We start from the raw sequence: 72,089 nt of genomic DNA on the forward strand, positions 1-72,089 counted from the left end.
ATCTGAATTAACTGCATTGGGATTAATCCTAGCCCTGCGAGGACTGCCACACTGCCTCTGGGCCAGACAGGTGTGCCCACCGGCCCCACGTTGCTGAGGCTCACTGGTTTGGGTTGATGCTCAGCCAGGGCCATCCTGCACCATGTTCTGCTGGCTCTGGTCACCTTGCTCTCCAGCACTGTGCCCAAGTAGACACTGCAAAATCCTCCAGGAGAGATGTGCTGCATGACTTGGGTGAGATTGCTGAGAAATAAACCCTCCTCTTTAAATACAGCTGTTATATGTTGCATGCAATAACTTCTGATGTCATATTCCTGATTTGCATTAAAAAAAATGATGAGAATGTGAAACATACCCCATTTCAAATTTAATGCTGTTAAACCTGTTCACCTTAGTAGGATTTTGGATGTGAGTGTAAGAAGAAGGATTTGGCCCAGTACGTATAAAAATTCTGATATTCCCTTTGCTATCCTGTTAAAAACATACCTGCTTCCAACTATTTTGAACTTACATAAAAGAAAAATTCGTGGGTTAATGTTAGTGTAGGGAGCAAGATAATATTGTCTGAGGCAAAAGCTGAAAGTATTGGCTAGAACCAACACATATTACTCTTATTTTAGGTATTTTGTGACTCTTTATATTCCCCTTGCTTTTCCTCAGGGCCCACTATCTTATATACTGTGTGCAATAGTTAACTAATAAAAGTTTCCTAACATAATACCTCTGACTGCTCACGAATGATGAAATGGAATTTATCAAGTCTAGTATTTAGTTGCTCACCTTTCAGGGGGAGGAGGAAGAAGGCAAGCAGCATTTTAAGAAGATTTAGTTGTACATAATTATTAGGACCTAGGATTCATGTAAACCAACTAACACCTATACACAACTTTATTAACACTACTGCAACAATGTATTCATTCAAAAGAAGGCTTCTGCATAAATCTGTCAGCACAACTTCTTCGTAGAGAAATCCATACCTCTCCTTTCTTACCAGTCACATGTCCAAGAGCTGCCTTGACAATGTTGTTATGCATATTTCACAGACTGAAGTTCTGTGTGTGTTTAGCAGACTTGAAAGAATTAAGTTAATCCAGGATTTCTTCCTTCTTTGAGGTTGATAGAAATCTAAATATTTTTCCCAGTAGAACAAAATTTATTATGCTAAATCAGTGTATCTGTTTACAGTGGCAGCTTATTTGTCAAAAATTGTAAAATATTGCATTTTAAGGGCAGCAATCATGCTATCATAATATTATTTCTGTTGAAATTCTGCTCAAGGTCCATTTAGGCTTGAGCATGACTTTGTGATCTACCAACCTAATAATGCAACAGTTAGCACCAATTATTTATCTGAAAGCAAAAAATGACATTAACATGATATGCAGGTGTCTCAATTATACTTTAGAATATATGCTTTAACTTTTATTGCAGAGATCTTTTAATCTGATGATCCTTATAAATGTATTCATAACATGAATGGTTAATTATTTGCTAAGGTAACTTTGGTCCATTTCTTACCTTGTTATCACAAGCATCTATTTTCTTTCCAAATAAAGCCCACAGATTTAATGTGGCAAATCAGGTTGCTTATAATTAAACAATGTGGCTTCTTATGTATTTTTTTTTCTTAAACCTCAGATGTTTTGCACTGATTTACTTATAGTGCATTGACAAGGTGTAGGTCATTTTCAGATGGCTAAACATAAACACATATATTTTCATCACAGTAATAAACTCCTAATCTGAGTCTCATTGCACAAGACATTTGCCAGTTCTGAGATGATGCTTTTTTATCTCGCTTTAATTGGAGGCAACTGTTCCATTTGGACTGTCTGTCTTACACAGAAGATGATGACGTTGTTCACAGGATACAGGTTCTTCAAACCATCTGTCTTTAATGGCAAGATGCTGGGCTATCTTCAGCATCTTCCTATTGGCTGAATTTTTCAAAGACAACGAAAAGAATAAAATTTCTTTTCATGTTTTATCTGGTCACCAAAACCATTTAAGTTTCTCTGGTAATTCTAACTTGTAGAAAAGTTTAATTAGTGGACTAACTATTCTCCATTTATGAAGCCTAATCAGTATTATATTTCTGCAGAAACATGCAAAGGATATAAAATAAAAAGCTGTGGTAGCCAGTGGAGTTTTTCTTTAGTTCACATAGCAGTTGTACCTCTGAATTCAGACTTCAGAATTCCTGCACACATTTCCAGTGTGTGTACAGCTATGTCCACCTGGGACCTCAGTTTCTGGTTTACCCAGCAATAGCTGCAGAGCGTCAGCTCTTACAGCTTCCAAACCCGTAGATCATAAACTGAAATACCATGAAGCTGACCTAAAAATAGAATTAAAAACAGACAATGACACTGGGGTGCAACCTTCTTTCTTCAGTGTCACCTACCCATTTTTGAGGAGTTTTGCCTTTTGAAAAGGCAATATGAATTGCTTGTGAAAAAGTATAGCCCTGACTTCTGTGAACTTGTTTTAACTTCTGCTACTTGTCACCCTCCTCAAGCTTCAGCTCCAGTGGACACCTTGTCTCACCTTCCTCCAGCTGCCAGCACCCTTCCAGGTGTCCTCCATTCCCCTTGCAGACTGATAGTTTGCTCCAGCCTGCTGGAGAGATGATTCCCCAGGTAGTTTCCCCTGTGACTTCCCCATCCTACTGCTGGAGCTGGGGCTCTCTGGCCAGCCTCGGAAAGGGTGTTGTGTTGGGCTGCAAATGCTTCTGCTGTTGACTGGAATGGTGGCTGCAGTGGTGCTGTGGGCGCTTGCTTGTGGTAGAGCCACCCGTGCCACAGAGGGGACATTGGAAGTGACTACAGTAAATCCCCCAAGGTCAGAGTGTTTTTTGTCTGAGAAATACTCCCCTCACATCAACCTGCAATTTTAACAGTGCCTGCATGTTGCCAAAGCTTTATCAGAATTAATGCAACCTAGCCGTGATTTTCTGAAGTATGTTTGTTTCTTCAGGACAACGAATTTCATTTCTATAAAAGACACGAAAGAACTCTCACAACTATTTGTGTTCAGCATAACCAAGCAAAACAGCTCAGTTTTCTCTTGAAATGAAAACTTACCAGGGCCAGTGGAGCAGGAGCAGGTTCTTTGTTTCTTTCTGCCTTTTCTTAATGCATGAGTGCATTAAGAACAGTTCTCGCTTCATGTCTTGCAGAATGGGAACAACAGCAACTCCCTCCATGAGATCCTGATGCCAGGAAGGATGAGGAGAGCTTTAGCAAAAAAGGAGGCCTGGGGAATGAGGGATTATAGGGAACCTCTAAGACCTTTATCATGAGTCTTGGAGGAATATACTTTCTGCCAGTTCCTTTTGGAAAAAGATAACTGCACACATCAATTCAGATTTTTATTAGCATTTTTCACACAGGCTCCTTCACCAGATATGGAGTAGTGGATACAATTAACATGTTCCTGGCTGTTATTTGTTTCTCTCTCTTTATAATTGTCCCTAAGAATACTACAAAGTTATTAAGAATGAGAAATGGTTAAAATTGCATTTTAACCATTTTGGAACATTTTGGTAATGCTCCAAAAATTACATATAGCTTCAGCTCCCTCACAGATTCCCAAAAGAAATAAGGAATACTTCAAGGGGACAATGACCCTCAACCTCTGTTACAAGAGTCTTTTTGCAAAGAAGGAGCAATACTGGGAGGGGAGACCTGGCAACTGGGTATTTGGGTGAAAAACCATCTGCAAAGTTGGGATGGGAATATATCTCTGAAAAAGAGATCAACAGAGGAGTGGCCTGGTGAGGAAAGAAAGGAGAGAAATGGGGACACACTGAGATTGACCAGGAGGGAGTCTAAGGATTAGCAATTTGGGTCAGGAGATAGGAGAGATGATGCAGCAAGATGGGAGATGACTGGAACTGGACAAGGAAATGGGCAGGTGAAATAGGGAGGCGGGTGGGGAGGATGAGCAAGGGCAACTAGCTTTTAGCAGGCATGAAACATTCTCCCTAGGATGTTAGTTATTTGGGAGTTACTGTCCAGGTTCTGACAGAATTATCCATCTCCTTCTTTTATACAATTTTTCTTCTAGGGGTTTTTAATTTAGCTCAGTGTAAGATAACAGATGTAAAGTCTTCTTTTAGTTGTAAACACCAGTGCAGACTCAGGACTTCTCACCCTCAAAAAATATTTCATTCTTGCTATAACTGCATTTGACTGACCTTGGTTTAGTGGAGAAAAAGAAGAAAGATATTTCTGTAATATGTATCAGAAGAATGCCCTTCCCCAGAGGTGTCAAGCAGAGCCCTCCTGCTAAAGGTTTGAAAAACTTCAGCCTCATGGTCCAAATTTGGCCTGGATTGATTGGTTTATATTGGAATAGGTTACCTACAGGCCTTGGATGATCTAGACTCAAGTCCTGACTGAGAAGCACTGATCCATGTGTTGTATGACTACTGCCAACTGTGATTTCTTTGGAAAAGGAGATACAAGGAGGCTGACCTATAAGAAAAGCAGCAAGTCTAACAGAGGAGTTGGACCTGCAATGGAAAAGACTAGGGAATCAGGAGTGGGTCCAGTAGCTATGGATGGAGTGAAATTCTGGGATCAATTCCTGTAGTTGGAGGGTGTGTGAGAGCTTGACACTGCGTGTAACCAGCAACTCACTCATAGCCAGCACAGGGGCTTAGCAGAGGCCATTGCATCTCAGTAAAAGCTAGAAGTAAAGCAAGTGGTATGAGAGCATTAATAGATGATGAAATGGTAAAATGTTTGTAGTTATCTTAAGAAGCAGTAACCAAAATGTTTTTATAAAGCAATGAGCTATTTTTGTTCTAAACAAAAGAGAAATTTAATGACTTGATTATTTTTCAAAGGTATTGAAGTTGCAGGTGTTAGTACAATTTCTATCTATGTGTTTACATATGTTTTTAACAAAAAGCTATCAAAAGGAATATTGCTATGCAGCAATCAGGCCATATAGACTCTTTTTAATTGTATGAGATTAGTTGAAAGAATGAATATGTGATTATAAAAGTCAACCAATTTGTGTCATTATCCCATCTAGAATACCCTCTTCTCAATGGCAAAAATAAATATTAAGTATTTTGCAAAGACAGGAATTTAATACAATGTGGACATGAGCAATGAGGCCTTATAACAAATTATTAATTAAACTAGTTTTGAGGTGGGGATAGATCAGTTTATGCACAGTATTAAACAACTTGTCAGTCTGGGAGTCTCCCAGAGTGCTCCTTCCAGCCCTAAATAATGTGTTCCTTATATTTGCCTTAGAAAGTGAAGTAAAACTCCATGAACACTCTATCTAGCCTTTCAGATTGTGAAAGGCAGGTGCCAGAATTGAACCCTCTTGTTTACACTCTGACTTGCTTGGATGTTACATGAAATGGCTCAAGTCAACTATGTGGGCTCAGGGAGATGAGCGAGCTACTGTGCAATAATGTTAATGAAAAGCAACTAGTTATGCAAATTTAAATCACTTGACATTTGCCCCAGCGTAAATACATATACAGACACCTGCCACTGATCAGATAGAGAGCATTTAATTGCTATTCCACTGGATGTTAATATGCTGAAGTTCATAGAAATACCAAAGCTTGCCTTTGCATATACATTCCTTTTAAAAAACAACAACTTGTCCAGTCATTTAAGGTCCTCTTCAAAGCCAACAGGAAGGTCTTAAGACTTTCTATCTCAGTAAATATTCATTGCTGAGAAAATTATATTTCAAACTAAATACGAATTTGAAACAACTATAATTTGCTTGGAATACAAGAACAAAAATAGCATTTTATGTTCATGCACAGTTGGATATGCAGATGCACAGCAATCGGGCTTAGGACTGAAAGAAGAAGAGCTATTTTCTTTGAGATATAAAATAGCAGTTGCTTTGGAGGACTGGTTTTTGTGGTATGTTCAAGCGTGCCGAAAGTGGCCAGTTCCTTGGGGACAGAGGCTAAAAGCAAAGCCCAGGGGCTGTTACTGATTTTATTGCTCCTCTCAGGTTAGGGTGAAGGCTCAGGGGTGGAAAGAGAGAAAGTCCATCTCACTGACAGCATCACCCAGAGCTGCCCTGGTGACCATTGCGGGGGATGGCTTCAGGCTTGTTGACCATCTCTAGATGAAGATAAAACAGGAAAGTGGGAACCATGTTACCATGTGTGTCTATTACAAATCAACAAATCACACAAAGGTGGTGCTGTTCTTGGTGACCAGTAGCTAGTGGCCACCAGGCAGAATCTGCTGGTAAGGGAGGATTACACTGTGTTGATTAGTTCAGTTTGGCTCTAGGAGGTAAGAATTAGGTGAGAATCTTTAAGAGTGGAAAATAATTTGTGTGAAAGTGATTACAAATGACAAAATTCATTAATCCAAGGAATGGGTTCAAGGAAAGCAACAGAATAACATTTATGAACTCCAAAAAGCAAACTAAGAAACTTTAGTAGGAAGCAGTAGGAAGAACTTGTAATGGAAGAAAAAAATGTTAAACACCAGCAACTTTAAACACAAAGAAGTGCAAAGAACTGACAGTTATTAAAAGAGACTATGTTTAAAGCAGAGTGGCAAGCTATCCCATAGCAAAGGAAAAATAGGAGAACTAAAAACAAACCAATATAGTTATCTCAGGAGCTCTTCAAGGACTTGAAAATCAAAAAGGTATCTTACACAATCTGGAAAAAAAAAGCAGCAAAGGGCTTTTATGGAAAGGGATACAGCTGAGGACTAACAATGAAAAAGAGCACAAAATATAGGCACCAGGAGTAGGGCTGAAATCAAATATAGGCACAAGGAGCAGGGCTGAAATAAAAGAGAGTAAGGTTCAAAGTGAGGTGCAGACTGCAGGGAAATAAAGGGAAAGAGAGATATGTTAATTATATTAAAAGCAAGAGGAAGACATAAGAAAGGGCAGATATATCATCAAAAAGAGAAAAAGAGCAAATTAACGCAAACATGCAAAAAAGTTACATGCTTTCTTTGCTTCTGTTTGTGAAAAAAAGGTTGATAGCAATCACATAATTACTAACATTGATCTAAGAATGGAATGCAAGCACAGGAAAGAAGAGAGAGAAAAATAGTTTAAAGTATTTTGACGGGACATATATTCAAGCTTTCTGACAAAGTGGGATGGAAGAGGGCGAACAACAGACTTACCTTTAAAAAGAAGAAAAAAGATGAACCCAGGAAATTACATGCATGTCAGCTCAACTTCGATCCACTGAAAGAATGGATCTAGAGGATGACAGGGAATAAAAACAGCCAGCACGGACTTGTAAATAATACATCCCATCAAATAAACCTACTTCGTCCCTTTGACAGGGTAACTGGCCTTGTGGCTGAAGGGAGTTGATATGATTTATTTTGATTTTAGTGAAGCTCTCAGTACTATTTCATTTGAGGTTCTTAAAACAAAAGTAGGGAAATATCCCACAGGTGCAATCACTAAATGTAGGTGCACAACTGATTGATGAAGCTCTCTTCAAGGGGGTTTATCAAGGATTCACTGTCACACTTCAAGGGCATTTAAGTGTGGTCTTGCAGGTGTCAGAGTCATTAGCAATTTCAAGACTGTACTTAATAACCTAGGTGATGGAACAGAGAGCGTGGTCATCAGATCTGAGAATGACACAAACTTGAGGAAAGAGAAACTGCAAGAAAGGACCAGAATGTAAAGTGGCTTTGAAAGCAGCGAGATGAAACTCAATAAAGTCAAGTGCAAAATGCTAAATTTAGGCGGAAGACTTTTATGTATAATGTGACATACCTGGCTAAGTGTCAACATTGCAGGAAGAAGTCATGCATTCATATAGAATGAAATAATAAAAAAAGACATTTTATTCATGCTATATTAACAAAATTTTTTAGTAAGATTAGATTAGATTCATAGCTGGAGAAATGCAAGGTGGAGGTCAGTGTTTCCTTGGAGTCACACATAATATATGATATTTGGTGGGTGGCATCTGGTAAGGCGATAGGGAAATGGGAATGAATCCAGAAGAGATTACCAAGAATGAGAAGGGTTTTACAGAATGTGATTTATGTGGGAAAGAGGAAGGAAGAGATTACTCTGGAAATTGGAGCAGACAGATGAATGCAAAAACAGTATATAATGATGATAAAAGCTGCTGGAAAGATACGATCAGGTATTTTCCTTCATGGCACAGCTGAAATCTATTTATTGTTTAGAGAGAAAATTTAGGAGGGATATTAGGAAAAATATTCCAGTAGGATTGTGAGAGATTGGCTACTTGGGGACGTTTCAGAAAGACTTGCTCTAGAGGTCTTAAGCACAAGTCAGCTAGATGTGTGCTGGAGGTTGGCAAAGTTGAAGCTGATCCTGCCTCAAGATAGACAATAATGTTTCTAGGGGTCTCTTGCCAACCTGCTTTCCTTCAACTGCTGTCCCTTTCCAGTCTTTTCCTCAGGCTCTTCTTGCACCTAGGCTATCAACAATGGCTGTATCTTTATCCCTACGATCTTTTCTAGGCTTCCCAGCTTCACCAGCTCCCACTGATCTAGGAATTGAGAAAGAAATTAATGCTGATTGATGAGCAAAGCTACAGCAGGATTGTACAATGGCGTCTGAAGCCTTGGCCATCTTCAGTTATGTGCAATTATCCATCCATGCCTTAGGCCTGCTCAGTATACAGGATCTTCAGAGAGATCTGGACAGGCTGGAGAGTTGGGCGGAGTTCAACAGGGGCAAGTGCAGAGTCCTGCACCTAGAGAAAAATAACCCTAGGCACCAGTACAAGCTGGGGGCTGACCTGCTGGAGAGCAGCTCTGCAGAGAAGGACCTGGGAATGCTGGTGGATGACAAGTTGACCATAAACCAGCAATGTGCCCTTGTAACCAAGACGGCCAATGATATCCTGGGGTGCTTCAGGAAGAGTGTTGCCAGCAGGTCGAGGGTCCTGGTGCTCTACTCAGACCTGATGAGGCCTCATCTCGAGTAGTGTGTCCAGTTCTGGGCTCCCCAGTACAAGAGAGACACGTAACTACTAGAGAGAGTCCAGTGTAGGGTTACGTAGATGATCAGAGGGCTGGGGCATCTGCCCTATGAGGAACGGCTGCAAGAGCTGGGCCTGTTTAGCCTGGAGAAGAGAAGACTGAGGACCTTATCAATGTCTATAAATACCTTAAGGGAGGGTGTCAAGAGGATGGGACCAGACTCTTTCCAGTGGTGTCCAGCGATGGGACAAGACGCAACGGGCACAAACTGAAACACAGGAAGTTCCATCCGAGTATGAGGAAGAACTTTTCTGTGGGAGCGACAGAGCGCTGGCACAGGTTGCCCAGAGAGGCTGTGGAGTCTCCTCTGGAGATATTCAAGGCCCGCCTGGGTGCAACCCTGTCTAATGTGCTCCAGGTGACCCTGCTTGAGCAGGGCATTTGGATTAGATGATCTCCAGAGGTCCCTTCCAACCTCAACCGTTCTGTGATTCTGTGATCCCCCTGCATAACACCTGAATTAATGCAAATACATGAATATTTATGCACATTCGAAGTTTCTTTAAGAATATTGGAAACTACAGTAACGCAGCAGGTGGCTGGGGGAACTATGAATGACATAACTGGGAAGAGAGGGTGTCTGCCTTTGTTTTCTTTCATCTTTGCTATTCACTAGCCCTGGAGGCTGCATGAACTCCGAGCTTCCTGCAACCACCTACAGGCCACTCCCCAATAGAAAGAAAAGGCTGGACTTAGAAATAGCAGGGAAGCCTGAAAAAGTTTGAGGATATTGCAGTCTGTGATCTTCTTTTTTCTTTTTTTTAAGGATGTAAATAACAGCAAAATAACAACAAAAAGATACATCCTTGAATGTTCTAAGGACTGGATGACATCACAGTTTAATGTGTTTACTAATACCGTTTTCCATATTTCCTTCTGTATGTTTTTTTCTGTCTCTCTCTAGCAAAATGTAGAGGAGAGGACAGTCCATAGATATCTTTTCCATTTACTCAGATACAATAACATCTTAAATCTTTACACTATAATATCTGTGCATATGCCCACTCAATCCAGCAGGAAATTATTTCTTCTGCATTAAAAAAATTTTCTAAGACATTTAACAACTAAATACTTTAATGCACTGATAAGGTTGTGTTGTGATAGCACATGCCTTTTTACAGTGTTTTGTTAAGAACAGCTCTGATGTTTGACATCTGGGAAACAGAAACAGAGGGGGGAGTCTCTACTAGAAAGGAGTCTCTACCCCTACCTTGAACAGAAACATAGTTAGAGGACACAACCAGCAACTTGTCTTTTCAGCCATGTCCTAATATACATGTGGAAGATTTGTTTATACTTTGCATTGCATGGAGTTAAAAAGAATCTGCTTCTTTTTGCCTTATATTTGACAGTTTAGCCCTTCAGAAATGTCTGCCTCCACTAAACTACTGAGCCCTTGACCCCTTCCATGTTGTACAATTTATTTGACACCATAACTATATTTCCCATCGGAAGACTCATGGAGTGCTTTGAAATAATTCTCACTGGTTATAGCCAGCTTTAATGGGATAAGAAGAAAGCAGAGTTAAGCAGTGTAGCTGTGCATTGTAGTGCTGTATTTATTATTTTCCAATATTTTGAGTGTTGCTGAGCTCAGTGTTCTGGAAGGACATGACATATCACTGGGCAGTGACTAACTGAGAAATAGTTTATGAAAAAAATGAATTGTGTCCGAAATGATGGAGCTTAAGCAGAGTAGCCCCAAAATGAATGTTCACAAGGTCTGGGCAATCTATGATGCTCTGCAGCATTTCAATACTATGGCTAAGCCAAAGCGCTTTATTTCTCTGTGATATGAAAAGCTTGTCTTAAACTGGCTTTGCAGACATGGTGGTGCCTACAGACAGGCAGATGTCACCTCAAGCAACAAGTTTAAGAAGCTCATCACACATACTGTAAGGCTTCTGTCACCTCCTTATAATAATATGTCACCAGCTCTATTCCGGTATATTTCATGACTGAACTTGTAGGAATAAAAGCATTGGTACATGAGGAGGCCTGTCAGGAGAGCTCCCCAAGACTTCCCCTTAATGATATTTGCCAAAGCAAGCTGACTATGTGGGGCCTCTTAGGTTTCCTATGTCCCAAAAGCTGGGACCAACTTGCCCAGCTGGTCTCACTGTCCGTATGGAAGCAGAAGACTTGGAAGTTCATGTAAAAAGCAAATCTCAGAGCAGCCTTGTGACTTTGCAGTAGCTGACAAAGAGAAATAGTGTCCTACTTCCCTCGCTTTGAGGCAAAGCCTATCCAAAGGTACCAAAGACTGGTGGTATCCATGAAATCTGAGACTCAAACTTCAGATTTTGTTGCAAGTCTTAAGGAGCATCTTAATATTTAAGGATGGAGTAAGAAGTATTTAATATTTCTTCAAAGGAAAAAGAGCCCTGAATTTCATGAATTCCTCTCCTTGAACCTCTGCTTTGGGAGTGTTCATTGTCATGGGCACTGGTGCTGTCAAATTTAACTTATCAAAATATTTGTAGAGTTAATTTTAAGCTCAGGCAAAGAAGCTGTCCTGCCAGCAGTGGTGCATTTGATGTGAGATGGGATAGTATTCGACAGCAGAAGGGCTGAATTCCCAAAATCCTCAACGGAGGATCCTGTCTGAGATGAAACAAGATGTGTACACCTTCTGCAGGAGGATGTCTACAAGCTTAATTGAATTGTGTCGGTGTCTGCTGCTCTGACATAAACTGGAGCTGAATATCCTCAGTGTTCTTTGGTGGATTTTGTGTAAAGTAGGACAACGCTCAGCACAGTGAACACAGTACAGGCCTTTTTGAAAGCAGGTGATAAGAGCTCTCAGAGGGTCTCAGCAAGGCTGTAACAAGCAGCTTTAGCTATGAGAAGGGCACAGGCAAAACCTGGTGTGAAAGCAATCTGCAAAAATCACATTTGCTTCCACTTCTCTAAATGGAACCTTATTGCCCTTGGAATGATACCTCAAAGGAATTGTGTGTTCTCTACAAATAAAATCCACAAAAATAAAAAGTTTTAAATAATAATAAAAAGTAATATTTTCTAGCTTTCCTTGAGAGATACCAAACTACAGGAACAGTTGAAAACTTTCCTTCTAAAGCTACCAAAGCTAGGCTTTACCAAAATTAGCAGAAGGAAACTGTTTCAAAATTTATCATGTGAGTTACCGGCAGGAGAGGCAGTTCATATTTCAAACACTGAATGTCTACAACATGTGAACAAAATAAAAAGATCAATAAAATCCCAAAAGAAAAAAAATAAAGAAATTCTCAGTTTGTGCAGCACAAAGAAAAGCTGGTCAAATTCATAGAAACTCTTCAGAAAGCTCTAAATTTTGTCTTCGTTAGGGATGGTAAAATTCATCATGGTTTGATTCCAGTATTTGGAAAAAACAAACAGAATCAATGCCTGGTAAATATTATCACTGCCGAGCTCTCAAAATGCAATTGCATTATGTGAGTACACTTATTCTGAACAAATGTATATACTGCATGACTGATGCTCTATTGTCCATTCCTGGTGTCCTTGCACTACCATTTTGCCTTCCAGCTCTTCATGCTTTTCTTCCCTCTCTGACTTATTGTGTATCAGTTTTTTTAGTCTCTGCATTTATCACTCCTCACAGATATTAGGTGTATAAAATTCCATTTTCCATTCTATGCTCAGATCCTGCTCCTTTCCTTCTTGCCCTGCTCTCCTTCCTAATTAGTCTTCTTATCTAGCTGATCCCAGTCTTTTTCAACCCAATTCATCTTCATCCAGTTTCAGTATTTCCCTTAACAAAGCTGAACACTTCCCACTTTACTTCCTACCTCCATTTCTATACTCCTCTACCCAAATTCCCTTCATTGACATCTACCACCAGGTTTACTGGCTCAGGAGAACTCTGCCTCCATCCATAACACTTTGTAATCCCAATCTTCTGCCCTTATCTCAGCTCCAGTCTTTTTAAGAGGTGCTTGTGGGGGGGTCTGTGTCAGAACTTATATTAAAAAGAGTCCTTAGCATAACAACAGGCTGAAGCAAATGGAGAAAAACAGCTTTAGGAACAGAGGGGAAAATTCTCACATTTCATATCTGGGGATGCTAGCCAAACCATACCTGGCTACTTTGCCCTCTGTATGAAATGTTTCAGCACAAGTATTACAGGCTGGATATTCTTCAGTCGACACTTTTTAGACTTACAAATTCCTAAAATATTGTGACCGAAAGTGGAAAGAAGAATTTCCCTTGCCTCTAAGGAAAGGAAAAATACCGTAGAAGGAGCTTTCTCCCCGAAAGACAAGCAGTACTGTTTTTCATGGCTATGTGGGTTGGGAGCAGCTTTCTAAACCACAGCCCGCTTTGGAGCATTTTGGCTTGTGCTTGCACCACATCAAAGTGCTTGGTGGCATTCCACTCTGTGAAAAGCGAGCTGGAAGCTGGTTTCTCAGCAGTGACGTGCCATCATGTGGGAGGTTTCCAGGAGTAGCGTGCCGTTTGCTTGAATAAGAAGTACACCACATGTCATAGAATATTGTTTTCCCAGTTTCATTTGTCTTCTCGATGCTTTTAAAGGAATTCAAACGGTGCAATTTTTGGATACAAAGATATTACTAATAGATCAACAATGTGCGTGACAATATCAATAATAATAGTGGCACTTGTATAGAAATCTGCTTGTTGCAAGAGCTTTGCGCCACTGTTAGCTGTTTCACCTGCTGCCTGCCAGCTGCACCAGCTACGTAACGTCTAGAAATCAGGGGAGGGCATGTGGTCTCCCTTGCTGAGATCAGGGCCACTTTGTACCCAGTGCTGCTTGTGAGGTGGGAAACAGTCCCTTGAAAGCATGTGGGCTTATTACGCCGGTTTTTCAGCTAGGCCATTAGGCACAAAGAGATTGGTGATTCAGTTAAGGTCACACCAGAAGGAAACCTGAATCTCATGGATCCTTACCTGCCAAAAAGCAGTAAAGCTGTAAAATGCGCTCTTGTGGTACACAACCTTTCTGTGGGCCCATGCTTTCGCTGAGACATGCGGAAACCTCTCACACATGGTAGAGGTAAGGGATTTTTCTCACAAGAAAGTGTAGATGAGAGCTAGAGCAAAGCTGCTGGATCAGCTCTGCAGTAGCTTTGTCCAGGTGAGGCCACAGGTAAAGAGCTTGAGTATCTGGAGCAGAAGCACAGACTGTATCTGTCTACAGATTTCACTATTATAAAAGCATGTGTGGATGTGCTTGCACTCAAACATCAAGCACAAACCTAAAGGGGCAAATTCCTTTCCCAGTCATTTTGGTTTGGGTAATCTCTTCAAACCGTTTTTCAATTTTTAATTATTTTCACTTAAATCCTTAGTATAGAATTTCACCTGAAAGCCTAGCAGATCTAAAGTGAAGACTAATTACTCATGGCACCCTGTAATGTGTTGTTAAAGTATAATATCCACAGAAAAAGAAATCAAATTAATGAAAGATTAATGTTCTTACAGGCAGCTCTATTATATGGTGTATCTACTTGCTTTTATTGAAAGTCTGCAAATATCTGAAAGAAGAGACTAATGAATCATTTATTGAGAGTCTCACAGGAATTCCTCTAAAGGGTTCAGTGATGAGCCTGTGACCTATGTCAGTGAGCCTATGCTTTTATTTTCAGACTTACACTTTTTACAGATTTTAATGGTCAGCGTGATTTGGAGGGTAGGAAGAGTCAGAAGTGGACTTTGTTTCTTCTATTTCTTTTTACTAGGGAAACATTTTGAAACTTTAAAAATTTCTTGACAGAGCTGATAAGTGATTCTGCCTCACAGTTTGGCTCAGTGTTTTGTTGCTACAAAATCTTGACTATCTAGCTTCTGCCCAGTTTAATTTTTTCTTTGATTCAGTATCTAAATGCAGGGGAACACATCCCACCCTCCATATTAGTAAAGATCTTGATAACCTTCCAGCTCATCACTCTCCTCCTCTGAGTCCCTTAGTCATCTTCAATAGAGCAAAAAGGCTCAGTTTGCATTATTTGTGTTGAAGCAGCACCAGGCAGGGACACAAATCCCATTGTGCCCTGGGTAATTCCAGAAAGAAAGAAGTTACATCCTTTTCCAAGAAACAGATGAGATGTCAGTAAGACAAGTGGGTGGAGATGTTTGGAGAGACAGGAAGGACTGAACATCAGGGAGGGGGTGATCTCAGAGTGGCGGCTGAGTGGAGATAGGACTCAGCTCCCCTAACTTCAACCACCCGGTGTCAGACAACCACTGAGACAATCATCACCTTATCACAATGGGGGAATGTCCAGAAGACAGCTCCTCTCGCCTGACCTAGATTCCTGTTTTAGACTGGAATAAACCTTTGGCCATTTCATCTAACTGGAGGTGGCAGTTTTGGTATTCCTGGCTTACTCCGTGTGTGATCGAGAGATGCAATTGAAAGGGCTAAAGCTTGAAGCCAGAGCAATAAATCTTCCAAGACAGATATAGGAGAAGAGGAGTGAGGCTGGACAAGGAGGTAATTCAGGGTAACCAAAGTACATACCTCAGAGTCATCTGAAAAAGCATTTTCAGTATGATATACACCTAAAAGTACCTTTTTTTCCCATATTCAAACTCCCAGTGACATTTCTTACTTCACTTACACAAACAGGGAGCAAAAATATACATTTTCAAATTCTCTGGAATGTGCTCACTGAAGAGTTTTATTTTATTTATAGAAGGGGCAGGTCATGGAGTTTAAATTCAAGTCCAAATGTCCTTCACAGGCCTGCAGTGTCAGTCCCTGATGTGTTTTGCTCTCCATACCTGTCAATAAGTCAACATCATTATCAATAAGCAGAAAGCCCTACATCGAAGGAACAGGATTCGTAAAATGTTTATGCAACACATTTTCTTAAACCTCTGGGCAAACTACTGTGTTTACTGTAAACAAAGCTGCTGAAGTACATCTCCTCCTGTAACAGAGACCCTCAGTCAGTCTGCAGAGAGCATATTGCACAGCAGCAAACGTCTTTTGCTGTTTAGCCAAGGACATAGACATAACCTCTGTTTTGTTAAAAATTGCACTCCATCTTAAACATTTTTGTGGGTTAGATTAAAAGATTCAGATGACAAAGTCACAATGCAGCAAACAGTATGTCTCTGACTTCAGAGAAGTTGTTCCTGTGTCATCATGACACAGTATCAACCCGTGATTCCCAGGAGTGCAGATACTCCACTAAAGCTGCTAAGAATGAAGTGAATAGAGAATGTATTGTTATTATTTGTCTTGAATTTTTTTATTGAGTTGGAGCTGGTTCCTTTGGTTCTTTAGCAACTATCGTCAGTGCCTTGCAATGCTGTTGAAGCTTTTGTCGTCTCATTGTTGTAGCGTTTTCTGTCATAATAGAGTCCTGGAACAATATTATATTTAAGAAAAAATTATTATAAAATTCCAGGCAATAGGTCTTATTATACCAAGGAAGATCACAGAAATACTGTTTGGATTTTATTCCTTTCTTATAGTGGGTTCTTGCCTCGTGTGGTCTGTACAAGCTGTCAGGAAATAAGTATTGTTTCACATGAACAACAGAAACAAAGCATGCAAGAAGAGGTAAGGTGGAACCCAGTAACAGCTTTGAAGGAATATGTTCCCTACCGAAAGCTATAGGTAGGTCTGATTTGTCCCAAATTCCTCCAGCTTTTTAGTATTGGATTTTCCTTAGTGGTACAGGCTTCCCCACTGGGACTGGGTCTCCTTGTGTTATCCCTTTCAGCCTGCTAATACTAGACCCCACCAAGTGAGCACTCAGGCTTTGCTCATTCTCTGATTTGTCCTTTCAGGATGAGTAAGTGGGAGGCCAGTTTGAAGCTATTGTCCCCGTAACGCAAATGTGTGTACCAAACTTCTGCTTGAATTATCTTCTCATACTTCTACAGCAAGCACCATGTCAAGAAACAGGTGGAGCATATAATATCGTAAAATGTTACAGGCAGCTCCAAGATGATATATGAAAGGTCAGGCCAAGCATCTGATTATTCTGTTATATTCTTCAAGATGTCAAATGAATTAATCAGTCTTTTTATTACAAGTCATTAATTCAATTGCAGAAACTGATGAACTGCATTTATCTAAAATATTTTTGGAACAGCTAAAGATGATTTTAACTTTCTCTAGTAACATCCTTATGTTTATTGAAATACACTATATATACTTGAACTCAGATGAAACATGAGTGCAACTTTATTTTTCAGAAAAAATAAACAAGTATTTTTTTGTATAAACTGATAAATTCAATTGTTTGAGGTAAAATTTATTTTCTATTAATGTATAATGCCAACGCATATTTTCTACTTCTATTTGTGTGAAAATGAAGGCATGAATAAATTTGTAGCAGTTTAAATTGACTGGAAAAAATTGTATGTAATATTGCCAGAAGAAGTCAGGTTACAGATTAGTTAACTATTATCTTGCCATTTTATTTATAAAGAGAAATACAAAACAAGGTGTTCTTTACTCAGGAAAGAACTGGAGTTTATCATAAACAATGGTTGTTTAATATTTGTTGTGCATCAGCTAACAATATACCAAGATCTGTATGTATCTATTTATCTGTCCAATCTTCAGATGGCAAAATGAATCTAGGAGAGTACAACCACATTTATACTGTATACAAACTGAAATAATGTGCAGAATCTAATACGGAAGGAATTCAAGATTTCAGGTCTGCAGGATGTATCCTGCTGGCTAATCCAAACAGATAAAAAACAGATCTGGGGATTCAACTGCCTTGAGCCACCCAGAGCACATACAGTGCATCAAGCTGGACTTTATCGCCACCTCTCACCCTGGGCTAACAGGAGACAGTATTATCTCTTTCAGTAGTCCAATCCAATGTCCCGGATCCCTGAGTCCTTTGCTTCAGAGCCAGGCTTTTTAAAGTATTTACATGCATAACTCCCTTTAACCTCAGAGGGTTTCATAATGTAGGCACCAAAGCACCTTAACCGTCTCCTTTATCAGTGTTTTTGATTGAGAAAGGTAAGTTTGGATTTGGCTCATGAGTCAGTAACTCTTCACTAGCCTGTTTTTTCTTACTATTTTTGCTATTTATTTGTCTTTCAGTAGTAGAGCATGGAGAACCCCTGGCTGCAACAGGAGCTAGCAAATTCTGGGTGAGATAGTTCCTCTCTGAAGATCACTGCCATTTCTGCATTTCCCCCCCAGGAGCAGAGCAAGGATTAATTTAATCTATGTTTATTTAAGATTGGCTGTGCATTGCCCCAGGGCACTGACTGGCTTGCGGCCAGGCATGGACAGATGTGCGCCAGAGCTGACTGCAGGCTCCTCGCCTTCTGAAAGCTGGGTTTCTACATGCTTCACAAAACCAAGGGCATTGAGGACCCCCCAGGCAATCAAAAGGCACCTAGCAGGTGTCTGTGGCGCTGTAAGGACCTTGCAGAAAGGACATAAGGTTGCAAAGTCCTTTCTCTCTGGACTAAGCATGGCTGGAGTCACAAACAGGAGTAAAACAACCCAGAAAGATGCTCCTGCTAGGGCTGGCAGAGAGAGAAAAACCTTCTGAAGCCGGGAAAGGGAGAGATCTCGTCCAGGGTTCAGGGTGCTTCTTTCCTCTGCACTGACTTCAACCATCCTCTGGAGATGGAGACCAGAAGAGAGGCAGGAGAAGGAGCCATGTTGTGTCTTGCTTCCTGTGTGGTTTCCTTTCCTTGCCCATCACTTTCGTTATCCAGAATTTACTTTTCTGCTAGTCTACTAATGTTAGCTCAGCAGCTCTGGCACTTTCCAAAGACACTTAGAGACCTTAGCCTCACGCTAGAGTTTTTTCTCCAGTCCAAAACACCACCTGTGTAAACCTCCCAGTCCTCTTTCTGATGAGAAAACTGCTACGTTTTCAGGTATAACACCCAGGTGGTAAATAGCAACCAAATGGCAATTGCGGAACACAAGATGTCTGGTCTCTCTTGTGAGAAAAGCATGAGCTACTACTAAGAGCACCTACCAGAAGCTTGCTAGTACTTCAGCCACAGTGAGACAAACTCAGCTTTACTGTCTACCATGAGGAACCTGGCTTTGGAGAAGTTTATAAAAGTTATGAGGTATAAAATTGGCATGCTTATTAATCATTAATATTTGTAAACATTTCCTTCTCCAGGCAGTATTTTACTACTCCCTATAAAATTTCTTTCTCTGAGGCATTGCTATTCTGGAAGTGTCTTTGCCCTACTGGGAATTGTTTTGTTTTCTTTATTTGTTCTCTCTCTTCCGTTGTTTCCTAGTAGATAGTATTCCAGTTGATTTCTTAGGGGACCGTGACATGTGCTTCAGCCACATGAAACAGCCTGAAATGGCGACACCAGCAAGAAAAATACTCTGAGAAATGACCCATGCAAAAGGAAGGGAGAAGCTATTCCAAATTTCCAGGGACAACAAAGATGTGTCTCAAGCTATATGCAAATAGCCATTCCCAGTGGGGTGGCAACTCTGGCAACCTCTACAACCTGAGATCTTACAGGACAGTCCCACCACACACCCGTAAAATACTGCTGGATCCCATCCAGGTTCATATTTGCTCTTCATTTACCTGTAACTGGCTGTGGTCATTCTGCAGTATTTTGCTACCTCCTCCCTAGCAGCACGGGTAGTACAACAGTAGGCACCAGCATTCCCTTGACCAAGGGCATCCCAAACACCTGTCCTGGCCCTGGTGAAAAGGAGGAAGGTTCCTGAGTGGTGCTACAAACTCTGTGCTACACGCATATTGCTATAACTCCTTACAGCCAGAATTGCTCTGTGACCTATTGTTAGTCTTCCAACAGAGTCAAAAAACTAGTTCTGAATATAGAAAATTGACTCCTTTTGGGTTGCCCAAAACCAGAAATATTGAGCACTTCTATTGCTTCAAGTTTGTGAAACTGTATTTAGGTGCTCAGATAGAAAACATTACTGCAATGCAAAGTATTATTTTTCTCTCTTTAGTTCTTCTCAGATATAGTTTAACCACGAGTGAAGAGCCCACACAGATTAGCTTGTTGTTTTCATTTTAATATCATTTTTGGCCTCCTCCTCTCTGAGAAGACAAATTTAACTTAACAGTTCCCAAATAATCATTGTGTACACAAATTCAGATAAGTGTTCTTGCAGAACTTCTCCTCCTTCTAGTTATCTCTCAGCCACAGGAATAAGGGCCTCTTTGACAGCATAGGAAACGCTAGATCTGCTACTGTCTTTTGATGAAATACGTTGAGTGAAAGTACATATGAATGCTGACTGAAGCAATATTTTCAGGATTATTTATTACTATTCTCTAGAAAGAAAGAAAGAGCTAGGTCTCCCTAGAGATTCAGTAGACATGGAATGATTCTAGCAAAATCTGTTCATGAGTGAGTCTACTTTTAATAGTGAAAAATCAGCAAGCTGAATTTTACATCTTCATCCCTCCACCCTCCATCCAAAATACGCATAAGCTCCACATCTCTGCTTTTTCACTGGGGAAAGGGAGTGAGAGCACCAGGAGAGACATATTATGTGGGGAGAGGATTTCTTAGGGCAGGTGTAAAGGGAGATAAGTTCTCCTTCACAAGTCCTGGGGGATCAACTCTTACTTGTCTGTTTTGGAAAGGAGAGATGACCAGAAAATAAATTCTAGCAGGTTTTTTTGCTTATAAATACCTGCATATTGTCTTCTCACTATAGCTATGATGGGGCTGATATTTAGGGGAACAGCTAAAGACTTTTCTGAATCCAGGAATGTCTAAGGGTCTCCAAGATAGGCTGGTACATTAATAATTAGGATTCCTTTCTTTTTATCACTACGTGAAACAGAACATGCTCTAGTGTCTGGAAATTATCTTTAGGAAGTTGCAGTTCACACTGGCCTTCTATTCTATTTTATCCCTCTATCATCCTGACTAAGCTAAGCTGATTTCCAGCAGTTTCTCGTGTAGAGAGAAGATAGTTCATAGAATTTATAGCCTAAAAAAATACAATTTACTGTGCAGAGCAATTGGAGAAATTTGGAACATTATCTTACATCACACAGCATAACAGAGATAGCATAACCTGGCAAACAGAACTGGAAAGTAGTTAAAATACCTTTAGGTGAGATTCATTTGCACTGCCAGCTGTGTGATAAGGTTGCATCTGAAGAGCAAAAAGGTTTTGCTTTATCAATAAAAAAATATGGGCTTTTATTTAATAACAAGGGGCAAGGAGCTTCCCCCAACCATAGAGTTTGCTGTACGTAGAGTGCACACAGACAAACTCAGGATGAATTACCCAGGAAAGTTCAGCTGTTAAAAACTTCAGAAGAATTGGGAATGTGGAAAGATGTGGTGAAGAACTGCAACTGGAATTGCATGGACTATTGCAACTTCATGATCGTGTTCATTTAGAAAACAACTTGTCTCTGGCTATTTTGAAAATACTGCCTGATAGCTGACTTCCATTCTTTATTTCCAAAATATTAATGTTCTGTTTCTTACTTCATAAAACTTTCCATCTTTATACATATGTTTTTCTCTTTTCTCTCCAGAAGAGATCTATGTTACCATTCCTTCAGCTCAGGAATGTATAGGTATCAATTCAATGATAATAAGTAAATGTAACCTGCTAATAACTAAAACTTCACATCTAGACTCATAACCATCTGAATACTGAAAAGGAAGCTTTGCTTCTACAGACTATGGTTATGTGGGAATTATGGAAAACTCAGTTCTTAAGTAGATATTTAGTCAAAGTGGGTTTTTTTGTTTGTATCCAACATTTTTATGCTGTTACCTCTTCTCTGTAAATAGTGTGAGTAATGCCAGACTGTTGTAAATGTCTTCTTTCTATTAATGTCAGGAGGTTAAATGCATAAAGTGTATTCCATCAGAACACCATCAGAAAAAGATACCTTTTGTATCTGATTAAATATGTGATTGAAGTTATCAAATTTTAAGAGTCTAAGGTTCCCATTTGGTTGGTAGAGAGAGGTAAATACTCCCACAGAACTAATTAGAGCAACTAAGTAAACAATATGAATGACTCCTCAATGCCTCTAACTCAAGTAATGAAGAAAAATTACTTTCCTAGAAACATGTTTCTGGACTAATTTATAAACTAAACATGATTTTTTTTCTACTTTGTACTCATTCATGATTTGCACTTTGGTATATGCTCTCCTCTAGATCTAACAAAGTAAGGTAGGCAGCAGAAAAAGCAATTCAATAGTCAGAAAACACACTGGGGAAAGAAATTTTGGCTGAAACTATTTAAACGCACAGTGTGGGCACTGTGACCTTATTCTCTGCCCAATGAAATCCAAGCTCGCCTCATTAGTTAGACCTGAAAATTAGTAGCTACAAGTACCTCAGAGAGTGTAATTTTGTAGTACTGCTTTAAACTGAAAAATTGAGTAATTTCATTTGTGAGTGCATGGTAGCTCTCACTTGGTTCATTAAATAGGGAAAGGAACTTCTCTCCAATGGTTCTGAGTGCAAGCAGAAATGTAACTGCCTATGAAATACACTTGTCATTACTGGGAGGTGCAGAGGTAAGAGCTTAGTGAGAGGGACAAAGCATCTGAGGTGCCATGGACCGATTGAGCAGAGGATGATTAAAAATATCTCAGGAGATATTTTCAAGTCCCCTTGTGTTTAATAGCCTGAGCAGTTAAATTTCTGGCTTACTATAGAAGCCTGTAATCAGTCAGGAATAGGAGCTTGTAGAGAGAGATGGAGGCTGAACAGAAAGAACAGAGGTAGAAATAAAAAAAAACTGTGAGGTGAGGCTGATACCCCAGAGGGCTGAGCTGCCATTCAGGGGGACCTGGACAGGCTGGAGAGATGGGCAGAGTGGAAACTCATGAAGGTCAACAAAGGGAAGTGAAGGGTCCTGTCCCTGGGGAGGAATAAGCCCAGGCACCAGGACAGGCTGGGGGTCAACGGGATGCAGAGCAGTTTGGCAGCAAATGCCCTGTGGGTGCGGGTGGACAACCAGTTGACCACGAGTCAGCAATGTGCCCTTGTGGCAAAGGCAGCCAGTGGTCTCCTGGGCTGCATTAGGCAGGCATTGCCAGCAGGTGAAAGGAAGTCATCCTTCCCCTCAACACGGGTGCAGCCACGTCTGGAGTGCTGGGTCCAGCTCTGGGCTTCCCAGTATTAGACGAATGTGGACATACTAGAGTGAATTCAGCGAAAGGCGACAAAGATGTTTAAGAGACTGGAGTATCTCTCATAGGAGGAGAGGCCAAGAGAATTGGGACTGTTCAGCCCAGAGAAGAGAAGGCTCAGGGAGGATCTGATCAATGTGAACAGATATTTGATGGGAGGGTGTAAAGAAGGCAGAGCCAGAGTCTTCTCAGTGGTGCTCTGTGACAGAATAAGAGGCAATGGGCTGAAACAGAAATACAGGACATTCCATGTGAATGTCAAAACCCCCACTTTTTTACAATGAGGGTGGTCAAGCCTTGGAGCAGGTTGCCCAGAGAGGCTGTGGAGTCTCCATCTTTGGAGATATTCAAGGCCTGACTGGATACAATCCTGGGCAACCTGCTCTAGTTTTCAGCAGGGAAGTTGGACCGTGTGATCTCCAAAAGTGCCTTCCCACCTTAACAATGTATAAAAATATGGTGAACCATTTTGCCCTACTATGTGATGAGCTTAGGAAAACAATATATTTTGATTCGAATGCATAGCAATTTGTCCTGTTTAAAGTCACGGTGTTGCTGGACACTGCAAGTTAGTTTGTGTGAAATACCAGCTTCCATAAGCTAGGTTTAAAAACAATATTGCAGATTGAAAATGTACTAGCTGATCTAATAAAATGTATTATTGATACCATAAACATGGTCTTGCTCATCTCTACATGGTTACTATTCAAAATTAAATGACAATTCTGCAGCAGGAGTTTTATGTGGGGATAAAGCTTTTTAATTGTTCCCTACCTATTCACATTTTTGAATGGCTGCTAATGTTTTTATATGATGGCAAATAGATGAGAGATATTGTTCTTCATTAGTAGCAAAGCATATTATAGGAGAGGTACATTTGGAAAGAGCTATCCTGGAAACTGGCTGTCCTTCTTCAACTGGAAAGGAAAAAATCCTCAAACTACAGCCACTGAGGCATTGTAGAAATGGCATCCATTCTCCTGGGTATAATTTATACAAGTTAAAAGCTTAAAAATAGAAAACAAATAAGAATTACTCATAACATATGAAAGAGAGAGAGACTGCACTGTTTTGGTTATGATAGTAACTTTTTATTTCTCAAACCATTTTGGGATCCAGTATTATATTTTTTGAAACTATTTGCAAATCATCAGCCTGCTATATAGCTAACAGAGCAAAACACTATATTTAGGATGATAAAATCAACAGCACTATTATAATAGAAGTGTTTCTCATTTTAACTCTTTACCTACAATAACACCCCGCCCTAGGCAGCACAGGGATCGCTTGAACAAGTTCGTCACTGACGGACCTTGGTTTATTTAGCCTTGAGAAGTAAGTTTGGCTTGGGGAGGGAGAGTATTTAATTGCTGTCATCAACTACCAACAGGGAGGTTGCAAAGGAAAGAGTCAGACTCTTCTCAGGATGCACAGCAGAAAGCCAAGAGGTAATGGTCTCAAGTTGTAGCAAGGGAAATTCCAATTACACATTTAAAAAAAAAATATGCTCCCAGTGGGGATGGTGAAGCATAGGACTGGGGCTGCCCTGGGGGACTATGAGATCCCTATCTTTGGAGATTCAAATCTCAGGCTTTGAGCAGCCTCATACAGCTTTGAAGTCAGCTCTGCTCAGAGCAGGGAATGGCACTAAATGACCCCAAGTGGCACTTCCAACCTGAATTATTCTATGGTACTACTGTATAATTCTAACTCAAATATTGCTTATGGACCCCAATCCAATAAATCTTTTAAAATAAATGTAATAGAAACAAGAGAGGAATATCATTGTTTTATTTGCTCGGTTTAGTCATGAAAGATATAGATAATACGAAAATTATTGACAAGTTAAAAAAATAATAGCTGTAGTTGCAATTCTATTCTTTGGGAGACGTGTTTTAGTGTTCTCTTTTTGTCCTTTTACAAATGCAAGCTCTGGGAATTTACATGATGTTATTTAAAATGACACTTCAGTTTTTTTTTTTAATTCAATTGCCTATTATCACAATAAGACTATCAAGTCAAGAACCATTATTTATACAAAATACATGACAAGATAAAGTAGTTTACTCTATGTTCTCTCTTAGATATTTTTATCCTCCACATCTCTTTCTTCAAGATGCTATTGAAACTAGAAGACAAACACTTTGGATGATGATAAATGGGAACGGGAACAAGGCACTTGATCTGTAATTTTACGGAAAAATTCCATTATTATTTAGAGATTCCTGGATGGATGAAGGCCTGAAAAGTCACCTGGTAAATGATGTTTTGAAAAGCAACTACAGGGCTGTCACTCTATAGCTTGAAGTCACAAGCAAAAAATGGCTTATATAGAAGAAAAAGCCCTTTTTTCTGAGGAGATAGGAAGGCTGACAGAACCTCTGCTATGGCTGAGGAACAAATGAATACAGAAGAAAATAGTTACAGAACCCATTACAAGATGAAATTATTAATATTAACTGTAGTCAAGAGTCAGAATGGTGAATGAGGGAAATATACTGGAAGAAAAAACTGAATAAATCCAAGAAAGACTACATGAACTTTACTTGACTCTGATAAATCTTTCTGGCAGCTTTCAAATATCTGTGGCAATTTGTATGGAACCAAATGGAAAATTAAGCAAAGACTTTATTCCTTGCATATTCAAAAACTGATAATAATTTCTTTTGGTGTTTTATTATTGCCGTAGATTACATTTCTTGTATACTACTTGAATGGAACCCTTTTGACCATGGAGGGAATCAAAACAGCTTATCTGAAGCTCTGATTAATAAAAATCTCCCTTTGTGTGGAAGTGTTGCCTAACTTTCAAAATGGAAATTAAAAACCTGAATTTCGCACCTCCGAGTCTTTCATGTAAACAGTTGTTACTGCTTTCAAATGCTCCATGGACAAACTGGAATTGCATGAGAGGGGACTCATCTGGGACCACTAATCTTTTTGCCAGTGATTTAAACCTAGTGTACGTTAGGAGTCATTTCTTCTAGTTCTTTTCCAAAGTATCTCAATTTTCAATGGCATGCATGTCCAATAATTTCCTCGAAAGGATGAAATTCCCCCAGTGCGATATTGGTACGTTTATATGGAAATGAGGAGCCTGGAGTAGGAAGGGAATCTACTGGAAGCAGCCAGATATCTGGCTGAGAAGGAGGCTGAAATAGGTGTAATTTCATCACCCAGAAGTGCAATGTCCATGCTGCAGCCAATTAGTCTTGTTCCTCAGAACTGGGAACACTGCATCTACCAGCTTCATGGTGAAAAAGGCAAACTCACACTGGCAACAGAGAGAGCCTGAAAACCTAGTGACTTACTAGCATTCTGCTCTAGTGAGAAATACACACGATGCCAGCTATCTTGTCAGAGAAAAGGGCTGGCGATGCTAACTGAAATCTGAACCATTCAAAGGAGGGCAAATCCTGCATCCTGGAGCTGCAGGTTCCTGTCTGTATCATGCAGCCAAGGCTGCAGTACCCATTTGTTTTGGTGGGCAAACACAGAGGATGGAGAGCGCACTGGTGCAGCAAACAGTTAGTAATAAAGTAGGACAGACCACAGTGCAGGGCACAGGGCACAGGCAAGCACACTGACTAGCACCTGCTTACACGTAACTGGCCTTTTCTATCCCCTTATCCCTCTATATTCCCATGCTTATTCCTTCTCAGTCCATCTTGATCTCTCCCCGTGGTTCTTCCCCTAAACACTGCATAATAAGCTTCACACATTCCCACAGTCCTGTCTAAACTTCCTGTAATAAGCTTTAGAGAGTGCGACAATCCCCCTGAAATATCTCAAAATAAATTTGCTCTTTCCCATGAGACACATGATAATCTTGTTTTTCTTCTTCTTACCAATACTTTTCTTAAAGCCATTATAAAGTTATGGCTGAACCTTTCCAAAGTTCACATGGGTGGTTGCACTTGATGGTCTATTACTCAGTTTCTTCAGGTCTGTGTATCTATATGTTCAATTTGTTGCTTTTCCTGTTTCTCGTCTTTGTCTTTTTTTGCTGATTAGCCTTTAATCAGATATCCCTGCAAGGTAAATATTAAGAGGACAGAGTCTTAATGTTAAATGAGCTACAGACTGTCAAATTTGGTTTAACCCTTCGGTTAAGCCAAACACGTGGCTTGGAAGATGATTCTTTCAAGGAGCTTGGCAGCTCATTCTGACTTGCACTCACTCCAGCCAGGGAAGCTGAGCACTGGCCATGACAAGATGTTCTACCTTCAGGTGCTGCTGCTGAAATTGCAGCTCCACATTGCTAAACCCTTTGAACACAGCTGCTGTAGGACCCAAACTCCTCCTGTAATAACCTGGTTTGCCATGGGCACTTTGAGTGGCACTCAACTCATGCAGTCCAGCTGTCTGAAAGTTGGACATCTTGTGTAAACTAATCATCTAGGCTCCCTCGATAGTGAATAAAGACAGAAAAGCAAACCCAGAGAACACGACCTCCCAATTTTCCTACAAATCTGCTTCAGGAAGAAACAAATGACCCGGTGGAGATATCTTTCTCTCTCCATTGACTACAAAGGAACTAAGGCTATTAGCCTTGTCTAAATACTTCACTTTCAGATAGCACAGTTGGTTATGATAAGCTCCACACCTTGCTGTCATCCAACATAGCAGATAAGCTACCACAATGTTATGATACCAATACTGAGGACAGATTTAAATGCTGTAGCAGCTGAAATTTGATTGTGATTTTGTTTTGTAGTTTTTTGCAGTTGAAACTTATTTTGTCTAGAACAGCACACCCATCTAAAGTTGGCATGAGTTTAATAAATAGCCAACCTGCAGATGCAAATGTTTTTGGTGAAACCATGGGTATATTTTTTTCTCAAGGTAGGAAATTGAAATACATAAGTAAAATTGAAGACGATTTTACTTGTTTGTTTGTTATATGTTCCTAGAAAGATGCATACATGAATTATTTCAGCCAGATAATTGTCTGCCTATTGCATACATCTGACTTGTCTTCTATTAGAATAGGACATAGCAAATGTACGACACTCTCACCTGTACTTTTCATTCAGCAGGTGGATTCAAACTCTGTTTGCAATGATTTTTCTCTTTAATGCCATTATCTCTCTAAAGTGTTGTAATGTGTTACCACTAAAAAGATATGAGACATAATGTTAAAAAGTGGCTGATCAAAAATGTAATTTTCACTATATTCAGTCGTAACACAACCATGATACTAACTGATTTATCTTTAGGACAGAAGGGGAAGGATTCAACTGGACACTAAAACACCTAAACTTAGGTGTTTGCCAGCATAGTAGGCTTCTAGGTTTCCATTACAATTGGAAATCTAATCAATGCAGTAAATAGAGCCTGGGGAGATTCGTCTCACCCTAAATTACACAGCTTAAGGAGGAGGAGATCTGAAGCTGAATGAAACCTCAGGAGGATCTCAGGGAACAGGTTGACACTGAAAACAGCTTATGCCCCAAATCGTATTCATTTCAAGAAATACCACCTGATGATGAAGGTATCATTCAATAGTAATGCCAGTCTTATGTTTAGAAAAGTAGATGAGTATCCTGACAGTTGAACAACAGACAGTGACAGAGGCCTCTGAACCTAACATTGAAACTGTGTTTAAGCATAATTTTCTTTTACTTCTGTTCACTTGCCTTTACAACACTGGGCTGTCCTGTTTGCATATGAATGTAACTAGTCAATATTCATATATAATTACCATGACTAAACCTGTACGGAATGTAAAGCCAAAGAGATTTGCAAATGACAATGTCCTTGAATCAGATATTCATCTTCGTCCATGCTGCTGGTCTGTATTGACTGTGCCAGGCACCCCCCTGGGCATCAGGAGCCTTTTAGGACTGGAAATCTAAAGGTCAGGAAGGAAGGGGCATCCTTTAGGCAAAAAACACACAGAAAAAATATAAATATAAGGCAAGAAGTTTTGATTAAGTGCATGATGTGTTTTCATATGCTTTTGGTACAACACAGGAACTGGTTATAAATGATCTTTTTTCTCAGGAACGGAATTATTATTAATGTTATTAACAAATATTTATGTATTTAAGTTGAAATTAGGCCTACTTTGATCACTGCATCCATAATAGGTGCAAAACTCCCCAGAGCATGATTAAAAATGCTTTTACCGTGTAGTGCGGATGGTCTTATTCATTAAACAGTCCCAATTTGTATTTCCTGAGGAATGTGATGTACCAGATTCTCTCTTTGGAAGGATATTTCTGCAATCAGTGCTTTGGATCTGGAAGTTCATTTCAGTGGCCAGGCATTGATAGAAAATCACCATGTTCCAGAGGATAAAAACACATTAGAAACAAATGTCTCACTGAGATGAGCACACGGGTGAAAAAGGCCTGGCTAGGCTCAGTCTCGGCAGGATGGAGGTGACATGGGGAGGCTGGAGCTGGAAAGCTGGGCAGCATGACTCAGTGGAGGAGGTTGCCCAAGTGCTGGGACAAGTTTCCCACCACTGATGAGGGAGGTACTCGACCTGTTTGTCTGGCTCACTCACTGTTTCAAGGAGCCTCAGTAGCCAAAAATCTCTTCCAGGAGAGCGCAGTTTTATCTTTCCTAGGTGGAGTTCATTATATTTATCCACATATTTCTTTCTCCAGATGGTCTTCCTACAGAGCTATCCTCGAAGTCTTCATGAAAACTTAGCTTCCCCAGCAGTGTGTGCTGGGTGATTGCATCTTCATTATGTAGAGGTTTCTTTAACATTTATTTTAATGCTGCACACATACAAAAATGTCAGGCACACATATGCCAGTCACGGTGCTCCCATCTTTTCTTTCCTCATGCCTTTCTTTCATTACAGAAAAATAGATTTTTGAGCTCAACAAGAATGCTACGCATAGCATGCTGGATTCAAAAAAAGTTGCAAAACTTCAGTAAAATCTTTCATTTTTCTTCTCTTCTGCTTTTTACTAAAGTTCTGTTCAATAAACAAGAATAAAATAAGAATCAACATATAATGTTCACCTATATCAAATCTGAAATTTGAAAATATTTTGCTTTCTGTCTATTGATTATCTTGAGCATGTGTAACTTCTTCCTCTGTGCAAGCCTTGAAAAGGAAGCATTGAAGTACGATCTGAAATACCACAGACCATGTGCTGTGGTATTTTTTCCTCAGAGAGCAAGAATTTTTGAAGAGGCAGAAAGGGAGTAGTTATTGGGACAGCTTGTGGCAAAAATTCCAGATGCAAAAAATTCACCTTACTCTGTTATCTGACATTGTATTTGAGTGCTTGTCTCTGATTTTCCCCACTTTCATATTCCCTCTGCTCATTTTGAATTCTCTTCCCTTCTGCTCCCTACTTTTCCATTCTAGCCTTGTCTCCCTCTGCTCCTTTCTGTCCCTTTCCCCTCCTAGATGTCTCCTTTGCTTTCTTCCTAAACTGAAGACAGAGGAATTGAAATAACTGCTTGTAATGACACAAACAATAGCAGTATAACATGAAAAATCACTCTTAAAAGATAGATACTGGAAGCTGATGGACTAGATAAGGAGAGGGGTTATATTAAAGGACCACAGCTTTCCAGAGCCAATACTGCTTTCACATAGTCTTTGCTGTTGGAAGAATATTTTCTTGAAGTCTAAGCATTCAGGCCATCTGTCTAAGAAAAATGCTATGTTTCTGTGGAGTTAATCTTTAAAAATCCAGTGGGAAATGACTTAAGCAGAAGTATTCAGTTTAAGACATGATATGAAGCTCCCTTATTGACATCCTATTCTTCTTCCCATATGCTGGCATCCCAGAAATCCTCTTCTATTCTTCCACAGAATTTAATGTTATTAATCAATATAAGTAGAAAGGATAGTACCTCATGTTGCATTTTACAGGACTTTAATATGGTCAAATTACTCCTCTTCCAGATGCAGTGCTCCTACGATGTGCAGCAGATGCTCAGTGGGATGTTGCTTAGCAGAAAGAATATACCATACAGCCACTATTTGCCTAAGTAATTTCTCTGCATGAAGAGTAGCATTACTTATGTTTCTTACAATTACTTTTCTACTTTTCATTATTATTGCACTGCCTTAGTTATCTGGTTATAATGGGAAAAGCTGTTCTACTGTTCTCACCCAAAGGCAAACATCTTTCCAAGTTTGCATCAAGTGCATGCTTAAAAGATTATAAAGTGTGATTTGCACTTACCTACCAAAGAGAAGTGATTTTAGCTTTCAGTATGGCAGATGCTCTGCTTCATACTTCTTGGGATTTCTACCACACAAGAAGGCACGTTGTGTGGTGTTGTTATGCCAATGTATCGCTTTATAAAACTGACTATTATGTCCTCATAAAACATTTATGTTGTATCTATCGTTTATCCAACCAGCTCCATTAGCTGTCTCCTAGTACTCTTTTACTCTTTTACTTCCCAGATAGAAATTTGCTGCAGCCTAAACACATCACCAAGCAATTGAAATGAAAATTCTGTATGTGGTGCTAGAGCGTCAAACCATTCAGTCTCCCCAAAGGCAGACTTGGCAGCTCAGGGGCTCCCTAAGGACACTTATTAGGCAATGACACACTCAGAGCCAAGGATAGCTGGATGGTCCCCAAAGCTAACACTGAAAATGGGAGGATGCTCTCTCTGCAGCCTTGAAGTGAACAGTTCCCATGCTCCAGCCTTTTCTTCCTATCCCAAATGTACAACCATGACCTCATCTGTCTCAGGTCCCCATCAGCTCTGGGCTGCCCTTGCTTCTTCTCTGCCTATCTCACCTCAGTGCTCATGGATCACCTTTCTTCTCCATTCGGGTCTGTGCAGCCCCTCACTCCCCTTGGGTTTTTGCAGTCCAAACTGGACTGTGGTGTCCTCCACCAGGCTGTAATATGGAAGTTTTGGTGAGAGGAGTACACAGTAGTATCTTTTTTTCATAATATTTATCCCACTTTATCCTACTGTTGCAGCATTCAAAAGGCTACGCCTTCACCTATTTCAAGATGTCTTCATTTCTCAGGGATCTGAGGAAACATGGCCTGTGTCTGCCTTACAGAATAGTCTGAATGTCTAAAATTGCAGTATGAATATATGAAAACCATACTCTCTTCTCATTGCCTTGGCATGCTGTTACTACTCAAAAAGTCATGTCTTTGCCACATCATGTCCATTCCCACCCCGTGGCATCCACAAAGGTTTCCTTCCAAGCTCCAAAGTGAAACCACACAAGCTGTTAGGTAAAATAGTTCCCTGCCTTAAAAAAAAAAATTGTATAAAATTGCCAACTCATTGTTTGTCAGTGTAGATTCCTCTGCAAGATATCATGCAGAGTCCCTGCAGGGTTGATGCAAACAGGCTTTTAGAACTGTAGAGTTAAAAGACTTTTTTCTTCCTCCAGATTTTATCTTCCTGTTCTCATTTCCTAGCATTTTGCAAAGGAAAGAGAACGGAAGAGCTACTTGGCCAGAAGGGGCTTGTTGCCCCATCACCATGTCCAAGGGGCACCACACAGAAGGTAGGGTTGTACCAGGAGAAGGGTTTCTAGTGTGTCTTTTCCACAGGGTTCAAGGCAGGACTGTGGGGGAGGGAGAGAGTTGTCTTGGATAACGTGCCCAATGGACACATCCCAGACTGAAAATATCCCCATACTGCTCAGCAGCTGCTGTAGAGGAGGGAGGTGTGTGATAGAAGTGGGAAGAAATGCAAGCAGAGCAGTCTGTGGTCTGATGTTCATCCTTTGCTGCCAATACATGCTCAGACACTTCCATCACTCCTGTGGGTTCACCTGTACGCCAGGAGCAGTGACAGTGGGCAGCATCAGGCTCCCTCCTACCCATGACGCTCTCACTATGACGAAATTTCCACTGCTGCCTTTCTAGCCAGATAAAAAATAGCGTCAACGGGAAGCAGTGCGTTCTGCAAAGTGTCGGAAGTTACCCGGGAGCCATCTGAGTCCTGATGTCCAAATAGGCTCAGAGCCTGTTTGTCCTGCTGTGTTGGCTTTAAATTCTCCCAGGAAGAGCAGCAGCTGCGTGCTGATCCTTCACAGCTCCTTTTATGTGCAGCCCACACTGGAAGCACTTGCCAAACAGTGATCCTGGACAAGGCAGGGCGAGGGAGGTTTATGGTGCAAGCGAGAGGATACTAAGCCACCTACAACACTATTTGTCCTGCTAAGAAGCAGCAACTCTTGAGAGATGGGATTTGAGGTGCTAGGGGAGCTTTAATGTCAAAAGCAGCAGAAGCTATGGAATTTGGATGGCCAGCTCAGCAAGACAGCAGGAATCAAAGGCATCAATGTGGATTTAGGTGCCCAACATCTTACAGTCCAGAGGAGGAATCTGAGCCACTTTTCAGGTCTTCTAAGCAAAAGGCTGCTTTGCAGGTTTGGTATCTGACCCAAGGGAGAGCACGTCAGGTCTGGGATTGGAGTAAGAACTCCTCCGTGGATGGACACTGCCCTGACTGCCAGGGCGCAGGAGACACCTTCTCTCCAATGATAAACAAGGCACAGAGCAGTCCCATATCTTCACACAGCCCAGGGGCTCTCCACAGCTCTCTACACCTCTGGACTATACAGTCTGGCCATGCCCTGCACGCAATAAAACTTTTCCCAGAACTTTTCTGAAACTTTAATAAACTGCAATTTAGCATCCCTCTCCAAATGCTGGATTTCTATTTTTCAATTTATATCTGGGATCTGCAGCAGTAATATCCAAATACAGAAACTGACTTGGAGAGATTTCCTACCCTACAGTTCAAATTCAGGCAATCCAAATAGTTTGTAGTTGAAACCAAGATGTTGATTCCTCTCCTCTGCACAGTGAGAACTCACTTTTAATTCAGTTTCATATGATGGGAAAACCCACCCTATTTATGGAAAACCATTAAGTTCTGGGTTTTAAGTTTCAGGAAAAAATTCTGAACTTTTGTAAGAAACATGGGAGACAGATATAGAGTTGTATATATAAGGAAAATGAGAAAATGTCTGTTTTGTTGATTTCTTCCATTTCCGCCTTTCAGAATTTGTCCTGATGGATTTGAAACATAAAAGAGCTTTGATTTCCTTATGGTGTCTTGTAAAGTATAAGTTTCAAGTTTCAGCTGAAGTTACTTAAATTAATAATGATTTAAAAGATTTGGAAGTTCTTCCCATTTTCAGCAGGGTAGCTGCTACATTTATGTTGGGAGATGCTGTGACATAAAAAAAAAAAAGGAAAAAAAAAAAAAGGAACAGCAGCAGCAACAGCAACTGCCTAAGGTTATGTGAGAAACACATCATTCCCAAAGGAGTTACCACATACAACTCTGCAGCTACCATGCATAATTCCAAAGCTAATTTACAGCTCTGCAAAAAAGAAAAAAAAATAGTAAGACAGCATCACCTTCACTAAAACTAATTCACTAGAGATTAAATCCAACAACAGATTGTCAAATGGGCTACAATAAAATAGCCTTAAAATATACTTCACTACTGTGTAAGTTAACCTCTACTACTTCTAAAGTAGAGCAGAAAGATTTAACCCAATAAAGATACAGCATGGTCATAACAACAATAATCACATCAGAACGTGAAATGACTGACTCAGAAGTCACCTTGACAGCTTTAATCTATTAAGACCAACATTAAGATTTGCAGATCAGTCACATCACTAAAATGATCTAAAACATTTACACATATCTTCAGTGAATTCACCTTCAAACGCAATACATTGGTCTTATCTTGGGTATGGCTTTTGGCACCGAGCTGGTCTACAGTTCTTTCATCTCTTTATGAGCAATGTCAAAGAAGGGATGTTAAATGGACTATATCCTACCTTATTTACATAGATGGATGTAAAGCATGAACTTCTGCATTTTCCCCGTTTCCACCTTTTCTTAAGACCGCCAGTGAAACACCCTAATGTCTTCTCTCTGTGGCAGTGCAAAAATGGCAACCTACAAACTACTACATGTGGAACACCCATAGACCAGCAAAGTTTCACCACAAAAACAGCTTCATCCACAATACTCCAGAAAACTAACTATACAGTCAGTTCCCCAGACACCAGTATGTTTTGCTGTGGGAGAATTTTTGCAACACCAACCAATTCTAACTACAGGGATGTGACACTGAACCGTAGGTTGCTATATGTGTAAGTAGGATGTAAAAAATAAAATTGACGCTGGCAGTTTGCAATGTACGAGTCAACTTTTGTACCTCATCTGAGGTCTCATCACATTGGAGCAGCACGGAAGTGCAACCCACTACTAGAACATCTTAAGCTGAAAGTTTGGATGCCAGAGGAAGCTTTATCCAGCTTCACCCTTAAGAAAAGGTATAAATGACAGCTCCACAGATTATAACTTGTCCCCAGGCAGATAGAATTAAGGTGTCACCCTTAAAAAGACACATGTAATGTGTTGATTTACTCCTTTTCCTAACTTATCTTTGTAGTATAGGTATATTAAATAGAAAAATCACCCATTCCTATCACATATGTACTGAGTGATTTCTGGTATATTTACTTTCAAGTAGCAAAATCACAATCAAAAGTATTTATAATTCATCGTCACATCACAAAAGAAGAACTAAACATAGAAACCTCACTTTTATCTGACATTTTAAATAAGAAAAAAAAAGCTGATCATTGATCTTTATTCTTGTGAATCATTATTAAAGGCTGATATGGGACTCGGATGTTTAGGCTTAACTCCAAGAACAACTTTTCATTTTTCTCTAGAATGATTAGTCCAAAAGCTAAGCTTTTATTTGATATACATATAGATATAATTGTTCCTGCTGAAATCCTACAAAACCAGAGCAGAGTGTAAGCTGATACAGTAATATTTGCTTTTGACTTTCAGATAACCTGATAGCAGGTAAATTTTGAAGCCTAATGAGAATGGAAGTACAAACTTCTCCCACAATTTCCCTGCTGGTGAGAGCTCCCAGCTGCAAGAGCACATGGTTGCAGCTGCCATGTTCAGCAGCTGTCACTCACACTAATGCCTGCAGTGGTGGGACCTTGGTTAGCACCCACAGTTCAACACACATCATTTCATGCTCTTCATTTCTATTTGATTTCCAATCACAACCTCTTTTTCACTCAACAGATGAAGGAAGATTGTTTCTCACAACGTGTTAGTGAGTCTTGACAGATAGATACGTCAGTCCTTGTTTGTAATTCATATTGGCTTAACAGAAAAAACTAAATCATTTTTGAAAGCAGTTTTGATCTTTGTATGAACTTTATATCTCCCAGGTTGCCTTTTTTCTTTTCCTATCCCTAAAAATAAAATAAATTAAAAAGGTCTTTGGACTTATAATGGTAAGAGAAATATCTTGTGCTTGTTTTCCTCCTTTTCTGTGATTTGCTAGCTGCCTGTTTCAGCTGAAAGATGTGTTACTTTTTCACTCTGTTCTTCCTTCCTCATGAATAACAAGGACTGCCAACATCAATTCAGACATTGTAGAAGAGTTGGAAGTCTCTTTCATGAGGAATTCACAAATTTGGGGGGAAGTTATTCTGAACAACAAAAAATAAAAATATTTTCTAAATCTCTTATGAAATAAAATGACCATAATAATTTTCAAAACATGGAAAATATTCAGCTATAGTTTCAATAGTAGAAGTTTGCATTTAAGATATTATAACATGAAGTAAAATTAATTTTGAAACAAAACCTGAAATGAAATGTTCAGACAAGTGAAATGAAAATATTACTCACTACAAAAACTTTATAATTCATGTTTTTCTGAAATATATAACAAAATTAGCTTGCTGTTGTGGAGAGCTGTTCACCCATTCAACAGCTATTTCCAATGGAATCACACTGCATAGGAAATTTGCAACTGAATTTACAAATTCTCTCAAAATCCATGCAGAAATTCTGAGTGAAGAGTGGCATTAGAAGAACAAATAAAGAAAAACAATGAGGACACTTGCTCTGGAAACAAAAATGTGACATCTTTAGAAAGGAATATGTTATAGACTGCAGACTGTTCTGTAGCTATTCCCATGACGGGAAGCTGCCTCATGCTAAGCAGGAGATATGGCAAGGTGGGCTGGTACTGGGGCATGTAGTGGGGCTGTAGCCTTTCTCTGGGTGGTCTTCCCCGGTTTATGAGAAAAGTACCCATAAAGCTGCCGGACTGGTTGTGATCACCCTCCCTCCGGCTCCTCTGAATCACATTCCCCGCTGTGCCTGTGAGATGAGAGCTGGGACAAGGGACCAACTTCGGCGACGTTCTGCTGGGTGACCCTGTTCAGTATTTTCCTACAGCGGGAAAGATGAAGAGTTTGTATAATTTGTATGTATGTGAGTTCCTGAGGTGCCACGTGAGCAAGGACAAACAGCAGGGGTGTGGGTTACAGGTATAATCCTGCTTCAGAAAAATGTCTTTGGCTCAGTGCTCTGTGGGATGAGATAGGGCCAGCATCAAGTGCTTTTAGAAATCCCTGCCTTACAGTTTAGCTTCACTCTCCTGACGGCCTGATGCAATAAGTGCCCTGCTTTCCCCCTCAGGGACCCAAGGACACTTAATCTCTCAGAAGAAGTGGCAAACATTATTGACTATTTTCTCCATACAGCATCTTTAAATGCTGCTGACGAGGCTTTGAGGCTTTTGCTGTATTCTGAAGCAAAGTCAGTGAAGAAGGTCACCAAAGGTGGCACCTTTCTGGTGGAGAATTGACTGCTCTACTGTTCCTTTTTATGTTCTATCATCTGAAACACATCAAACACTTCAAGTGCATGAGGTTGCTCTTTGTGGAGTTGTAAACCCAACACACGGTAACACACCACTGCTGAAGAAACAGAGCTTAACTGGTTTGTCCTCTGACTTCAGAGAGTCTTTAAGTGTAGTCTACTCCTGACAATTTTCAGCAGTTATTGGGTAAGAAATTGGGTTATCTAAATGCAGCAGGTACAAACAGAATGTATTCTAGAAACTCAGAATGAAGAGTCTTCATACCAAAATGTTGGGACTCTACAAGACATAGAGCCTAAAAACTCTCTTTTCTGTATTCTGAACATGCCAGGTAAATCCATGTACCCTTTTAACAGCATTATCATAAGATCATAATTATTATTAGGCAATACAAATGTCATTCATATTTTACAGCATGGCATAATTCCCAAATGAGTCCCTGGGACCCAGGGGAAGGGTCTATGGCATTGTAAAACACCAAGGAAACAGCTTCCAAGGCAGCAGCATTCCCAGGATTAAATTACAGCCTTAATTGAATCAGTGTCCTACACACATTTATGAGGGTGTCACAAACAGTTATGGTCTGAGTTTTTTATATGTAACCCTTCTGGAAAGAGAGAGTTACTAATTGCTCTGTGTACACTGTTAGATACTGCCTGCAGAAAATTTACAGTAATTTACCAAATGGACTGTGAGATGATTTTTACCTCAAGCACATTAAGCAGAGGCAGGGTCAGGCTGAGGTAGCATTGGAGTGCAGGGTTTATAAAGAATACAAAGAGGTTTTGTTGGTTTGATTAAAAAAAAAGAGAAAAGTTTCTTACTAGGGATTGCTAGTGAACTGTAGGTCCTTTAACCTTTACATCACAAATAGGAAGGAGATAAAAACAGCCTTTACCCCTCCCATGGTCAGCAATGGCCTACGGGATGTTTTAGGACTGAAATAGCTAGGAGAAACTTTTGAGCATAGTTTTGTGCTGAATTCCCTAGGAGCGGTTAATGTGTCTACAGGCAGCACAGGTAGATCCTTGGAAGAGAAATAAGCTCCAGACAAGGGATGCTGAAGGCTGCCCAGACCCAAGGGCAGTGGTTTGCTCTGCAGGCTCCCGGGAAGCTCTTTGCAATTCTTCTCGCAGAAGAAAATATCCACTACCAGCAGCTTATAGATCAAGTGGAAATGCAACTTATACTACACACAGGTATATGAAACAGATGTGATTTCTAGGGATGAGATGGAAGAAGATTGGAGCAAAAAGGTCTTTGCCTGTTCAATTGCTTGGGACCAAGGTACTGGCCTTATGAAGAGCTGCTGCGCTCTGTTTGTCCTATACATGTTTGCACTGTGAGCAAATCAGTTGAGCTACAGGATCTAGATTCATAATGCAAAAGGATTTGTTATTTCCTTAAAACATGAGAAGACAGACAATCACCTTGCATATGAAGCCTTTATCTCCTGATAAGGTCTCATATATTCAGCTCAGAAAAAAATCATGGGAAAAGTTGAAGAACTGAAAAAAAATCATATTTTTTGAAAACATGGTGAAAGATGATATGTAATCTAATGATCCTAAAAGTCAGAGCGAGATTTTGTATTTGGACAGAATGAGAGGCAACAAACTTGTCTGAAGGTAAGGTTTTTGTAAATTTGCTATAATATATAAAGAAAAAAATAGTACTCTGACTTTGCAACAAAATCCAGGTTAGAAGTATTGTTCTTGAGCAGAGAAGAGAAAAAAATTTTCTTGAAAATAGAAGCACATGAATAATAATTTTCTTACAAGGAAATTATATTGTTAATATGAGAGGTTAGTAGGGTTAAGGCAGACTTGCCCCAAGGGTGTATGCCTGCCTGTCTTTCTCATTATATCTTCACTAGTAGCACCTGCTAGTGTTGCATGTTTTTCTCATGCAGGTTCCACTTCGATCCCTCCCTGAAATAGGTAAAAGGTAAAAAAAAAATCCGGGCAAGTTGTGAGATGTGAAACTAATAAGGAAAGGCAATTATTAGAATTTGAATGCAGAATTTGAATGCATTATAACTTGGGTTGAAAGAATTCATAAGTAGACTCATGATTTAGGAAGGAATAACAACATGCACCGGTACAGGCTGGGGCTGACCTGCTGGAAAGCAGCTCTGCAGAGAAGGACCTGGAAGTGCTGCTGGATGACAAGTTGACCATGAGCCAGCAATGTGCCCTTGTGGCCAAGAAAGCCAATGGTATCCTGGGCTGCCTTGGGAAGAGTGTTGCCAGCATGTTAAGGGTCCTCCTGCTCTACTGAGCCCTGGGGAGGCCTCATCTCGAGTACTGTACACAGTTCTGGGCTCCCACTACAAGAGAGACATGGAGCTACTGGAGAAAGGCCAGCGTAGGTCTATGAAGATGATCAGAGGGCTGGAGCACCTGCCCTGTGAGGAACGGCTGCGAGAGCTGGGCCTCTTCTTCTCTTCTGGGGAAGAAAAGGGTGAGGGGGGATCTTATCAGTGTGTATAAGTACTTGAAGGGAGGGTGTCAAGGGGACGAGGACAAACTCTTTTCAGTTGTCCCATGTGACAGGACAAGAGGCAATGGGCAGAAACTGAAGCACAGGAAATTCTGCCTGACCGTGAGGGGGAATTTCTTCCCTGTGAGAGTTACGGAGCACTGGCACAGGTTGCCCAGAGAGCTTGTGGAGTCTCCTTCTCTAGAGATCTTCAAGGCCCGACTGGGTGCAACCCTGTCTAACGTGCTCTAGGTGACCCTGCTGAGCAGGGAGGTTGGACTAGATGACCTCCAGAGGTCCCTTCCAACCTTACTCATTCCATGATTCTATGAAATGGTGCAGCAGTGCAGATGCTAGAGGCCAGGAGACCCCCCCCCGCCCTTGGCTGCCGGCCCACACCCCTGGGGCTGACCCACTGATGCATCACAATGTGCCGTGGTGGCATCGCAGTGACCTTGGCCACGACCACCGGCGCGTCCCCATTGCGGCACCGTGCCACCGCAGGGCAGTGTGGGCAGAGGCAGCTCTCAGCCCGGCGATACTGCTCAGCTAAGGCACACGCGTGCAGCCTCGCGCAGCTCTGTCCGGCCCCAGCGCCATGGGGCAGGGGATGTGCTGCGGTGCCTGGGGTGCTCCCGCTCCCGGCACGCAGGCAGGGCCCGGGACCCCCGCCCGTGGGGCTCCTGGCGCCCGCCTCGGGCTCTGGGGCACGGCGGCCTCCCGGTCCCCGGCGCCGCTCGGCGCCTTCGTGTCCTCCAGCAGCCCCGAGCTGCTCCTCCGCCAGCGCGTGCAGGTGACCCGGCACCAGCGCACGCGCCACCGGCACCTCCTGCTGTTCCCGCACGCCATCGCCATCGCCACCTTCAAGTAAGGAGACGCGGCCCAGCGCTCCCGCCTCCCGCCCCACGGCTCTGCCCCGGCAAGCGCAGCTCCCGGAGCGCGAGGACGGCTGCGCCCGCCCCCACCGCGCGCACCCACCGCCCCCTCCCTGCCCTTCCTGCCCGCAGATGCGGCTCCATCCTCCGGCTGAGGCACCGGGTGCTGCTCAGCCAGCTGTGGGTGCTGTGCCGCGACGAGGCGGTGGCGGCGGCCAGCCCAGAGCACGACGAGGAGGTCTTTGGCCTTAAGACCAGCCAGACCCTCATCCTCGTCTGGACCACCGGCCTCTGCGTGGTCACCTTTGGGTGAGTCGCGGGACAGCTCCCAGGGCCTCACGGCTGCCTGTCCTGCCCCACGGGGCCCGGCCCTCTCCCCGGCACTCTCCCCGCACGGGCGAGAGCTCCGTGGGGCCCGTGTGGGTCCAGAGCAGCAGCGGCAGCAGCAGCCTGGGCTGAGGCTGTTTCTGCTCTGTGCTGCAGGTCGCAGGAGGGGAAGCAGCTCTGGCTCGACGCCATCCTCAGGTCGGCCCTGCTGGGGGTTCAAGCTGCCGCTGGGGCCAAGGGGGAGGGCGCGGAGCGCTCCCGAAGGAGCTGCCCGCGGACGTGCCCAAGGAGCGGTGGGGGAAAGGTGCACCCACGGCCACGCGCAGCTCCTGGCGCAGCAGCGGGAGCTGCTCTGCCTCGTGCTTGCAGATGAGCATGAGGCGCCGGGAGCCGCCAGCACAGCTCCTGCCGTGCGCGCATGGGGACCCCGCGCCGCTGCCGCGTGTCCCCATGGCGGGGAGGCCCATGGGCAGCAGGAGCGAGGCCGTTGCAGGGCTCGTGCTGCCAGGCAGCGCTGCTGGAGGCTGCGCAGGCTGCGGGGCCCTTGTCCGCGCTGCTGGGGCTGCCGGGAGGGAGAGCAGCCAGGGCCGGGGCTGACGGAGCTCTTTGCGCGCCCTTCCCTGTGCACAGGCAGAGCCAAGGAGCCCCGGGAGCCAGGGTCACCCGCCTGCCCTCCCTGCGGCTCCTCACCAAGGTGGTCGGCTTCTACGGCCCCGTAAGTGTCCGCACGGCCTCCGCTCCACCCCGAGAGCCGCTTGGCTTTCCCACCCGACCACACAACGGGTTGCTCACGGAGGCACCTTGCTCTCTCGCCCAGGAGGCGTCGCTGACGGCCAGGACCGTGGAGGCGCTCATTTTGGCAGAGGTGAGCAGCGGCTGCCTTTGCCCGGCCCTCGATGGCTGCAGCCGGGCGGTATCTCAGCACGGTGCAGGCGCCTCTCCCGGGTGTGCAAAGGGAGCCAGGCCCCCGGGCTGGGGCAGAGCGCGGCAATGCCGCCCAGCTGGAGCAGCGCGCTCGCGGCCTTGCTGCTGCGGGGCGGCTCGGTCGGCTGAAGCCCTTTCTTGCAGGCTGCAGCCAAGCAGTGCCCCCGGGCGGACCCTTCAGCCGTCGAAGAGGCACTTTGCTGCTCGGCTGGTGAGTGGGAAAAACAAAGCGGGGCGCTGCCTTCTTCCATCCTGCTTGCAAAGCGGCGCTTGTGCCAGGCTGCCTGACCTGCCACCAGCGGTGACACGCCGGAGCTCACGAGCCCCGCGGGCAGCCGCAGCTGCTCTTGCTCTCTCTCGCCATGCAAAACCTCGGTGCCTGTAAACGTGCTGCAGCACGTGGCGCTGCGCACAGGCGAAAGGCGCCTCAGGCCCATTTGCTGAAGCCGTGTTTGCTTTCCTCTTGCTTGCAGCAGACGGAGCCAAGGGAGGGCGGAAGGTGGCGATCTCATGGCCCCTGGCTTGGAGAGGAACCTCTGCCACCGGGGACTGCCCAGGGCAGCTAGGCTCCGGCCCCCAGCTGTCTCTCTTTGGGCAGCCTCTGGCCCTCATCTGCGGGCCAGGTGATGCCCTGCCCCAGCCAGTCCAGGTAAGCAAGCCTGGGGAGAGGGGTGTCCTGCAGGGATGCCTCCACTGCAGTGCCTGCAGTTCAGCATTCCCGCATGAGGCTGCACAGGAGACAGCGAGGGTACTGCCAGGGGACTCTGCGTGGAGCAAGAACGGCATGGTAAGCCGAGCCAAGCAGAGTGCAGCGACGAATCCAAGGCTGTCTGTTTGACAGGAGCTCCTGGACCTACTCTACGAGAGAGGCCCGGCCACCGAGGGCATTTTCCGGAAGGCGGCCAACGAGAAGGCACGCAGGGAGTTGAGGGAAGAGCTGGACAGAGGCACGCAGGTTGATCTGTCAAGCAAACCCGTGCACCTGCTGGCAGTGGTGCTGAAGGTGAGTTCTGCTGACTTGTAGCTGGGAGAGCCCAGGGCGACTCTGCGTGGGCCCATGCCAGGGCCTCGATCGACCTAGGAGGGACTCCGTGCTAAAACTTGCCCAGAGGCACCACACTCCGAGGCTCAGGCTAAGCACCCTTGGGCATTTTCCTGTGCCACGGGATGGTCAGCTCCAGCAGCTGCACCTTTGAGAGCAGCTAGCTCAAAGCTAGCTGCCTCCCAGGGAGTCACCGAAGTCACGGGCGTGCTGCCTCTCTGCTCCCTGCTAGTGCCCAGAGCCTCACGTAGGTGCCTTGGCCTTGCAGGACTTCCTGAGGAACATCCCCTGCAAACTCCTCGTGGCCGACCTCTATGACAACTGGCTGCTAGCGCTGGAGAAATCCAGCCTGCAGGAGAAAATTGCAGGCCTGAGAGAGTAAGTTTTGCCACCCGTCCCACCGCTGGGGCTCAAAGCAAGAAGCAGCAGCCCCTGCCGCCTGCACTCCTCCTCCTGTTTGTTTGCGTTCCCGCAGGGTGGCTGGCCTGCTGCCTCCAGCAAACCGCCTCTTGCTCCGGCGCTTGCTCTCTGTGCTCCACCACATCAGTGAAAGTGCAGAGAGCAACCGGATGGATGCCAGCAACCTGGCGATCTGCGTGGGGCCAAACATGCTCAGCCCCGACATGGACACCACGCTCCCACTGGCCGTGCAGAAGGAGAGCAACGACAAGGTCTGTTGAATCCCGCACCCTGCTCCCCTCCCCTGAGCTGGGGCTGAGGCTGCCTTGCTCATAGCGGGCCGCACGAGGCTCTGAGCTCTGGCTGCGGCTACACAAGGTTGCTGCCGCCGCTGCAGAAACGTCCCTCAGGAGCACAAAAGGCTGCTCACGTCGTTTGCAGCGCCTCGCACTGAACTCCGGGGCTTTCTGTGTGCAGGTGACGCTCTTGGTGGAGCTCCTCATCCACAACTGCGCAGCAGTATTTGGGGATGACGTTGCCTCGACCGAGGAGTCACGGGAGCACACAGGCAGCTCCACAGGTACGAGCACGGAGGGCTGCTTTTGCCGTGCCAGGGCTGCTGCATCACTTTGTGTAACTGGATAGCAGAAGACATCTGTGGAAATGCCGAGAGGTGCAGAGGGTTCAGGAGGGTCTGGCGGGGTTTCCCTAGTGGAAGGCTTTCCAGTACTTCCATGCACAGGAACAAAGGTTTTGCCTTTGCATCCCCTGCCAGGGGGGAGGGGACACGATGCTGCAGGGAAAGTGCCCTGACATCTTCCCATGGCCTCTAAAAGCTGCCTAACAGCTCACTCTCCCCACAAAACACCCAGGTGCTGCTCAGCAGAACAGTGCTGCCTGCAACAGCCCCGAGCCTGCAGCTGAAGGCAGCCCTGTGAACTGCCACCAGGAGCAGCAGCCCAAAGCAGCAAGTGCTTTGGGGAGCAGCACCTATCCCACCTGCCTCTCTGCCCCTCCGCTGACTAATCAGAAGAAGGAGGTCAGCAACATGCCCAGGAGCTTCTCAGAGGCAGACCTGTCCTGCCAGAGCAGCAGCCTGGAAGGCAGGAGATGGGATCCGGAGGCAGCCAAAAGAGAGGAGCCTTTTCCCATTCAAGAGACAAAGTGCAGCGTGGAGAAGGGGGCTCTGGAAACAACGCCTTGCCATCCTGCAGGCACGCTTGTCAAATGGCACTCCCTTCCCACAATATCCTCCGGCTGCTCCCTGCAAAGCTCCTTTTCTCCTCTGATGGCTCAGTCTTCACCACCTCTTCACTAGTTTCACTCCCGAGCCCCCCCCCCCCCCAAAAAAAAAATCTTTCCGAAGAACGCCCAGGCTTTTCCCATCAAGCCCAAGGAGGACAGCTGCCCACCCGGCACACACATCAGGAAGCGCTGCAGGGCGTTCTCTTGTGCAAAACACAGCAAAGCGCTCAAAAAAGTCCCACATTCTGGAGACCTGGAAGAGTCTCAGCAGAGGCATCTCCAAGGCATCTGCTCAGGGACAGAGTTTCTGCCCTGAAGGCTTTGGGGGTGGAATGTGCAACCCGCAAGGTTCCCCTTGGAAGAAACTTCCCCGTGAGTTTCCCAGTGACCCCCTGTGGGAGCTTATTGACGGAGAGACTTGTCAGAGTCCTGCCAAGAGGCGACAATCTGCGGCACCCGTTGGAAAGGAGACCGGAAATGGGTGCCAGAATGTCTATGAGCAGAGGTCCCAAACATTCCTGCCCCTTCGGTTCCAAAGCAATTGTGAGCTTGGTGAGGAACCTCGGCGTTGTGGAGACCACCCTTCTCTGGAGTCAGTATTCTAGCCAGAGCTCTGCATGATTTCTGAAGACCAGCTTTGCATGCAACTGTGAACCAAACCCCCTGGCAGTATTAAATGCTTTCCAAGAGGAAAAGTTGCCTGCCTCATCTCTGGCACTCTCCCTCCCTCCCTCCCTCCCTCCACGCGCACGTTTACTCCAGATAGGCTGAGGTGACCAGGGATGTAAGTGGGGATTATGGCAACAAGATGTGCCCTGTGGGAAGGGTGAGCCTCTCTGCTTTGCCTCTACACCCCGGCAAGGCTCCCAAACGAGCGACCCTCCCTTGCAGAACGTGCTCTTAGCTGCATCCCTCGCAAGGGCTGCTAAGGACTGAGCCCGTAAGTCAGGAGAGCAAGTGCAGTTGTGTGTGCGGGTTCCTACTGGAAAGCTACTGAGACGTGGCCGGCCTCGGCCACTGCGGGTAGCGCAAAAGACACCTCTGGCAAACGGGTCTTTCTCCCTCCAGTAGCGGTTAACGAGTGATGGGTCAAAGAAAGGAAACAACTCCTCAGAGAGGGCAGGGCAAACTGGGAGGGGACCTGTGGAGGGCTGCCATCCGGCCTCCCACGCGGTCCGTGAGGAGCTGCCCTGGGATGGCCAGACTAGAGCAGGGTTGCAGGTGCCACCTTGCAGGAGCGCCAAGCGAGCAGGGAAAGGAGGGAGAGGCAAAGCTGGTGCTGCAGCAGTAGCGACCAGAGAAGCTTGGGTGGAGTAAATGGAGGGCTCGTCCTGGCTGGCGGAGCTCAGAGCTGTGCAGATGGTGCTGGAGCAAGCGGCCTCTGGTGTGGACCGAAGGGAGGGAGCACTTGTTCCTGGCGCTCTACCTTGCACAGCCTCCCACCTCAGCGCTCCCTGCACAGCCTGCGGCTCTGCAATTGCAGCCCTCGGGACGCAGGGCACAGCCCTGGGCACTTCCTCCACGCCCCGAGGGAGACGCCTCTCTTTGCTCAGCTTTCCCCTCAGCCCTCCGCGGCTCCTTTCTCTGCCTCTCACTCTACTGCAGAAACCTGTGGCTTCACAGCTCACACGCAGCTGGCCACCTGTGTCTGGGCTTTACACACCAGCTCTCTAGCACAGCTGCATCGGAGGTGAGCAAGGAACAGTGAGCAAGGTCATTCATGACCCCTGCAGAGCCCGGCACTCCAAGCAAGACAGGACATTACGTGACACCGTGCTCGAACGCACAGAAACCCAGCAGTTCCAGGCACCAGACGTCATGGCATTTGGGAAGTCTCTGGGGGTGTGAAAGAGAAGAGCAGTCCCCGCTTCTCTCTAGGTGCCCATGCTGGATGGCCTTAGGGTAAAGCCTGGACACCTGTACAAAGGGCATGGCTTTCTCTCCACGGTCTGCTACTGCTCTGCCTCCCCGCGGCCGCAGAAAGGGCAATTCCTTCCCAGGCTGCAAGGGAAGCGCAGCTGCACAAGCACTGCCCTGCGGGCAGGCAGCGGGGGTGCAAGGCAGAGCTCTGTGCGCCAAAAGCAGGCCAGCTGGTGACCCCCATCAAAGGCCACTATCACCTGTGTACAAGGAGCATGCCTCTAATTTCAGAAGCAGGCAGGCTCCTCTCCAAACTCCGGGACATCCGCTCGAACGGTAAAGTGCTCACCGATGTCCTTCCGCAAGAGATAAACATGGTCTTCATGGCCAACCCCTCCCAGAAAGCCTCCTTCCTTTCTCACTTGTGAAAGGCTGCAGAAAGTTTGCCTGGGGGGAGCTGAGCACAGCTGGTTTGCCCAGGCTGCCCCTGTGCAGTGCACTGTGGGGCAGGGACTCCCAAGCCTGCACCATCCAAGCTGGCCCCACCAAGGCAGCCCAGCTGAGCGAGGGCGGTGCCGGGCTCCCCGCCAGCCCACCTGCCTCTCCGCACCGTGTCCCGCACCAGCTCCGGGGCCTCGCTCCCGAGTCTCCCGGAACAGGCAAGGCAGAGCCGCTATTTCCACATCGCCGTACGAACTGCTGCCCAAACCCTGCCGGGAGAGCAGCTTGGCTCGCTGACAAAGGCCGCGTTAACGAGGAGGCAGGGAGCTCCTTGCAGCCCCCGACATGAGGGCACAGACAAGGCGCAGGCCAGGGGGACAGCGTGTTTGGTAAGTGAGCACACGTCACCCTCCCCTTTGTGCCACCCCTTGCGTTGTCCAGGCCCTCTTTTGTACGTCAAAGTGTCCTTCAGGAGGAAGACAACCCATGTCCGGGGCTGCAGGAAATGCCACATGCACATCTTTGGGGACCAAACGGTGATGCTGTCACACCTGATTCACTCTGGAGAAGCTCATCTTGTTAGAGAAATACTGTGAGGAAAACCTTGCAAATAGTTCACAAGACTCAAGGACAAGAGAGAGAGAAAAACAGTACTGCAAAGGATAACCAGCTCCGGCTAAATAACCTGGATGAAGCCACAGCGCTTTGAAGAAGGGGAGGGGTAGGTAAGACAGAAACAGCAGAATAACCCAGAAGTGACCTTAGGTTCATTAAGGCTTATTAACGTATTAAACTTCACACCCCTAAATGAATAATGAGATGGAAATGACATGATAATGATGTTACCGCCTCTTCTTCGCCTCCTATGCTCATTAACAGGAATGTGAAAGCGCAAGCGCAGAGCGATTACCTGAGGTAATGAAGCTGTAACCAATAGGAAGATTTGTATAAAGTACTCCCTGAAAAGTGTGTACAAATCCAGAATGAGAGGGGGAGGAGGTGTGCGAGCTTTGTGGGTTTACCACCTCGCACCCATCTCTGCACAGAAATGAAATAAACCAATATCTCGACCCTGTGTGTCTATTGGGTGCTTGCACGCCGGGTAACAGAACCCACGTTTTGGGACAACAGTTTGGCGACCCAGATGGGACTTGCCAGAAGGCCTTGCCTGGATCATCTTGCCGTTCCCGACAGCGGACTGGATCGGATCGAGCTCCAGCGCGCACCGACCTCTTGATCGGGGAGTCCTCCGACCTCCCTCCCAAGTCGGGACGACCCGGGACTCAAAGGTGCAACGCCGACCAGAGATATTTGTGCCAGGGCGAAAGGGGGTGAATCTTTGGATTGGTGAGTTTAGAATTTACTTACTTCCGCGGAAGATTATGTTGGATTATGTCACACGTAGACGCTCGGCAAGGGTTGCCTTAAATTGACCAGAGGGGTCAGAGCTGAGTGCACACAAAGGTACGGGAAAAAAGGTATTTCTAGGTAATAAGGTTGGTATTTCTAGGTAACTGACATGGGATCAAGCCAGTCCAGGATTCCTCCCTGTAGCCCTTTGGGTTGTATTTTGGAACACTGGGATATCTTTGGTGGAGATCGGATGACAAAAAAAAAGAATGAGAGGATATTGTAATCAGTGGTGGCCAATGTATAAGCTGGAATGTGATGAGCAATGGCCAAAAAATGGGACCTTGAACTATAACACTATGTTCCAGTTACTGCTGTTTTGTTGCCGGAAGGGGAAGTGGGATGAAATACCCTATGTGGAGGCTTTTATGCCACTACACAGGGAACCAGGAATTCAAAGGGAATGTGGACTTATAAGTGAAGAGGAATCTGTAACGGTTGCAGTAGGAAAGAAGGAGGAGAGCGGGTATTGTGCTAACAGAAAGATTCTGAACGGAGAGGAGCAGGAGGATGTACAACTACTGACAGTGGCCCCCTCTTGTGGAAACGATTCCGCCTCAGTTGAAGCATCGGCCCCCCCGCTAGAAAGCAAAGAGTCCAGCCCTGTTTCTGGCCGAACTAGGAGATGGAAACAACCTGTTATACAGGCTCCTTTGAGGCAAGCAGTGGGACCAGAAGGGCTGCCAGTATTTGTACATGTTCCTTTTACAGCCTCGGATTTACTAAACTGGAAGCAGTCTATTGGATCATATAGGGAAAATCCTGAGAAGCTGCAGCAGCTTTTGGAGACTATTATGATAACTCATAATCCTAACTGGGGAGATGTGCAGGCGCTGTTGAGTACTTCCCTGACGGGAGAAGAAAAGAGGCTGGTAACTGATAAGGCAAAAGAAGAGGGAGAGAGAAGGGACAGAAAGGGGGATCCTGAGGTCTATTTACCCACCAGAAAGGATCCAGAGTGGGATCCAAATAGGAGCGGGGATAACGGCTATTGAGGCAGTATCAATAGCTAATTTTATACGGGGTTCGGTACGGGGTTCCGAAACCAAAGAGTGTATCAAAGTTGTATGAAGTAAAGCAAGGGCCTGAAGAAAATCCCTCGGCCTTTTGTGAAAGATTATGCGAAACAGCCAGAAAATGGACAGACCTGGATCCAAATGAGGAAACGAATCAAAGGCTGATTAATATGCTCTTCAGTGGCCAGTCAGCTCAGGATATTAGGAAGAAGCTACAGAAGGTAGATGGAGCTGGGGGAATGTATAGACATTCTCAGCTGATAGAAATAGCGTGTAAGGTATATAAGAATCGAGATGAAAAGAGAACAAGAGAAACACAAAATCGAATGAAACTACAGGCTTCTATCCTGGCAGCTGTGCAGAGGAATGAATTCCAAGGCAGGGGCAGGGGCAGCAGAAGAGGTAACAGAGGAGGAAGAAGTGGAAGGGGAGGGAGGCCAGGAGGAGGCCTCCCTAGACCCCCTTTGGGTCCAAATCAATGTGCAATTTGTAGACAGGAAGGGCACTGGAAAAAGGAATGTCCAAATCGAAGAAGGATAACAAAGCTACAGAGCCCAGCAAACACCGACCTAATTATGCTAGAGGAGTCAAATAGGGAATGAAGGGGACCGGGGGAGAAAATGAGAATTTCCTCAGCTGATGCCCTGGTTCCACTAAAGCTGGGGAATGAAACTATAGATTTTTTATTTGATAGTGGAGCTACTCATTCAGTGATAACTAGCTGTAAAGGACCCTTAAGTAAGACTACTACCACTATTGTTGGGGCTACGGGAAGGAAAGCTTTGAGGCCATTTTTGCAACCAATGGAGTGTACGATTGGAGGTACTAAATTGACTCAGGAATTTCTCTATATGCCAGAGTGTCCCCTCCTTTTATTAGGACGGGATTCACTATGCAAACTGAATGCGCAGGTGACCTTTTCTGAGAGTTCCGTGCAGCTCCACAGCCCTCCAGAATCGGCACGGAGAGCACAAATCTGCCTTTTGGTGGGCTCAGCTCCAGACGATAACAGTGCAAGTATCCCTTCAAGTGTATTGGATGCGGTGATTCCCTTGGTTTGGGCCTCAGCAAAGCCAGGGAAAGCAAAAAACGCGACTCCGCTCAAAATAGAGCTCCAACGAGGAGCGAAGCCAGTTCAAGTGCATCAGTGCCCTACCAAGCTAGAAGCACGTAGAGGATTGGAACCCCTAATTAATGCCTTCTTGCAATATGGCTTGCTTAGAGAGTGTCAGTCTGAATTCAACACACCCATCCTGCCGGTAAGGAAACCGCGCTCCCAAGAATATCGACTGGACCAGGACCTAAGGGCACTGAACCAAATAACAAAAGATATCCATCCAACCGTGCCAAACCCATATACTCTTTTAGCCTCGGTGCCTGAGACTAGCAATTGTATACAGTGCTAGATATAAAAGATGCTTTTATATGAATTCCTATAGAAGAACAAAGCCAGACAATTTTTGCCTTGGAATGGGAAAGTCCCACTACGAGGAGGAAGGAGCAGTTATGCTGGACGTTCTTCCTCAAGCATTCAAGAACAGTCCTACCCCGCTTGGTGAGATCTTGGCCAAACAACTAGCCCAATGGCAGGAAGGTAACAAAAATGTCACTCTTTTACAGTAGGTGCATGACATTTTGGTTGGAGCGGATTCAGAGCAAATATGTTTAGAGGCGACAGTGAGTCTGTTAAATTTTGGGGGACTTGCCGGGTATCGTGTTTCAAAGAAAAAGGCTCAGACTGCGAAGAAGGAAGCCCAATATCTTGGTTTTAAAATATTGAAAGGACAACGTGCACTAGGAGCGGAAAGAAAAGAGCCTATATGCCGAATTGCAGTACCCCGCACGAAAAGACAGCTGAGGGGATTCTTGGGAATGGCAGGATTTTGCCGCATATGGATCCCTAATTTTGGGCTGATAACTAAACCTTTATATGCAGCCCTAAAGGGTCCGGGAGAACGGTTAGAGTGGACCCCGGCATGCCGTGCTAGTTTCGATGAAAGGAAAAAGAAATTGATGGAAGCTCCAGCACTGGGACTCCCAGATATGGCTAAACCCTTTCAATTGTATGTGCACGAGCGGCAGCAGGTGGCCTCGGCAGTAATGACCCAAATGCTTGGGAGCTGGCAAAGACCAGCGGCATATTTTTCTAAACAATTAGACGAAGTAAGTAAAGGATGGCCGGCCTGCCTCCGGGCTATAGCAGCCACCTTCTTATTAACACAAGAGGCCCGCAAATTGACTCTGGGACAGCCCTTAACTGTTTTCGTACCACATGCAGTATCAGCAAGTTTAAATCAAAGGGGGCATCATTGGATTTCCCCGAGCAGACTGGTAAAATATCATGCGGTGTTATTGGAACAAGGAGATATTACCTTAAAGGTGGTTTCGACCTTAAACCCTGCTACTCTGCTACCTGGTGAAGAGCAAAACGAGTTACAACGTGACTGTCTGGCCACTCTAGAGCAAGTATACTCTAGCCGGCCTGATTTAAAGGATGAACCTTTGCAGAATCCAGATGTGGAGCTATATACAGATGGGAGCAGCTTTGTACAGAATGGAGAGAGAAAGGCTGGATAGGCAGTAGTGACTCAGTGGAAAGAAGTAGAAGCTAAACCATTGCCACGAAACACCTCAGCACAAAAGGCTGAAATCATTGCCCTTATACGAGCCCTTGAAATCGGAACGGGCCAAAGAGTAAATATATATACTGACTCAAAGGATGCCTTTGGGGCAGTGCACGCTCATGGAGCGATTTGGAAAGAACGAGGGCTCTTAAATTCTCAAGGAAGTAATATAAAGTATGGACAAGAGATATTAAGATTGTTACAAGCAATAATGGAACCCAAAGAAGTAGCTATAACGCATTGCACAGCCCACCAGAAGGGAAATAGTGAAGTGGCACAAGGAAACAGGAGAGCAGATATGGCAGCCAAAAAGGCAGCACTAGCAGGACAGGTGATTGGGGCTTTATTACCCAGTAGGAAAATACAAATGAGACCTCCTGAATATTCAGACAAAGAAAATCAATTGGCAGAAAGGCTAAAACGTACAAAAAATGCTGAAGGGTGGTGGGTCACCCCCAATGGACAAGTTTTAACTACAGCCAAAATGATGGAAGTGTTCCTCAAAAGACTGCGTGAAGAAACTCACGTGGGAGCAGATGCTATGATAAGCAGTGTGAAAAGATATGCTGTGGGATCAAAAATGCTATCAAATGCTGACCTTATTGTAAAAAGATGCCCCACCTGTTGTGCAAATAACCCCAAAATTCAGAAGAAACCACCCATGGGAGAACTAAGAAGAGGATTAACCCCGGGGGAACACTGGCAGATAGAGTTCTCTGAATTGTCTAAATGTGGTCGGTTTAAATATTTACTTGTTTTGGCAGATACTTTTTCTGGTTGGCCAGAAGCCTTCCCATGCTCCACCAATCGTGCAAAAGAAGTAATTAAAAGTTTACTAAAAGAGATAATTCCTCGATTTGGGATTCCTGAAGGTATATCCTCAGGTAATGGACCTCATTTTATTTCAGAGGTGGTTCAAGGCACATCCAAATTTTTACAGATGAAATGGGAATTACACACTCCATGGAGACCCCAGTCTAGCGGTAAGGTGGAAAGAACGAACCAAACACTTAAAAGGCATATTTCAAAACTGTGTCAGGAAACCCATCCTAAATGGATAGATGTATTACCAATGGCCTTGATGAGACTAAGAATAACCCCAAGAATCAAAGAGGGAGTAAGCCCTTTTGAAATACTTTACGGGAAACCTTACCCAATTAATGAAATAGGGGGACAAAGTGATGAAATGCATGTAAGAGGGGAAGAAATGTTGAGAGAGTATTTATTGTCTTTGTCCCGGGTACTAACATCTTTACGTAGCTACCTTAATCAACGTACCCCCCTTCCATTGTATTTTCCTGTGCATGACTTCAAGCCTGGGGATCTGGTTTATATTCGGACATGGAAAGAAGAGCCACTAAGAGAAAAGTGGAAAGGACCTTACCTGGTGCTTCTGACAACTCATACTGCAGTAAAGGTGGAGGGAATAAGTTCCTGGACCCACGATTCCCGAATTAAGACGACACCGTTGAATGACTCGTGGACTGCCACCCCCACAGAATACAGAAGTTAGGAAAGTGATGAATTGCACGTGGAAAACTGAACTCTTTTACATGGAGTTAGAGTGCTCTTAGTGTTATTAGGTGTTATTTTGCATTCTGATAGTAATGTTAATAATAGATAGAGCTGATTTATAAGAATATTGATTTGTTTAATCTAATTTGTTTGCTATAGAGTTAAGATGGAAAATGAGGACATTGTTAATTTTGTTATGCATGCTCATTGGTACAACTAACCTGATTCTGTAGCTTATACGGGCCTTCGGAAAAAGTGACTCAGATTACTGCTTGCTTCTCTATTCCCCAAATCTCCCGGATTACCCATGCCATGGGAAATACTTAGAATTAACTTAGCATCCATGTAAGAATAATTGAAGTTGTTTAAATGAGACTTGCTAGATAAGTGATATTAACAAGTCTCAAAGGGGGGAATTGTTAGAGAAATACTGTGAGGAAAACCTTGCAAATAGTTCACAAGACTCAAGGACAAGAGAGAGAGAAAAACAGTACTGCAAAGGATAACCAGCTCCGGCTAAATAACCTGGATGAAGCCACAGCGCTTTGAAGAAGGGGAGGGGTAGGTAAGACAGAAACAGCAGAGTAACCCAGAAGTGACCTTAGGTTCATTAAGGCTTATTAACGTATTAAACTTCACACCCCTAAATGAATAATGAGATGGAAATGACATGATAATGATGTTACCGCCTCTTCTTCGCCTCCTATGCTCATTAACAGGAATGTGAAAGCGCAAGCGCAGAGCGATTACCTGAGGTGATGAAGCTGTAACCAATAGGAAGATTTGTATAAAGTACTCCCTGAAAAGTGTGTACAAATCCAGAATGAGAGGGGGAGGAGGTGTGCGAGCTTTGTGGGTTTACCACCTCGCACCCATCTCTGCACAGAAATGAAATAAACCAATATCTCGACCCTGTGTGTCTATTGGGTGCTTGCACGCCGGGTAACAGAACCCACATTTTGGGACAACAGTTTGGCGACCCAGATGGGACTTGCCAGAAGGCCTTGCCTGGATCATCTTGCCGTTCCCGACAGCGGACTGGATCGGATCGAGCTCCAGCGCGCACCGACCTCTTGATCGGGGAGTCCTCCGACCTCCCTCCCAAGTTGGGACGACCAGAGACTCAAAGGTGCAACGCCGACCAGAGATATTTGTGCCAGGGCGAAAGGGGGTGAATCTTTGGATTGGTGAGTTTAGAATTTACTTACTTCCGTGGAAGATTATGTTGGATTATGTCACACGTAGACGCTCGGCAAGGGTTGCCTTAAATTGACCAGAGGGGTCAGAGCTGAGTGCACACAAAGGTACGGGAAAAAAGGTATTTCTAGGTAATAAGGTTGGTATTTCTAGGTAACTGACATGGGATCAAGCCAGTCCAGGATTCCTCCCTGTAGCCCTTTGGGTTGTATTTTGGAACACTGGGATATCTTTGGTGGAGATCGGATGACAAAAAAAAAAAGAATGAGAGGATATTGTAATCAGTGGTGGCCAATGTATAAGCTGGAATGTGATGAGCAATGGCCAAAAAATGGGACCTTGAACTATAACACTATGTTCCAGTTACTGCTGTTTTGTTGCCGGAAGGGGAAGTGGGATGAAATACCCTATGTGGAGGCTTTTATGCCACTACACAGGGAACCAGGAATTCAAAGGGAATGTGGACTTATAAGTGAAGAGGAATCTGTAACGGTTGCAGTAGGAAAGGAGGAGGAGAGCGGGTATTGTGCTAACAGAAAGATTCTGAACGGAGAGGAGCAGGAGGATGTACAACTACTGACAGTGCCCCCCTCTTGTGGAAACGATTCCGCCTCAGTTGAAGCATCGGCCCCCCCGCTAGAAAGCAAAGAGTCCAGCCCTGTTTCTGGCCGAACTAGGAGATGGAAACAACCTGTTATACAGGCTCCTTTGAGGCAAGCAGTGGGACCAGAAGGGCTGCCAGTATTTGTACATGTTCCTTTTACAGCCTCGGATTTACTAAACTGGAAGCAGTCTATTGGATCATATAGGGAAAATCCTGAGAAGCTGCAGCAGCTTTTGGAGACTATTATGATAACTCATAATCCTAACTGGGGAGATGTGCAGGCGCTGTTGAGTACTTCCCTGACGGGAGAAGAAAAGAGGCTGGTAACTGATAAGGCAAAAGAAGAGGGAGAGAGAAGGGACAGAAAGGGGGATCCTGAGGTCTATTTACCCACCAGAAAGGATCCAGAGTGGGATCCAAATAGGAGCGGGGGTAACGGCTATTGAGGCAGTATCAACAGCTAATTTTATACGGGGTTCGGTACGGGGTTCCGAAACCAAAGAGTGTATCAAAGTTGTATGAAGTAAAGCAAGGGCCTGAAGAAAATCCCTCGGCCTTTTGTGAAAGATTATGCGAAACAGCCAGAAAATGGACAGACCTGGATCCAAATGAGGAAACGAATCAAAGGCTGATTAATATGCTCTTCAGTGGCCAGTCAGCTCAGGATATTAGGAAGAAGCTACAGAAGGTAGATGGAGCTGGGGGAATGTATAGACATTCTCAGCTGATAGAAATAGCGTGTAAGGTATATAAGAATCGAGATGAAAAGAGAACAAGAGAAACACAAAATCGAATGAAACTACAGGCTTCTATCCTGGCAGCTGTGCAGAGGAATGAATTCCAAGGCAGGGGCAGGGGCAGCAGAAGAGGTAACAGAGGAGGAAGAAGTGGAAGGGGAGGGAGGCCAGGAGGAGGCCTCCCTAGACCCCCTTTGGGTCCAAATCAATGTGCAATTTGTAGACAGGAAGGGCACTGGAAAAAGGAATGTCCAAATCGAAGAAGGATAACAAAGCTACAGAGCCCAGCAAACACCGACCTAATTATGCTAGAGGAGTCAAATAGGGAATGAAGGGGACCGGGGGAGAAAATGAGAATTTCCTCAGCTGATGCCCTGGTTCCACTAAAGCTGGGGAATGAAACTATAGATTTTTTATTTGATAGTGGAGCTACTCATTCAGTGATAACTAGCTGTAAAGGACCCTTAAGTAAGACTACTACCACTATTGTTGGGGCTACGGGAAGGAAAGCTTTGAGGCCATTTTTGCAACCAATGGAGTGTACGATTGGAGGTACTAAATTGACTCAGGAATTTCTCTATATGCCAGAGTGTCCCCTCCTTTTATTAGGACGGGATTCACTATGCAAACTGAATGCGCAGGTGACCTTTTCTGAGAGTTCCGTGCAGCTCCACAGCCCTCCAGAATCGGCACGGAGAGCACAAATCTGCCTTTTGGTGGGCTCAGCTCCAGACGATAACAGTGCAAGTATCCCTTCAAGTGTATTGGATGCGGTGATTCCCTTGGTTTGGGCCTCAGCAAAGCCAGGGAAAGCAAAAAACGCGACTCCGCTCAAAATAGAGCTCCAACGAGGAGCGAAGCCAGTTCAAGTGCATCAGTACCCTACCAAGCTAGAAGCACGTAGAGGATTGGAACCCCTAATTAATGCCTTCTTGCAATATGGCTTGCTTAGAGAGTGTCAGTCTGAATTCAACACACCCATCCTGCCGGTAAGGAAACCGCGCTCCCAAGAATATCGACTGGACCAGGACCTAAGGGCACTGAACCAAATAACAAAAGATATCCATCCAACCGTGCCAAACCCATATACTCTTTTAGCCTCGGTGCCTGAGACTAGCAATTGTATACAGTGCTAGATATAAAAGATGCTTTTATATGAATTCCTATAGAAGAACAAAGCCAGACAATTTTTGCCTTGGAATGGGAAAGTCCCACTACGAGGAGGAAGGAGCAGTTATGCTGGACGTTCTTCCTCAAGCATTCAAGAACAGTCCTACCCCGCTTGGTGAGATCTTGGCCAAACAACTAGCCCAATGGCAGGAAGGTAACAAAAATGTCACTCTTTTACAGTAGGTGCATGACATTTTGGTTGGAGCGGATTCAGAGCAAATATGTTTAGAGGCGACAGTGAGTCTGTTAAATTTTGGGGGACTTGCCGGGTATCGTGTTTCAAAGAAAAAGGCTCAGACTGCGAAGAAGGAAGCCCAATATCTTGGTTTTAAAATATTGAAAGGACAACGTGCACTAGGAGCGGAAAGAAAAGAGCCTATATGCCGAATTGCAGTACCCCGCACGAAAAGACAGCTGAGGGGATTCTTGGGAATGGCAGGATTTTGCCGCATATGGATCCCTAATTTTGGGCTGATAACTAAACCTTTATATGCAGCCCTAAAGGGTCCGGGAGAACGGTTAGAGTGGACCCCGGCATGCCGTGCTAGTTTCGATGAAAGGAAAAAGAAATTGATGGAAGCTCCAGCACTGGGACTCCCAGATATGGCTAAACCCTTTCAATTGTATGTGCACGAGCGGCAGCAGGTGGCCTCGGCAGTAATGACCCAAATGCTTGGGAGCTGGCAAAGACCAGCGGCATATTTTTCTAAACAATTAGACGAAGTAAGTAAAGGATGGCCGGCCTGCCTCCGGGCTATAGCAGCCACCTTCTTATTAACACAAGAGGCCCGCAAATTGACTCTGGGACAGCCCTTAACTGTTTTCGTACCACATGCAGTATCAGCAAGTTTAAATCAAAGGGGGCATCATTGGATTTCCCCGAGCAGACTGGTAAAATATCATGCGGTGTTATTGGAACAAGGAGATATTACCTTAAAGGTGGTTTCGACCTTAAACCCTGCTACTCTGCTACCTGGTGAAGAGCAAAACGAGTTACAACGTGACTGTCTGGCCACTCTAGAGCAAGTATACTCTAGCCGGCCTGATTTAAAGGATGAACCTTTGCAGAATCCAGATGTGGAGCTATATACAGATGGGAGCAGCTTTGTACAGAATGGAGAGAGAAAGGCTGGATAGGCAGTAGTGACTCAGTGGAAAGAAGTAGAAGCTAAACCATTGCCACGAAACACCTCAGCACAAAAGGCTGAAATCATTGCCATTATACGAGCCCTTGAAATCGGAACGGGCCAAAGAGTAAATATATATACTGACTCAAAGGATGCCTTTGGGGCAGTGCACGCTCATGGAGCGATTTGGAAAGAACGAGGGCTCTTAAATTCTCAAGGAAGTAATATAAAGTATGGACAAGAGATATTAAGATTGTTACAAGCAATAATGGAACCCAAAGAAGTAGCTATAACGCATTGCACAGCCCACCAGAAGGGAAATAGTGAAGTGGCACAAGGAAACAGGAGAGCAGATATGGCAGCCAAAAAGGCAGCACTAGCAGGACAGGTGATTGGGGCTTTATTACCCAGTAGGAAAATACAAATGAGACCTCCTGAATATTCAGACAAAGAAAATCAATTGGCAGAAAGGCTAAAACGTACAAAAAATGCTGAAGGGTGGTGGGTCACCCCCAATGGACAAGTTTTAACTACAGCCAAAATGATGGAAGTGTTCCTCAAAAGACTGCGTGAAGAAACTCACGTGGGAGCAGATGCTATGATAAGCAGTGTGAAAAGATATGCTGTGGGATCAAAAATGCTATCAAATGCTGACCTTATTGTAAAAAGATGCCCCACCTGTTGTGCAAATAACCCCAAAATTCAGAAGAAACCACCCATGGGAGAACTAAGAAGAGGATTAACCCCGGGGGAACACTGGCAGATAGAGTTCTCTGAATTGTCTAAATGTGGTCGGTTTAAATATTTACTTGTTTTGGCAGATACTTTTTCTGGTTGGCCAGAAGCCTTCCCATGCTCCACCAATCGTGCAAAAGAAGTAATTAAAAGTTTACTAAAAGAGATAATTCCTCGATTTGGGATTCCTGAAGGTATATCCTCAGGTAATGGACCTCATTTTATTTCAGAGGTGGTTCAAGGCACATCCAAATTTTTACAGATGAAATGGGAATTACACACTCCATGGAGACCCCAGTCTAGCGGTAAGGTGGAAAGAACGAACCAAACACTTAAAAGGCATATTTCAAAACTGTGTCAGGAAACCCATCCTAAATGGATAGATGTATTACCAATGGCCTTGATGAGACTAAGAATAACCCCAAGAATCAAAGAGGGAGTAAGCCCTTTTGAAATACTTTACGGGAAACCTTACCCAATTAATGAAATAGGGAGACAAAGTGATGAAATGCATGTAAGAGGGGAAGAAATGTTGAGAGAGTATTTATTGTCTTTGTCCCGGGTACTAACATCTTTACGTAGCTACCTTAATCAACGTACCCCCCTTCCATTGTATTTTCCTGTGCATGACTTCAAGCCTGGGGATCTGGTTTATATTCGGACATGGAAAGAAGAGCCACTAAGAGAAAAGTGGAAAGGACCTTACCTGGTGCTTCTGACAACTCATACTGCAGTAAAGGTGGAGGGAATAAGTTCCTGGACCCACGATTCCCGAATTAAGACGACACCGTTGAATGACTCGTGGACTGCCACCCCCACAGAATACAGAAGTTAGGAAAGTGATGAATTGCACGTGGAAAACTGAACTCTTTTACATGGAGTTAGAGTGCTCTTAGTGTTATTAGGTGTTATTTTGCATTCTGATAGTAATGTTAATAATAGATAGAGCTGATTTATAAGAATATTGATTTGTTTAATCTAATTTGTTTGCTATAGAGTTAAGATGGAAAATGAGGACATTGTTAATTTTGTTATGCATGCTCATTGGTACAACTAACCTGATTCTGTAGCTTATACGGACCTTCGGAAAAAGTGACTCAGATTACTGCTTGCTTCTCTATTCCCCAAATCTCCCGGATTACCCATGCCATGGGAAATACTTAGAATTAACTTAGCATCCATGTAAGAATAATTGAAGTTGTTTAAATGAGACTTGCTAGATAAGTGATATTAACAAGTCTCAAAGGGGGGAATTGTTAGAGAAATACTGTGAGGAAAACCTTGCAAATAGTTCACAAGACTCAAGGACAAGAGAGAGAGAAAAACAGTACTGCAAAGGATAACCAGCTCCGGCTAAATAACCTGGATGAAGCCACAGCGCTTTGAAGAAGGGGAGGGGTAGGTAAGACAGAAACAGCAGAGTAACCCAGAAGTGACCTTAGGTTCATTAAGGCTTATTAACGTATTAAACTTCACACCCCTAAATGAATAATGAGATGGAAATGACATGATAATGATGTTACCGCCTCTTCTTTGCCTCCTATGCTCATTAACAGGAATGTGAAAGCGCAAGCGCAGAGCGATTACCTGAGGTAATGAAGCTGTAACCAATAGGAAGATTTGTATAAAGTACTCCCTGAAAAGTGTGTACAAATCCAGAATGAGAGGGGGAGGAGGTGTGCGAGCTTTGTGGGTTTACCACCTCGCACCCATCTCTGCACAGAAATGAAATAAACCAATATCTCGACCCTGTGTGTCTATTGGGTGCTTGCACGCCGGGTAACAGAACCCACGTTTTGGGACAACAGTTTGGCGACCCAGATGGGACTTGCCAGAAAGCCTTGCCCGGATCATCTTGCCGTTCCCGACAGCGGACTGGATCGGATCGAGCTCCAGCGCGCACCGACCTCTTGATCGGGGAGTCCTCCGACCTCCCTCCCAAGTCGGGACGACCCAGGACTCAAAGGTGCAACGCCGACCAGAGATATTTGTGCCAGGGCGAAAGGGGGTGAATCTTTGGATTGGTGAGTTTAGAATTTACTTACTTCCGTGGAAGATTATGTTGGATTATGTCACACGTAGACACTCGGCAAGGGTTGCCTTAAATTGACCAGAGGGGTCAGAGCTGAGTGCACACAAAGGTACGGGAAAAAAGGTATTTCTAGGTAATAAGGTTGGTATTTCTAGGTAACTGACATGGGATCAAGCCAGTCCAGGATTCCTCCCTGTAGCCCTTTGGGTTGTATTTTGGAACACTGGGATATCTTTGGTGGAGATCGGATGACAAAAAAAAAGAATGAGAGGATATTGTAATCAGTGGTGGCCAATGTATAAGCTGGAATGTGATGAGCAATGGCCAAAAAATGGGACCTTGAACTATAACACTATGTTCCAGTTACTGCTGTTTTGTTGCCGGAAGGGGAAGTGGGATGAAATACCCTATGTGGAGGCTTTTATGCCACTACACAGGGAACCAGGAATTCAAAGGGAATGTGGACTTATAAGTGAAGAGGAATCTGTAACGGTTGCAGTAGGAAAGAAGGAGGAGAGCGGGTATTGTGCTAACAGAAAGATTCTGAACGGAGAGGAGCAGGAGGATGTACAACTACTGACAGTGGCCCCCTCTTGTGGAAACGATTCCGCCTCAGTTGAAGCATCGGCCCCCCCGCTAGAAAGCAAAGAGTCCAGCCCTGTTTCTGGCCGAACTAGGAGATGGAAACAACCTGTTATACAGGCTCCTTTGAGGCAAGCAGTGGGACCAGAAGGGCTGCCAGTATTTGTACATGTTCCTTTTACAGCCTCGGATTTACTAAACTGGAAGCAGTCTATTGGATCATATAGGGAAAATCCTGAGAAGCTGCAGCAGCTTTTGGAGACTATTATGATAACTCATAATCCTAACTGGGGAGATGTGCAGGCGCTGTTGAGTACTTCCCTGACGGGAGAAGAAAAGAGGCTGGTAACTGATAAGGCAAAAGAAGAGGGAGAGAGAAGGGACAGAAAGGGGGATCCTGAGGTCTATTTACCCACCAGAAAGGATCCTACTCTTTTACAGTAGGTGCATGACATTTTGATTGGAGTGGATTCAGAGCAAATATATTTAGAGGCGACAGTGAGTCTGTTAAATTTTGGGGGACTTGCCGGGTATCGTGTTTCAAAGAAAAAGGCTCAGATTGCGAAGAAGGAAGCCCAATATCTTGGTTTTAAAATATCGAAAGGACAACGTGCACTAGGAGCGGAAAGAAAAGAGCCTATATGCTGAATTGCAGTACCCCGCACGAAAAGACAGCTGAGGGGATTCTTGGGAATGGCAGGATTTTGCCGCATATGGATCCCTAATTTTGGGCTGATAACTAAACCTTTATATGCAGCCCTAAAGGGTCCGGGAGAACGGTTAGAGTGGACCCCGGCATGCCGTGCTAATTTCGATGAAAGGAAAAAGAAATTGATGGAGGCTCCAGCACTGGGACTCCCAGATATGGCTAAACCCTTTCAATTGTATGTGCACGAGCGGCAGCAGGTGGCCTCGGCAGTAATGACCCAAATGCTTGGGAGCTGGCAAAGACCGGCGGCATATTTTTCTAAACAATTAGACGAAGTAAGTAAAGGATGGCCGGCCTGCCTCCGGGCTATAGCAGCCACCTTCTTATTAACACAAGAGGCCCGCAAATTGACTCTGGGACAGCCCTTAACTGTTTTCGAACCACATGCAGTATCAGCAGTTTTAAATCAAAAGGGGCATCATTGGATTTCCCCGAGCAGACTGGTAAAATATCATGCTGTGTTTTTGGAACAAGGAGATATTACCTTAAAGGTGGTTTCGACCTTAAACCCTGCTACTCTGCTACCTGGTGAAGAGCAAAACGAGTTACAACGTGACTGTCTGGCCACTCTAGAGCAAGTATACTCTAGCCAGCCTGATTTAAAGGATGAACCTTTGCAGAACCCAGATGTGGAGCTATATACAGATGGGAGCAGCTTTGTACAGAATGGAGAGAGAAAGGCTGGATAGGCAGTAGTGACTCAGTGGAAAGAAGTAGAAGCTAAACCATTGCCACGAAACACCTCAGCACAAAAGGCTGAAATCATTGCCATTATACGAGCCCTTGAAATCGGAACGGGCCAAAGAGTAAATATATATACTGACTCAAAGGATGCCTTTGGGGCAGTGCACGCTCATGGAGCGATTTGGAAAGAACGAGGGCTCTTAAATTCTCAAGGAAGTAATATAAAGTATGGACAAGAGATATTAAGATTGTTACAAGCAATAATGGAACCCAAAGAAGTAGCTATAACGCATTGCACAGCCCACCAGAAGGGAAATAGTGAAGTGGCACAAGGAAACAGGAGAGCAGATATGGCAGCCAAAAAGGCAGCACTAGCAGGACAGGTGATTGGGGCTTTATTACCCAGTAGGAAAATACAAATGAGACCTCCTGAATATTCAGACAAAGAAAATCAATTGGCAGAAAGGCTAAAACGTACAAAAAATGCTGAAGGGTGGTGGGTCACCCCCAATGGACAAGTTTTAACTACAGCCAAAATGATGGAAGTGTTCCTCAAAAGACTGCGTGAAGAAACTCACGTGGGAGCAGATGCTATGATAAGCAGTGTGAAAAGATATGCTGTGGGATCAAAAATGCTATCAAATGCTGACCTTATTGTAAAAAGATGCCCCACCTGTTGTGCAAATAACCCCAAAATTCAGAAGAAACCACCCATGGGAGAACTAAGAAGAGGATTAACCCCGGGGGAACACTGGCAGATAGAGTTCTCTGAATTGTCTAAATGTGGTCGGTTTAAATATTTACTTGTTTTGGTAGATACTTTTTCTGGTTGGCCAGAAGCCTTCCCATGCTCCACCAATCATGCAAAAGAAGTAACTAAAATTTTACTAAAAGAGATAATTCCTCAATTTGGGATTCCTGAAGGTATATGCTCAGGTAATGGACCTCATTTTATTTCAGAGGTGGTTCAAGGCACATCCAAATTTTTACAGATGAAATGGGAATTACACACTCCGTGGAGACCCCAGTCTAGCAGTAAGGTGGAAAGAACGAACCAAACACTTAAAAGGCATATTTCAAAACTGTGTCAGGAAACCCATCCTAAATGGATAGATGTATTACAAATGGCCTTGATGAGACTAAGAATAACCCCAAGAATCAAAGAGGGAGTAAGCCCTTTTGAAATACTTTACGGGAAACCTTACCCAATTAATGAAATAGGGGGACAAAGTGATGAAATGCATGTAAGAGGGGAAGAAATGTTGAGAGAGTATTTATTGTCTTTGTCCCGGGTACTAACATCTTTACATAGGTACCTTAGTCAACGTACCCCCCTTCCATTGCATTCTCCTGTGCATGACTTCAAGCCTGGGGATCTGGTTTATATTCGGACATGGAAAGAAGAACCACTAAGAGAAAAGTGGAAAGGACCTTACCTGGTGCTTCTGACAACTCATACTGCAGTAAAGGTGGAGGGAATAAGTTCCTGGACCCACAATTCCCGAATAAAGAGGGCACCTTTGAATGACTCGTGGACTGCCACCCCCACAGAATACAGAAGTTAGGAAAGTGATGAATTGCACGTGGAAAACTGAACTCTTTTACATGGAGTTAGAGTGCTCTTAGTGTTATTAGGTGTTATTTTGCATTCTGATAGTAATGTTAATAATAGATAGAGCTGATTTATAAGAATATTGATTTGTTTAATCTAATTTGTTTGCTATAGAGTTAAGATGGAAAATGAGGACATTGTTAATTTTGTTATGCATGCTCATTGGTACAACTAACCTGATTCTGTAGCTTATACGGGCCTTCGGAAAAAGTGACTCAGATTACTGCTTGCTTCTCTATTCCCCAAATCTCCCGGATTACCCATGCCATGGGAAATACTTAGAATTAACTTAACATCCATGTAAGAATAATTGAAGTTGTTTAAATGAGACTTGCTAGATAAGTGATATTAACAAGTCTCAAAGGGGGGAATTGTTAGAGAAATACTGTGAGGAAAACCTTGCAAATAGTTCACAAGACTCAAGGACAAGGGAGAGAGAAAAACAGTACTGCAAAGGATAACCAGCTCCGGCTAAATAACCTGGATGAAACCACAGCGCTTTGAAGAATGCGAGGGGTAGGTAAGGCAGAAAGAGCAGAGTAACCCAGAAGTGACCTTAGGTTCAGTAAGGCTTATTAACATATTAAACTTCACACCCCTAAATGAATAATGAGATGGAAATGACATGATAATGATGTTACCGCCTCTTTTTCGCCTCCTATGCTCATTAACAGGAATGTGAAAGCGCAAGCGCAGAGCGATTACCTGAGGTGATGAAATTGTAACCAATAGTAAGATTTGTATAAAGTACTCCCTGAAAAGTGTGTATAATTAAGAATGAGAGGGGGAGGAGGTGTGCGAGCTTTGTGGGTTTACCACCTAGCACCCATCTCTGTGCAGAAATGAAATAAACCAATATCTCGGCCCTGTGTGTCCATTGGGTGCTTGCACGCCGGGTAACAGAACCCACGTTTTGGGACAACAGTCTCACCACCTGGAAGCCCATGGCCAGGCTGCGTCCCAGAAAGCCAGGAGACTCTCACAACAGTGAAAAAGCAGGCTTTTCACCTTAATGGTACCTTAGGAGAGCCACGACAGCCCTGGAAGGAGACGGGTCCTTGTTCTGCGGATTTTAAACATGCAGGTTCAGGGATGAGACGGAAGTGGCTGGAGTGGCTGATACCCCAGAGGGTTGTGCTGTCATTCAGAGGGGCCTCAAGATGCTGGAGAGCTGGTCAGAGAGGAACCTCCTCAATCAAGTTCAACAACGGGAAGTGCCATGTCTTGCCCCTGGGGAACCATACCCCCAGGCACCAGGACAGGCTGGGAGTCGGTGGGCTGGGAAGCAGCTTGGCAGAGAGGAGCCTGTGGGGGAACAACCAGCTGACCATGAGGCAGCAGTGTGCCTTCGTGGCAAAGGCAGCCATGGTTTAGGCAGATGCAAGCTTACACTATTAGAGCAAAAGTATGTCTCTACAGTGCTTATTTACACCCTGCAATGTCCTTACCCATTTTGCTCCATATAGTACAAATCCCAAAGGATTCAGAACATCAGTGTTGTTCTGACCAGCAACATCCTTTCCCAGTACAATTTGAAGTCATGGTTTCATTTGTCAGTTTTAAGAAATCGCTATAAAATCTGTCCATGTGTCTCCCTATTCTCTGTTCAAAATGGCCACAATATTTGCTGGAAGTTTCTCTGTTTCTGGACCTCAGAAGTGCTATCAGTCAAAACTTTATGCAAGTGATGATACAATTCTGTTGTGGAGGGCCAACATTTCTTTCCAAGCAAGAGTAAATTGTTAACCACATATACCTAGGAAGGACAATATTTTGGAACTGAATGAAAGATTAGCTAAGATTAAGAGCCTCAAGGAAACAGTTGTGAATGCAAAAATAGATCTAGAAATAGAGAATTTTCTTTATACTTTTTTGTTTGTATAAAAGATAAAGCAGAATATCTGGGCTTGAATTACGGTAAGGTGAGGAGATGAAAAATAAGAAAATAGTAAACGTGTGCTGGAGCAAATGAAATGGAAGGCACAGAATTAATAGTAGTTAGTAGTTTACAGTAACTGGATAAGGGACTCATCAGATACTTGCATGATCTGCCTAAATGCAAATGTGATGTTACTGGGCAGCAGTACAGAAGTGGATCCTCTTATTCACAATGGGAGGAACTGCTACAAAATTATAATCAAAGTATCTAAGAGTGTAACAAAAACTGCTAAGGTATATCAGATGAATTTTCTTCCTTATAATGTAAAGCAGAGGCAACCAGCTCAGTTATTGTCATTAGTGAAGGAGATCTCATGTCACAAAATTGAAATTCTCAAAAGTTTGGAAAACCTATTTGTAAAGGATGTGATTGCACAACATGAAGAGAGTTGTCATCCACATCCACATTGCCACCCTATGAGACAAGGGGCACAAGCAGAAGCAAGGGCATGGAAATGGTGCAGCAGTGCAGATGCTAGAGGCCAGGAGACCCCCCCCCCTTATCTGCTGGCCCACACCCCTGGGGCTGACCCACTGATGCATCACAATGTGCCGTGGTGGCATCGCAGTGACCTTGGCCACGACCACCGGCGTGTCCCCATTGCGGCACCGTGCCACCGCAGGGCAGTGTGGGCAGAGGCAGCTCTCAGCCCGGCGATACTGCTCAGCTAAGGCACACGCGTGCAGCCTCGCGCAGCTCTGTCCGGCCCCAGCGCCATGGGGCAGGGGATGTGCTGCGGTGCCTGGGGCGCTCCCGCTCCCGGCACGCAGGCAGGGCCCGGGACCCCCGCCCGTGGGGCTCCTGGCGCCCGCCTCGGGCTCTGGGGCACGGCGGCCTCCCGGTCCCCGGCGCCGCTCGGCGCCTTCGTGTCCTCCAGCAGCCCCGAGCTGCTGCTCCGCCAGCGCGTGCAGGTGACCCGGCACCAGCGCACGCGCCACCGGCACCTCCTGCTGTTCCCGCACGCCATCGCCATCGCCACCTTCAAGTAAGGAGACGCGGCCCAGCGCTCCCGCCTCCCGCCCCACGGCTCTGCCCCGGCAAGCGCAGCTCCCGGAGCGTGAGGACGGCTGCGCCCGCCCCCACCGCGCGCACCCACCGCCCCCTCCCTGCCCTTCCTGCCCGCAGATGCGGCTCCATCCTCCGGCTGAGGCACCGGGTGCTGCTCAGCCAGCTGTGGGTGCTGTGCCGCGACGAGGCGGTGGCGGCGGCCAGCCCAGAGCACGACGAGGAGGTCTTTGGCCTTAAGACCAGCCAGACCCTCATCCTCGTCTGGACCACCGGCCTCTGCGTGGTCACCTTTGGGTGAGTCGCGGGACAGCTCCCAGGGCCTCACGGCTGCCTGTCCTGCCCCACGGGGCCCGGCCCTCTCCCCGGCACTCTCCCCGCACGGGCGAGAGCTCCGTGGGGCCCGTGTGGGTCCAGAGCAGCAGCGGCAGCAGCAGCCTGGGCTGAGGCTGTTTCTGCTCTGTGCTGCAGGTCGCAGGAGGTGAAGCAGCTCTGGCTCGACGCCATCCTCAGGTCGGCCCTGCTGGGGGTTCAAGCTGCCGCTGGGGCCAAGGGGGAGGGCGCGGAGCGCTCCCGAAGGAGCTGCCCGCGGACGTGCCCAAGGAGCGGTGGGGGAAAGGTGCACCCACGGCCACGCGCAGCTCCTGGCGCAGCAGCGGGAGCTGCTCTGCCTCGTGCTTGCAGATGAGCATGAGGCGCCGGGAGCCGCCAGCACAGCTCCTGCCGTGCGCGCATGGGGACCCCGCGCCGCTGCCGCGTGTCCCCATGGCGGGGAGGCCCATGGGCAGCAGGAGCGAGGCCGTTGCAGGGCTCGTGCTGCCAGGCAGCGCTGCTGGAGGCTGCGCAGGCTGCGGGGCCCTTGTCCGCGCTGCTGGGGCTGTCGGGAGGGAGAGCAGCCAGGGCCGGGGCTGACGGAGCTCTTTGCGCGCCCTTCCCTGTGCACAGGCAGAGCCAAGGAGCCCCGGGAGCCAGGGTCACCCGCCTGCCCTCCCTGCGGCTCCTCACCAAGGTGGTCGGCTTCTACGGCCCCGTAAGTGTCCGCACGGCCTCCGCTCCGCCCCGAGAGCCGCTTGGCTTTCCCACCCGACCATGCAACGGGTTGCTCACGGAGGCACCTTGCTCTCTCGCCCAGGAGGCGTCGCTGACGGCCAGGACCGTGGAGGCGCTCATTTTGGCAGAGGTGAGCAGCGGCTGCCTTTGCCTGGCCCTCGATGGCTGCGGCCGGGCGGTATCTCAGCACGGTGCGGGCGCCTCTCCCGGGTGTGCAAAGGGAGCCAAGGCCCCGGGCTGGGGCAGAGCGCGGCAATGCCGCCCAGCTGGAGCAGCGCGCTCGCGGCCTTGCTGCTGCGGGGCGGCTCGGTCGGCTGAAGCCCTTTCTTGCAGGCTGCAGCCAAGCAGTGCCCCCGGGCGGACCCTTCAGCCGTCGAAGAGGCACTTTGCTGCTCGGCTGGTGAGTGGGAAAAACAAAGCGGGGCGCTGCCTTCTTCCATCCTGCTTGCAAAGCGGCGCTTGTGCCAGGCTGCCTGACCTGCCACCAGCGGTGACACGCCGGAGCTCACGAGCCCCGCGGGCAGCCGCGGCTGCTCTTGCTCTCTCTCGCCATGCAAAACCTCGGTGCCTGTAAACGTGCTGCAGCACGTGGCGCTGCGCACAGGCGAAAGGCGCCTCAGGCCCATTTGCTGAAGCCGTGTTTGCTTTCCTCTTGCTTGCAGCAGACGGAGCCAAGGGAGGGCGGAAGGTGGCGATCTCATGGCCCCTGGCTTGGAGAGGAACCTCTGCCACCGGGGACTGCCCAGGGCAGCTAGGCTCCGGCCCCCAGCTGTCTCTCTTTGGGCAGCCTCTGGCCCTCATCTGCGGGCCAGGTGATGCCCTGCCCCAGCCAGTCCAGGTAAGCAAGCCTGGGGAGAGGGGTGTCCTGCAGGGATGCCTCCACTGCAGTGCCTGCAGTTCAGCATTCCCGCATGAGGCTGCACAGGAGACAGCGAGGGTACTGCCAGGGGACTCTGCGTGGAGCAAGAACGGCATGGTAAGCCGAGCAAGCAGAGTGCAGCGACGAATCCAAGGCTGTCTGTTTGACAGGAGCTCCTGGACCTACTCTACGAGAGAGGCCCGGCCACCGAGGGCATTTTCCGGAAGGCGGCCAACGAGAAGGCACGCAGGGAGTTGAAGGAAGAGCTGGACAGAGGCACGCAGGTTGATCTGTCGAGCAAACCCGTGCACCTGCTGGCAGTGGTGCTGAAGGTGAGTTCTGCTGACTTGTAGCTGGGAGAGCCCAGGGCGACTCTGCGTGGGCCCATGCCAGGGCCTCGATCGACCTAGGAGGGACTCCGTGCTAAAACTTGCCCAAAGGCACCACACTCCGAGGCTCAGGCTAAGCACCCTTGGGCATTTTCCTGTGCCAGGGGATGGTCAGCTCCAGCAGCTGCACCTTTGAGAGCAGCTAGCTCAAAGCTAGCTGCCTCCCAGGGAGTCACCGAAGTCACGGGCGTGCTGCCTCTCTGCTCCCTGCTAGTGCCCAGAGCCTCACGTAGGTGCCTTGACCTTGCAGGACTTCCTGAGGAACATCCCCTGCAAACTCCTCGTGGCCGACCTCTATGACAACTGGCTGCTAGCGCTGGAGAAGCCCAGCCTGCAGGAGAAAATTGCAGGCCTGAGAGAGTAAGTTTTGCCACCCGTCCCACCGCTGGGGCTCAAAGCAAGAAGCAGCAGCCCCTGCCGCCTGCACTCCTCCTCCTGTTTGTTTGCGTTCCCGCAGGGTGGCTGGCCTGCTGCCTCCAGCAAACCGCCTCTTGCTCCGGCGCTTGCTCTCTGTGCTCCACCACATCAGTGAAAGTGCAGAGAGCAACCGGATGGATGCCAGCAACCTGGCGATTTGCGTGGGGCCAAACATGCTCAGCCCCGACATGGACACCACGCTCCCGCTGGCCGTGCAGAAGGAGAGCAACGACAAGGTCTGTTGAATCCCGCACCCTGCTCCCCTCCCCTGAGCTGGGGCTGAGGCTGCCTTGCTCATAGACGGCCACGAGGCTCTGAGCTCTGGCTGCGGCTACACAAGGTTGCTGCCGCCGCTGCAGAAACGTCCCTCAGGAGCACAAAAGGCTGCTCACGTCGTTTGCAGCGCCTCGCACTGAACTCCGGGGCTTTCTGTGTGCAGGTGACGCTCTTGGTGGAGCTCCTCATCCACAACTGCGCAGCAGTATTTGGGGATGACGTTGCCTCGACCGAGGAGTCACGGGAGCACACAGCCAGCTCCACAGGTACGAGCACGGAGGGCTGCTTGTGCCATGCCAGGGCTGCTGCATCACTTTGTGTAACTGGATAGCAGCAGACATCTGTGGAAATGCCGAGAGGTGCAGAGGGTTCAGGAGGGTCTGGCAGGGTTTCCCTAGTGGAAGGCTTTCCAGTACTTCCATGCACAGGAACAAAGGTTTTGCCTTTGCGTCCCCTGCCAGGGGGGAGGGGACACGATGCTGCAGGGAAAGTGCCCTGACATCTTCCCATGGCCTCTAAAAGGTGCCTAACAGCTCACTCTCCCCACAAAACACCCAGGTGCTGCTCAGCAGAACAGTGCTGCCTGCAACAGCCCCGAGCCTGCAGCTGAAGGCAGCCCTGTGAACTGCCACCAGGAGCAGCAGCCCAAAGCAGCAAGTGCTTTGGGGAGCAGCACCTATCCCACCTGCCTCTCTGCCCCTCCGCTGACTAATCAGAAGAAGGAGGTCAGCAACATGCCCAGGAGCTTCTCAGAGGCAGACCTGTCCTGCCAGAGCAGCAGCCTGGAAGGCAGGAGATGGGATCCGGGGGCAGCCAAAAGAGAGGAGCCTTTTCCCAGTCAAGAGACAAAGTGCAGCGTGGAGAAGGGGGCTCTGGAAACAACGCCTTGCCATCCTGCAGGCACGCTTGTCAAATGGCACTCCCTCCCCACAATATCCTCCGGCTGCTCCCTGCAAAGCTCCTTTTCTCCTCTGATGGCTCGGTCTTCACCATCTCTTCACTAGTTTCACTCCCGAGCCCTCCCCCCCCCAAAAAAAAATCTTTCTGAAGAACGC

General features: G+C 45.4%; 1 long non-coding RNA gene and 1 pseudogene across 1 annotated transcript; both read left to right on the forward strand.

Annotated features, from left to right (window-relative positions):
- The first annotated feature begins 17,240 nt into the window (after nt 1-17,240).
- On the forward strand, nt 17,241-25,944 carry LOC134138734 (uncharacterized). Its single transcript, XR_009958018.1, has 2 exons — nt 17,241-19,049; nt 25,189-25,944. It is a non-coding gene; the product is annotated as an uncharacterized LOC134138734 (long non-coding RNA).
- Nucleotides 25,945-68,776: 42,832 nt separating this feature from the next.
- Nucleotides 68,777-72,089, forward strand: part of LOC134138896 (T-cell activation Rho GTPase-activating protein-like) — a 4,153-nt pseudogene continuing 840 nt past the window's right edge.

Source organism: Rhea pennata, chromosome 3, assembly GCF_028389875.1.
Source record: "Rhea pennata isolate bPtePen1 chromosome 3, bPtePen1.pri, whole genome shotgun sequence".
Lineage (NCBI taxonomy): Eukaryota > Metazoa > Chordata > Aves > Rheiformes > Rheidae > Rhea > Rhea pennata.